This window comes from Serinus canaria, chromosome 2 (assembly GCF_022539315.1).
Source record: "Serinus canaria isolate serCan28SL12 chromosome 2, serCan2020, whole genome shotgun sequence".
NCBI classification, from domain to species: Eukaryota; Metazoa; Chordata; class Aves; order Passeriformes; family Fringillidae; genus Serinus; species Serinus canaria.
In genome coordinates this window covers 150,013,584-150,074,531 of record NC_066315.1, presented here as the reverse complement: position 1 = coordinate 150,074,531, position 60,948 = coordinate 150,013,584, and the positions used below count along the sequence as shown (strand labels likewise).

Genomic DNA, 60,948 nt, shown 5'->3' with positions numbered 1-60,948 from the left:
ACAGAAAATGATGCCTGGCCCCCATGAAAAGCAGTGGAAGGATTCTGCTCTTCTGATCTCACTGTCTTGACAATCCTGGGAGACATTTGGAAGAAGTTTCCATCCCAAATTCAATTTTAAATTTAAATTCCCTCCATTTCCATATGTGCAAGGACACGATCTTGGAGGATGCAGCCTGCTCCGAGACCTGGAAAAGAAAACCTTATTCTTTAGCAGGGAAAATTGCTTTGTTTTCATGTTTTGCTTTTCCCCCACTTTTCCAAAATTAGAAACAGTTGCAGAGTTCACGTCAGCTGGAGCAGCTGCGTTGTGAAACAACCAGGAAAAGGAGAAGTTGTGGCAAAAAACACACCCCCTCCTGATTTCCAAAAAAACGCCCTTCTCCATACAAGCCCGGACACGCTGCTCCCAATTATCCATCATCTGACACAGCAGCCTCTGGTTATTATCTCTGGATCAAAGCAAGCACTGCAGAGGTATAAAACCTGCCCTGCCCGAGTCCTGCTTATTTTGGAGGCTCCCAGACCTCTAAAGGATGAAGCTTTTCCTCCTGGTCGTGCTCGGCGTCGCCCTGTGCACGGAAAGCGGTGAGTCCCGAAAGGATTGAGGAGCCATCCCAAAACTGGGGCATGGATTTGGTATTCCAGGATTTTGCAGTGTGGATGGTGAAGCTGGAGGGTCAGGAAGGAGTTATTCCAGGAGAAGGGGACAGGGGGTTTAACCCCAGCCGAAGCTGGAGGGGTGATGAGAAGTGGGGGGTGAGATTCCCAACTCAGATGATTCCTGCATTCCCCTGGGATGGCTCAGTGGTGGCTGAGAGCTCCATGGGAATAGGGATATCCATGAGGGATATCCAGGGAAATAGATGCAGTAAATCTCTGGATTTGACACTAAAGCCTGGGTTTTTTGGGTTTTTTTTGTGGGTTTTTTTGTTTGTTTGTTTTTTGTTTTTTAATAATTGGTTGCACCTCAAACCAACATTTCCTAAATTGACAGAGGTGATTGAGCCACAGGAAGGTGCAATTCTGGCTCCCAGCCCTTCCTTGTTGCTTCCAGGTCCAACTTTGCTGATCACAGAATCCTGAAGGTTGGAAAAGACCTCTAAGATCATGGAGTCTGATCTATTAGGGAAAAAATTCCATCATGGAAAGGGTGATCGAGCATCCAGGCTGCCCAGGGAAGCATTGGGGTCACATCCATGGGAGTGTTCAGAAAATCTGTGGATGTGGTGCTCAGAGCCAGGGTTTAGTGCTGAACCTGGACTCGATGATCTTGGAGGACTTTCCCAGCCCTAATGATTCCATGATTCCCAGCTGATGCCAGGGTTGGGATGGAGACACAGAGTCCCATTCTCATTCTGATAATTGTCTGGGGAATTTTTTGGGAGAGCACTGGGAAGCTGCACCTCAATTTTCCTGGCTGGACTCTGCCAAGGACCACGCCCTGTGCTCTGGGACAGGCAGGGAACAGGAGGTGCAGCCTGGAATATCCCTCTGTTTTCAGGGAATTGTTGATTTCCTCAGCTAGGGGGGCTTTTGCCTCTTTGCAAAATCAATTTTTCCCTGTAGGATTTGACCTGCAAATTCCTGGCCATTCTGGTCCTGGACTAGCTGATCTTTTTGGCTCCCACTTAATTTGAGGAGGGAAATGTTCCTATGGATGGATTTCACAGGCTTGAAACTTGGAATTGTGCTCAAGCTCAGGATGTTAAGGCAAATAAAAGGATCTTTTCCTGTAGCTTTTCTCCCATTTTTTTTAAAGATCAAGGAATGAGACAGCAAATTCCTTGAGGAATATTTCTCCTCAGTTAGAGCAGAGGTCTTGGTGAGTGTGGGGACATCCAAAGGCAGCCTGGATTAACTCAAGGTTTGCATCTGGAAGAAATAAAATTCCCATCCCCTCTCAGCCCTTTTGCAACAGATACCTCAAGAAATAAAATTACAGTGTTTTTCTGTAGCTTGACCAAAATTGTCCTCCCTGACTTCAGGGTGTGCCAGTTTAGGAGCCAGTCCCAGAGTTCTGGATTAAGTGGTGAGTCAGAAATCTCTGGAGCACAGAGGGAAGTGGAAAAATTCATCCTTGAGTGGTTCTTCCCCCTTCTCCTGCCAAGGAGGCTCCCAGGGCAACTGAAATTACTGCCAGGGAGTCTGAAATTAGGAGCTTTGGGAGGTTGGGATGAAACAGGATTTGGGCATGTAACCAGCTCCACCGTTTCCTGCACTGATTCAGGAAGTTTTCCTGGGAATAGGCTTGGATTAAAGATGCTGCATTTATTAAAGATTAAAGTGAGCTCTGTGTCTGGAAAATCCAGTTTGGGAACTGAGTGTTTCTGTGAGGAAAGGGTGGTTCCCTGTAGAGCGGAGGTGAAATATCCCATATTAAATTCCATACAACAGAATTTTGCATGAGAAAAGAGAATCAAACCAAAACACTTTGAACGGGAATCATCTAAAGGAGGGTCCCAGACTTGAAAAAATTAATTTGTGCCTGAAAGGTCGGGACAAGGCAAGAGCCAGGCAGGACAAATGGAGCTTCTGGAGATGGGAATGACCATGATAGGAATCAAATTGAAAAAGTCTGGATATGAAGTCAAAGAGAGCCGGGTGCAAAGTCTGAGGCTTTTGGAATGACCATGGGAATGGCGGGAAGTGGGATCTGAGTTGTCTGGTGGCCTCTGCCCAGTGCCAGTCGTGAGGGACAACAGAGGAAGAGTAGGGAATGTGAGGGCTGTGGACCACAAGAGGAAAGGCCATGGGAAAGAAGGGGATGTTGGCTGGAGTGGGAGAAGAAGGCAGAGCTTCCACACAGGCAGAGGAAGAATAGGGAGCTAAAAGCAAAACAGTGATCCTGCGGTCATGGGCTGAGCTGGAGCCAGATCTGGGCTTGCAGGACACTCAAGGAGCCAGATCTGGGCTTGCAGGACACTCAAGGAGCCAGATTTGGGCTTGCAGGACACTCAAGAAGCCAGATCTGGGCTTGCAGGATACTCAACAAGCCAGATCTGGGCTTGCAGGACACTCAAGGAGCCAGATCTGGGCTTGCAGGACACTCACAAGGAGCCAGATTTGGGCTAGCAGGACACTCAAGGAGCCAGATCTGGGCTTGCAGGACACTCAAGGAGCCTGTTTGGGCCAGAAGGACTTGCCCAAGGTCAAATGAGGGCAGTGGTGAGGTTGGGACATTGCTGACAAAGGCACAAAGAAACCCGGGCAAGGGCAAGGAGTGAGGAAGATGAAGAGCAAGGAAGGCAAAGCTAAAGGACAAAGCTGCCGCAGGCATTAGCTGGGCATTAACTGCCAGTAGCCAGGGATATTCCTGAAATGAGGATGAGTTTAATCCCTGGAGGGTGACATTGCAGCCAGATAAAGAGATGAGGAGGAAATTCCCCTTATCATGCAAAGAATCCTTCCCCAAGGACCTCTTAGCTCTCAATGATGCTTCAGTCGAGTGCCAGCTGTTCTCATTCACTGATTTCAGCAAAGCACTTTGCAGATGCTGAGTGTTCCAGATGTGCACGTTTTGTGGAGCAAGGAAGTTATTCCCCATGGATGGCTGGGAAAAGGAATGTGCTGCAGCCAAGGCAGGGGTTTGCTGAGCCTGGACTTCTACAGATCCAAGATTTTTCCTCCTGGCACAGGAGAGCTCTGAAAATCAACCCAAATCATAGAAAGGCTTGGGTTGGAGGGGATCTTAAAAACCATCTCATTTTAGTGTTTGGTATTCAGAGCAAGTCCTGGACAGTGGCTGTCTTTGAATATTTGTGGGTGGTTTTTTTTTTTTTTTTTTTTTTTTTTTTTTTTTTTTTTTTTTTTTTTTTTTTTTTTTTTTTTTTTTTGGGGGGGGTTTTTTGGGGTTTTTTTTTTTTTTTGGTTTTTTTTTTTTTTTTTTTTTTTTTTTTTTTTTTTGTTTTTGTTTTTGTTTTAGTTTTCCATGGCACATGTCCACACCCCATTTAAAACACAGTTTAGACAGTGACAGTAAACCTAACTCAAATTTTTCTGGGGTTTTGTTGGATGACCTGAGTGAAAGAACCATTCTGAGGCCCACATAGAATAAATCAGAGAATCCTGGAATGGTTTGGGTTGGAAGGAACCTCAAAGATCATCCAGGTCTGCCTCCCTGCCATGGGCAGGGACACCTTCCACTATCCCAGGTTGCTCCAAGCCTCATCCAGCCTGATCTTGGACACTTCCAGGGATGAGCCAGCCACAAATTTCCTGGTCCAGTGTCTCCATACAAGAGACACTGGACCAGGGACAGTAGCCAGAACCTGAGGCTTGGAGGGGCCAGGTTGGAAAGAAAACCCAAGAGCTTCACAGTACAAGTGGTGGGAGACTGGGCTGCTCTTCCCAAAAACACAGTGGAGATGCCAGATGTTTTAATGGATTCAAGGCAGAGTCAACCAAACATCCAGAGGGAAGATCCCTGAAGGTTCCTAAATGAGCAAACCACAGCTGTGGCAGCAATTTGAGATTAATCTGGCTCCTGGAGAGTCACTGGGGCCAAGTTTAACCCATGCAGGAATTTTTTGCCTGTGGCCACTGGGCTTGACAGATCCTCCATCCATCCACCCCCAGTTTTGTGCTCCTGAAGATATTCCCAGAGGTTCCTGATGGACATTTTTGTTCTTCTTTTGCAGCTTTCTCCCTGACCTGCTTCTCGTGCAAAGATGCAACTTCCAACATCCATTGTCTCGGCACCACCAAATGCTCGGACAACGAGAAGTATTGTCTGACAACCTATTCCACCTCAGGAACTGGTGAGTGTGGAGCTTTCCCAAGGCCCTGAGGACAAGGTGGGGCTCAGGTGGGGCTGACAGCTCATCCTCCTCCCACCAGGCAGTACAACAGAAGAATTAATGAGGATTTTAGGATGCAGAGAACAAATCTTGGGAAGGTGGGAACTTGGCCTGGGTCAGTTGCAACATAATACTCCTGATTAAATTCAAAAATTAAATACTGCTGATTAAACACTCTCAGGACAGGGAGATGCTGGAACAAAAATAATTATTTTTTATTATCCCTGCACAAATTCCATGTCTCAACTCCAAGCTCAAGTTTATGCCCGTGAGGTGGTAGAAATGGAAAGTGCAGGGTGCTGTGGAAGGAGCAATCCCAAGGCACGGTGCCAAAGCCTTGCAATCTCACATTGTACAAATAAGTCCCGAATTCTTGCCCTCAGCTGGCCCTGAAACCAGCAAAGGATTTGTAAGGCCTGGAGAGGGTGTCCATAGGTCACACATACACAAATAAAGACGGAATGTGATGAAACCCAAGGGAAAACCCAGCGGCATGGAGGGCAGAATAACAAATTCCTCGTGGGATTGCACGGCCAGGCTACGACTGAAACTTAAAAAAAAGAAAAAAAAAAAAAAAAAACCAGAGATGAAAAACTGAACTTTTCCTGCTGTTTTCTCTCCCTCCCACTCCAGGCAGTGACCGGAGCCAGCGAATCACCAAGAAATGTTCTGCATTTTGCCCAACCATTGACCTGAACATCGGCATAGCTGGAGTCGCCACCAGCTGCTGCGAGTCCTCCCTGTGCAACATCAGTGGGGCCAGCAGTGTGAAAACCAGTTCCACCATCCTCACCCTGGGGGTCCTGGCCAGTCTCGCCTGCATCCTCAGGATGGGCTTTTGAGGGGTCTGTGGGGGGAAATGCGCTGCTTGGCTTTGCATGGCATGGCTCAAGCTGCGGTCCGTCAGGTGGGAATGCTGCCCTGTGCCTCCTACCTGGAAGGTCGCCTCCCATCAGGAGGTATTTTTTTGCTCTTTCCACGCTCTGATGACAACACAAAATTATGTTTGGGAGAGAAAGGGGTAAAATGGAGCCCTGCACGTGCAGAATGACCCCATGTGGCCACCGTCTCTCCTACTCCTGGCATTTATAACTCCGTGCGTTTTTTGCCTTTCATTTTATCCCCGCCATTCTCTTGTGCCAATTTTTTTTCCCATTTTCCACCCTGTATCATTTTGCTCTGAGAAAGCCTTTAATATTCCAGTTGTTAAACAGAAACTGGGCACAATAAAGTGTTATTTTATTCTATTGTGTGGCTGCGTGGTGTGGCACACTGGGCGTAGCTGCGGGATGTATCCATGTTTTGGGATAAAAGCGGAGGCGTTCGCCTGCATGTTGAATGGGAATAATGCTGAAATATATTAAAATTACTCTGCATTCACTTCAGGAAGCCTCTTCCCAGATTTTATTTTTTCTGCTCGGGCAGAAATGGCATTTTTGTGACTCCATTTCGGAATAAACTGAATTCTATTTAACTTCCTTTCAATTCCTCTTCTGGGTCAGCTGCCTGGAAAGAAATGGCTCTTGAGCTCTCCAGGAAACAGAGGGGACAAGGCAGGGACTGGATCTGGAGCATTTCCTTTAAACTGGCTTAAGATCTCCCAGTGGAAGCTCCTTTAGAAGCATTAGGACTATTTAGAGAAGGGAGAAAAGTATCTTGCACCATGCTTAAAGAAAAATCGTAGGAAAAGACAGATGGTTTCTGGAAAGAAACTTGGAATTTTTCAGACTCATCTGTGAAAAAATATTCACACATTGCAAATAAACCTTTTATGTTTGCTCGTCAAGTTAAAATTGAAGGGACTCATTACCCTGCTCTGACCTTCCTTGTGGACAATCTTAGGAATGAGAGGTTTGCTCCCTCCGACCCTTCCAGGGAGGCTGAACTGCTTTCTCCTGGGAGGAAGGAGCTCTCCACAAGGATCATCCCGAGGAAGATCTCCCAGGGAAACCAGTTGGGTGCAGCTCACCCAGCTGGTTTTCTCTCCCTAGGCTCCTTGCACAGCTCCAGGCACTGCTCATTCTGACAGGCATTTTCTGGGATTAGAGGAACAACAACACTTGGGAACAGCCACATCTTTGTTCTTTACAGCAGCTTTGCAGAGGAAACCTGGGCTCGTAGCTCCAGCTCATTCCAATCTGCTCTGACCCCTTCCTGCTCACCTTCCTCCCATCCACGTCCAACCCCAGCTCTGTATTCCCTCTTTGTTTTCTCTCCCAGATTTCCTCATTGGCTTCTTCCTCCAGTCTTACTCTGGCTTTTTCCATCAAAACTCTGTCACCGACATGTTTTATGAAAAATCCTTTCCTTAGGATTTTTCCCCTCCTGAGAAGCTGAGAGGCCTCAGGAACAAACTGTAAACAATTCTTATCTGCTGCTGTGGAATGCAACAGGGGGAATCTGTGATTGGCCTCGTCAGGCTGTTTCCAATTAAGAGCCAATCACAGATCACCTGTCTGGCCGGTCTTGGTCTGAGAGAAGTCTTTGTTATTGATTCCTTTTCTATTCTTAGCTTAGCCTTCTAGTGAAATCCTTCTCTCTATTCTTTTAGTATAGTTTTTATATATTATCTATCATATAATAATAAATCAAGCCTTCTGAAACATGGAGTCAACTTTCTCATCTCTTCCCTCATCCTGTGGCCCTTGTGGACAATACCACAAAACTCTATTTCCTTGCCTCAACACGTTGTTTCCTCCTCAGCGTAAATGCAAGATTGGCCAAGGACACTTTGATTTTGGCCACGAGTCTCCTCATTCTCCCCACTGATTTTATTGTCTTTCCCAGCTGAGCTGGCTCCATCCATCTGCCTGATTTATTCTCCTCACCCTGCGTCCCTTCCTGACAAATTTAGGGATACTCAAGTGACACAGATCCAAAAACCCCAAACAAGCCAATTCTGTGACCTTGGCTGGCCATATTCTGCCCCACACCCCGCTCCTAACATGGTGACAACTGAACTATTTGGAATAATCTTCATCCCGTGACATCCACAAGTTTAGGATTCCTTGGGGACAATGGCTGGCACAGGGAAAGGCCAAGATGGGGCTGGTACAGCCTCAGGTCTTGTTCTGCTAAGCTTGGGAGTCCAGACCTGCCCTTGGCAGCCAAGTTTGAAATTAAGGTCATGTCTTGAGCTGCCTGAACTTGGCGGGTGCCTCTGTTTTGGGATAGGAAGGATCCTGGCATGGCAAAGGGGATGGAAGCACGTGGGACACCCCTGGAGAGTTCTATGGCTGTAGCACGGAGAAGTTATAAACAGCCCTGGGAATCCAGAAGTGCCATCCCTAAGGGAGCGGCTCCATCCTGGCTGGCTCCTTCTTGCCTAATTTCCCCCTGACCCCACAGGTTCTTCCCTAGTGCCCAACAAAACGCATCCATGTGCTCCAAAGCTGACCCATGTCCCAAAGCCCTTATCTGGAGGCGGGAGCAGCAACTTCCCTGAGGCACAGGAGGTCCGAAAAACATGAGAGCTCCTGTGGTGAACCCTCCCCTTGGATTGTTGTGTAAGAGGAGACTCTGCCAGCCTTCCCGAGAAATCCTGTTTGGCACCTCCCACGCGGGTGCTGCTCCCTAATTCCAAATCTTCCCATCACCCCGGGTTTCTGGTGCCTCCCATGGCTGCACACTCCTCACATGGGAGCGCTGAGCTGCCCCATGAGCAGAGACATCTGTGATGCCTGCAGGGCTTTTGGGAAGGAGATGGGAGGCTCATTCCAGTAGTTGGGATTGATCCTGGGAGGAAACTGCCTCTCTCTCCCTGTGGATTATATAAAAGTCATTTTTCAGAGCTCTGAGTCACTGCACCGGGACCTGGATCGGCCAAGGAGGCCTTTCCTTGCCTAAATGAGGCATCTGCAGAAGGTTTTTGACCCTTCTTTTCCCTCTCTTGGGGCTTTCCCACCATTGGTTCTGAAGGATCTGTGCTGCCTGCTGCTCTCCTTGAATATTTTCCCTGCCTTTTCCCCCACAACATGAAATTTCTCCTCCTTTTCCCTGTTTATCTGCCCAGATCTAACACAGTGCCTCAATGCCAAAGCAAGGGACAGGATGGATGCGAGAGGTCAAAGCAACACCCTCAGAGGGTCTAAAAATCTTCTGGAAGCCATGGAAAGGGACAGAACCAACCCTTTTCCCAAAGCTGACTGCTGCTTTCTTGTCATGGAGCCAACCCGTGGCTCCAATTTGAGTCCATTGCCAACTCATGCCTCCAATTTGATCCGCTTTAATTTTCCTGCATGGATAATAAGATTAGTCCAGAGAGGTGACTCAGCTTCCTTGGGGATTTTTTTTCCCCAGTCTTCCTGAGTCTTACTCCTCACTTGGTGTCCCTGCTCCAGGCTGTGATCCCAGGCTGCGGGAGACACCCTGTCCATGCTGGATCCTTGGGTGATGCCTCTGAGTGCTTTTGAGTTTTGTAATCTGTCCTGTTGGGAAATAAATCTCTTCTCCATGCTCTCCCTGCACCGGGAAGAGGGAATGCTCCAGCATTCCAGGGTACCTCCAAACAACACCACTAAGGAAGACATTCATGTCCTGGAGACAGCTCCCAGAAAACTTAGAAAATTTCCCATTTCCCACCCAAATTTCTCTCCTTGGTACATATTCATTGGATGTGCTGGGATTGTTTCAGCCTCACTGCCCCTTCAAAGTCAAAGTCAAAATCAAAGTCCAAGTCCAAGTCCAAATCCAAGTCCAGGTCGACTTGTGCTGATCCTATTCCCAGAAAATTCATGTGGGAATAAAATGGATGCTGGAAAAGTCAACAAAAGCAGGTGGGATGGGGCTTGGAGCAGCCTAGGATGGTGGAAGGTGTCCCTGCCCGTGGCATGAGGTGGTTTTTAAGGTCCAAGGTGGTTTTTAAGGTCCTTTCCTACCAACCCAGTCTAGGATTCTACGGAAATCAACAGAAGCTGGGATATGGAAGGGGAAAGGAACAAACACAACAAGTTTACGGGATAAATAAAACCAAAAATAAGGGGGGGAAAAATGGTTCTTTCAGCCTCACTGCAAAATGCCAGCAAGGAACCACACCCACTAATGAGGGAGAAAAACCTGTTTATAAAACACTGGGGCAAAGGACCAAGGTGTCCTGGGTGAAGCACAAGGCTCAATTTGATCATCACCACTGACCTCACCAACCTCCAAAACCCAGGGAATGTCTGTTTGGACACAGGGCTTGAACAACTCTGGAATCCACCACCTGATGACATCATTCCAGGAGCAGATCGGGAGGGCCTGAAAAAAGGGTCAGAAAATCACATGGATCAGGAAGTCATCCAAGGTTGGAATGATTCATGCTAGAAACAGACAAAAATACCCCGCTGATGGCTACATGCAGGGAATTGCCAGTTAAGTTATTCCATAATTGCCAGAAAAAGCGGGGTTTGACAACATTTTCTTTCTGCTGTCCAGGACTAATCTTGTTTTAGAAGAAGCTCTGCGGACTTGGCAGGTCGAGCTCTTACAAGATGCATCTTGAATGAGGGTCTCTATCCCAGACTGTCAGGAGCAGATTTTAGGGTGCTCAGAGGAGAGAAACAACACAGAGGAATAAAAGCAAAAGGGTTGATTTAAGAGGAGAGATTGAAAAAATGACACTTTGAGGGATGGCTCTTTCCAGAGCAGAGCTGCAATTCCAGGGTGCCAATTTGTAGGCTTGGAAATAGAGGCCTGATTTTGAGAAACTGTTGGGCGTGGAGAAAAGCAGCTCCTCTAAAGAATCCCTGGATAGCAGTGAAACTTCATTAAATCAAAATTGTACAAGGGACTCGAGGATTACAAGCAGGAAAAAGAGCGAGCAGGGGGATTAACCAGAGGAAAATTGATAAAGAAATGAAGACTGACGTGAAAATTTGAGGAAAATCTTCTGTTTAACCAACCATAAGCTAATTTAATTTAGTGTAAAACACACTGATTTTGAGGTAAACCAGCTTAGGCCAGCTCAGAGGCTGAGCCTGGTGCTGCTGAATAACTAAAGCCAATGAATGCTACAAACCCTGGAACATCACGTGCTGCCTATGCAAAGGGACCAGAAAAAATCATTCCTAGGACAATCTCCCCGTGCCTCCAGGCTCTGCTTTCATCAGAGCAGCAGCTCTGGAAGGAAGGAAAGGAAGAAATTCAGAGGAGGAGAGAGCAGATCCCGACTTCCTATCACTTACGGGACCGGAACAGCAAGAAATGTGTGGCTGAAAGGGCTTTTCCCCAAGGTGCCAGCCCTTTCCAAGGGCTCTGGTGTGGAAAACTCCCACATGAACCTTCCACACCCTCGGGTTGGTTTCATGTCCACCTGGAACCTGTAAAACTGCTGCTGCTGTTGGGCTGGGGTATAAAACCTGCCCTCCAAACAGCTTCCCAGTGCTGCCGGGAGGATCTGCTGGAGATGAGGACTCCTCTTGTCACCTTGCTGGCTGCTGTGCTCTGTGTGCAACAAGGTGAGCCTCTCCTGCTGCTCCTACTTAAGACAAGGATGTGGGGGAAGATGGTGACAGTTTTCCACGTGGCAGAGCTCTGGAGGGCTGTCACCATCCTTGCAGTGTTGTGATGGTGTCACCAATGTCCTTTTGCACCTCAATCAATAATTTGATGCAAAAACGAGAATCTGATGAGTTGATTCTCCTTTCCAGTGCTGCAGCTCTGGTGGTGCTGGATGCCAGGTTAAATCCACACTCTGGTCCTTGGGATCTTCCAAAAGGAGGCAAGCTGGAAGGGATAGAGAGCATAACAAAATGTGGTTTTTTTCCCTTAATAATTTCAGGTTTTGAGTATTTTAGGGACTTTTCTGTCCTGCTTCTTCCTCCCTTGTAGTGGTTTGCCACGTGTCTTCCTAGAAAATGCAACACAGGGAATTTTTGCAGATTAAATCAGCGGCAGAGGTGAAAGAACTTTTCATGTTAAAGGCATCCTGCTCCCCAGTGTTGTCCTCCTTCTGGAAGTGAGACACACGTGTTGCTCCATCGCTCCTGGCACACGGGAATGATGACCAGAGTGCCAAAATTTCCCCCACACATGATGGTTTCCCAGAAACCATGATACGAATCTGGTTGAGAAAGAGGCATCTAATTAATCAATTATCACTGAGGTATCAACCCCCTACTCCTACATCCTCTGGAATGGTTCTCCAGCGTGCCTGGAAGAGCAGGACCTTCGGCCAGGTTTGGGTGGGGGAAAATGACTATTCAATTATTTAAAAAAAATTGATTTAGTGCCCACAATTCCTGATTGAAGCAAAGTAACGTGGACAGAAGAGGAGAATTTTCATCCTGGTTCTCAGTGTGACCCAGGATAAATTGTAAAGCTCACAGAGATCCAGGATCACAGGTTCACGGTGGGATTCCTCACCGGTGACATTTGATATTGGCAGCAGATTCCCAACAGATTTAAGGACAGGCTTTTACACAGCACCTTTCTGTGGCCCAGCCCAGATCCAGAATTAGAGATTTCAGCTCTCTGGCCTAAAACTGGGACAAAGGAAAATGTGGAAACTGGCATTTGGTCCTTCTCAGGTACCCTGGGTCTCATCCAAGACCCTAATGACCAAATTTTGGTCAAAACTCTTGATCTCTCCAACCAAAGAGGGTCTTTCGCCTTTTCAACCCCTAAACTCACTGTTTTGTGAGTTTTGTGTCCAGCAAAAATGATAAAAGGTCTTGATCCTTTTCACAGAATCACATAAGGGTGGAAAAGACCTCTAAGACTGTCAAGTCCTTGCTGCAGTGTTGGACAAGGCCAGGCAGATATTGGCTTAAGGTGTCCCTGAGAGTTTCCAGCAAGGAAGATTCCACAGCCTGGAATTGCTCAGAGACTCTCATCCCTTTGGGAATTTGATTTTAATATCTTTTAGCATCTGTTTCTGTTCTGTTCTCCCACATTTCCACCACGGGACACATAAAATATTTTATTACTTTCCTCTTTGCTGCTGCTTTTTTCTCCCATCGTGAAGAAGATCCCTGTGACTTTCCTCAGCATATTCTCCTGTTCAACCAACAAACTCAACCCTTCCAACCTTTTTGACAAGGTCACATTTCCAAGATCTCTGACCTTCTCTCCTCCCTCTCCTCTGGTCCCTCTCCAAGTGCTCAGCATTTTTGGAAGTGCTGCGGAGAGATTTGGGCACCAGGGCCTCAGCTGAGGCTTTGCCAGGGTGGAAAGGCCACTTTGTGTATCTTGCACATGACATTTCTGCCTGTGTCCCCTTGGGTGATTCCGTGGCTGGAATATGGCACTGTTGGCTCCTGCTGTTGTCACTGTGGTTCTGAATTGTAACTGAACTATTTATTTGTCACCCTACATTTAAGTGTCTAAGTTTTATCTGTTGTAATTTATTTATCTTGATTTAATTGCATCCAATCTTTTTCACTCTTTTATTGCGTCCATCTGTCAAAATCACTTAAAATCACGGGATGGTTTGGGTTGAAAGGGAGCTTTAAGATCATCTCATCCCAACCCCTCCATGGGCAGGGACACCTTCCACTATCCCAGGTTGCTCCAAGCTCTGTCCAACCTGGCCTTGGACACTTCCAGGGATGGGGCAGCCACAGCTTCTCTGGACAACCTGTGCCAGGGCCTCACCACCCTCACAGGGAAGAATTCCTTCCATTGCTCCAGTTGGTTTGACCAATAATCCTTGGGAATTACCCTCTGAGGGTGTTTTCATGCCTGGCTTTGCACCCATTCCCTGGAATTTTCAGCAGCTTGTGTTTCCTGGGTTTGCTTAAGAACAACATCATTCAAAGTTGTGCCAAAAACTCCACAAAACCTCCTTGAATCTCCTCTACTCTGCACATGAAAATTCAACTTCTTGTAGGGGTGAAAAAAGCAAAAAAAAGCTGCACAGGATCAACAGCTGGGGACTTTTTCCTTCCTTTCTATCAGAAACTTCTCCTTTCGTGGTGTGACCTCTGCTGTCCTTCCACTCTCTCACTGCCAACTTCTTATCGGGCAAAACTGCGCTCACAGGGACGTGTCCTTGAGTTGCTTTTGCCCTTTCCAAAGTGACAGACTGGTCCCAGACTCAGCAGGAACACAGTCAGCATTTGGCTTTGTCTCCCTCCAAAAATTAGCTCTGTTTTTAAAGGAACTCAGTCACAAGACCCCACGCTTCGCTCTGGGTGATTCACAAGCTCTGAACTCAACCACCGCTATTAAACCTTTCCACCTGCCCGGATGGGGAGTGCTCTGCACATATTTTGGGGTGGTTTTGTTCTTCTTATGATGCCTCAGGTTTTAGTTTTTATATTTTTCAGATTCTTGCTGAATTCTTGCTTTAGTGTGTGCTTCTAAGCTTCATATTGGGGGTAGCAGGCTCTCTTCATAGAGCAGGGAGACAAAACAATTCCTTCTCTAGCTGGGGACCAAGGACAAATGATCCAAATCTCAGGCCCAAGAGCACAAACAACAGCAGAATGAAGAGAGAAAAACAAGAAAGATGGGACTGCATGGGCTAAAGCTGTAATTGGACAATTAACTCCAATATTCAAATGGACCAAAACTTATAAAAGTGAGAGACCCTGTGACTGATTGTGCATTTTGTGGCCATTTTGGTTCATCTTGGGTGCAGCCCTGGCTGGGCTCTTGTGCTGCCCAAGGTGCATCCATTGAGGCTTTCTAATAAATCCCTCCTTTATTCTTTATCTCTGTCCAGTCTCTGTTCTAGGTCAGCTTTCACAAGGCATCACTTCCTTTTTTTTTATTACTTTCCAGAGGTCTGGCCCACCACATTCTGGTTTTGAGGGCAGACATAGAGATTTGAGGGCAGGAAATGTTGCGTGACCTTCCTGCCAATCATCTGCCACTGCTGCCGACGTAGGAATCATCTCACCAAATCTGCCTTTAGCACTTTAACCAAGCTTTTGGTTGAGATTTTCCATTCCTTCCCGATACTATGCTAGAAACAGGAGTTTGACAGAGCATCTGAGAGCTCTCACCAGACCTCCTAGAACTGAGGTTAGGCCAGTTCAGTGATGTTCAAGCACAAAAAAGGAGAGGTGACAGCAGTCTCTGAGCCAGGTGAAAGAGAAGTAGGACACTGGGCATTGTCCACCTCCTCAAAACACTTCGGGCATCTTTAAATTCTCCCTGCCAAGCCCTGCCCAGGAGAAACCCTGAGCAATAATTGGCAATTCCCGTGGCTGAGCCCTCAGCTATGGCTCAGCAATAATCTCCTTCATAAAAGCCCCCAAATCCTTGAATTCTGCTCACATCTCCTGCTCCCAGGGATTGCAAACAGATCGATAACACTTCGCAGCCTGAGCCAGAGGAGACAGAGAGGGATTTAGCGCGGCTGCCACGGGTCAGGAGATAAAGAAAGTCACTGGTCATTCCCACAGAAACATTCCTCAGGCTGTAAGGAGGGAAATGGAGATCTCTGCAGTGGGGTTTTTGTAGCTTTTAAACCTTGTAATGTGCTTTTTCTCGTTTGTTTTTTTTTTGTTTTGTTTTTTGCCCCAGTTTATCCATTCATGTGCTACACCTGCCAAGAACAGGAGTCCAACAAGGACTGTTTGACCATTTCCATGTGTGCCAAGGAGGACAAACACTGCGTGACCGTCCGGAAGGACGTCGGGACAAGTAGGTTTGGGAACAACACCTTGTTTGTTTCACAGGAGAGCAGTCCCAGGAATGGGATTCCATCCGGTTTGGGAACAGCAGGCCTTGGTGACCAACTTTTAGGAGACACTGACCTTGTGGCTGCTGCAGTGTCCAGACACACTTGATATTCCTGCTGGAAATTGGGGAAAGGATGAGGACACAGGGAGCAGCACCAGGGAGTGGATTCACACCTGGAGCTGTGCGTGTTTCACTCCCAGAACTGTTTTGAGAAGTGTTTTGGCCAAACCTCACCTGACTCCAGGTCTGTCCTGGGGGCTCTGTGCCCTCAAAGATCTCCATGTGCTCTTGTCCCAAATCTCAGGTCATGCAGAATGTTCCCATTCTGTTTATGCTGCAGGAAAAACCATCCTGGTGGGAATGACCCAGCCAGAGCATCACATCAGGCAGCTGGGGCTGAGAGCCACAGGTGCTAATTCCACGTTAGGATTGACAAAACCTAAAAACATGGAGCCCAGAGAAGTCCTGCTTGGACTTGATGATCTTAAAGGCCTTTTCCAACCTTAACAGTCCTGGGATTCTATGGCTCTGTGGCTGCCCCATCCCTGGAAGTGTCCAAGGCCAGGCTGGATGGGCCTCTGAGCAACCTGGTCTGGTGGGAGGCATCCCTGCCTGTTGGATTATCCTGAATTTTATAGAAACAGAGCAACTGAGAGGCATTTTAAAGGATTTTATTCCATTATCAGTCTCGTAGAAGGGCGAGACATAAGAGATGTAAAACTCAACTCCATTCTGTCAGAAGCCAACCCATTTCCTGGTTACAATACTTTATAAATGTTTTTCACACATTTTGCCACACAGTGCTGCTAATACTTCTAACACCAATCACTCCTATTTTTACCCCACAAGGTCCTGCTACAATGCATCTTTCACTGTTATAATTCTCTAAAACACCTGTTGTTTTTTTTTTGTTTGTTTTTTTTTTTTGCAAGGCCATAGTTTGAAACTTTTTGAAACTTGTTTCTAGTTCAGTCTCTCTCTCAACAGTGCCATCTCTGTCCCACGGCCTTCCTAAGTCAGCACACTTTATCTCAGTGTTTGCATACGGACGTACAGGACCGTGTGAGCTTTCAGTCAGCTTTTGAGAATTCGTTACAAATCCATTTCTCACATCTCCCCCTCTTTTTCTGGATTGTAAAAACTTTTTTGATGGCCTTATTTATCATTTGTTGCACGCAGTGAAGTATACAAGTATACAATTCATTACAAATCCACTTCTCATGTCAGCCCATGGATGATTTTTAAGTTGCCTTCCCAAGCCATTCCATGATTTTATGATTAATTCCATGAAATCTGCCTTGAGGATTAGTGCCTGGCCTTCCTTTACTCACCAAAACAGATTTAGCCACAAAAATATTTAAACAATTATTTTTCATCCTCCCTTTTCTCCTTTCTCCCCCACTTTTTTTTTCCTGCACTAGAGCCCAACAAGCCTAAATACGTCATCTCCAAGATGTGTTCTCCAACATGTCCAGAAACAGGTCAGCAACAACCCCAGAGCTCCCAGAATGTTTCCTGCTGTGAGAAACCCCTGTGCAACGTGAATGGAGTCAGCAGCAGGCAGAGCAGCCACGGAATGATGTCCCTGGGTGTCCTGGCCAGCATCACTTACATCTTTACATACGGATTGTGATGGGTTTGGAAGAGCTCCCCGCGATGGCTGAAATAAAAGTGTTGTTCTGGGATAATTTTCCTCTCTCAAAGATTCGTGTTTTGTGGTTGAGCTTCCCCCTGGGATTTTTGAGAGAGCCTGGATAAGTCAGGTGCTGAACTCCCATTGATTTCCTGAGCCTGCCTGAATCTGAGGTGTCCCCAGACACAAAACTCACCTAAGAAAACATATAGAAAATGGCCTTTTTGACATGTTCAAGCCTCAAATCAGTATTGCTCTGAGGAGATACTTTAAGGCATAGTTTTGTCTCTCACTTTCAAAGCTCTGTCAGGAATAACATCCCACCCTGCCTGAAACACAGGGAATGGCTCCGCAGTTGTGTCAGCACAGGGGGTGATCAGTGAATTTGTTCACAGTGAGTTTGGGTGATCAAACATCTGTTTGTAAACAAGCAGGTGGAAGTAAAGGTGATTTGTGGCAGTGTTGTGGACTTTTCTCCAGCCTCAGTGGGGAGAAATTTCTGGCTCCTCAGGGTCTTCCCTCCCATTCCCATTTTGAAATGAGCTCTCATCAGAGATAAGGGGGAAAGGCAGAGAGGGAATTATGTGTCTGAGAGAGGAGAGGCAGTGGGAGGGTGGGAGGGAGAAGGGAAGGAATGGGGGCAGCCCGCTGAGCTGGGAGTTGCTCTCACACTGCCTCCTCATGGACCCCATCCAGCTGGAAAAGACACCCCCATATCTATTCCCCTCTTTTTTCCTAGGGCCAAAACAACCTCGCACAGCTGTCACCAATCCCTGCCATTCAGAGGTTGTGAGAGGCTTTCCACAGAGCCACATTCCTGGCAGAGAAACCATCGATTGTGTGGAGCTTTGTTTGGTTCTGCCCTCCACGCTCTCGGCTCCCTCCTCTCCCCGCAGGAGCTGCAGCTGAGGGGACACAGAAAAGCTCTGTAGGAGGCCTGGGGGTGTCACAGAGAAGAAGAAGGGCAGCCAGCCAGGGACTCACACAAACAGCACAGAGCTCCTCGGGTCACAGCCCCAGCTGCGAGCTCCCATTCCTGGAAAACACACAGGAAAAAAAAAAAAAAAAAAAAAAGAGAGAGAAAAGGAAAAGCTGGCAGCATCCCGAGCTCAGCTGTGTCCTGGGAGAAACCAGAGCTGGTCCAAACAACTGAAGGGTGTCGGGGCTTTTTTGTTGTGTTTGATGGTTAAATGAGATCTTTGCTTTCTCTGAAGCATTGCCCTGGAACTCTGCTGGGTTTTGGTTGCACATGTGGAAGGATGTGGATTTTTCGAGGCATTCCACAGCGCTTGGATTTCAGTTTTCCAGGAGGATGAAAGATTCCACATCAACTTTATGTTTTGTGCTGTGAGCTCTGGATCTGCTGAGCTCTGGATACTGGTTTTAAATATTTTGTTCAATGGATGGAGGGGAAATGGAGGAAATTAAGGAGGTGACACCACAGTGGTGAGCAGGGACAAGAGGACACTGACACCCCACTGAGCTGTGCCTGGAGATGACAGCTGTCAAAAGACCAAATCAACAGCACAACCTGCTGTTAATTTTCTCTCACCAAACACAACCTCAAAAGGGAAGGAAAATGAGGATGGAGAAGGGGAAGAGCAAGTTTTTAAACCAAAAAGAAGGAAGAGATGTCCAGCTGCTCAGGGCAGGCACTGGTAGGGCTGTGGTGGCTGTGCTGCATCCCAATCCCAGGAGCCATTCCACCAGGAGCAAGTCCTCCACACCCTGCACAGTTTTTCCCTGCAGGACCTCAGGTGCTTTTAAAAAAACTCCAGGAAAGTTGGGATCCAGGCCAAAGCTGTTATTGTTTTACCACCTGTCCTATTGGCAGGAGAATGAGGAAGTAGAAGCAGCAATCTGTATCTCAACCAGTTTTGCTGGACATGAGAAAGCAAAATCTTGGTGGAGAGACCATCTGGAGGGGAAGGAACAAGTGGAGGGTTGAGATAAGTCCAGTGAGGGTGTGGGGAACCAGGATGGACACGGTTCAGGAGGGAGAACAAACTTTATCCTGATCTTTTGCAGACCCTGACTCCCAGCTTTTTCCCCGGTTTTCACCACGGCAGTTCAAGTGTTGCCAGAAGGTCAAATGAGAGTGGTTTCCTAGAATTGTCTACAAATTTAGAGGAACCCTGCCTTTTCCTGAAATTTCTGGATGCCAAAGTAGCCGAAGTAGCCGGGATTATCCCGACTGGTTCTCTGGAGGTGAAGGGATTGTGTTTAACAGGATTTACTCCTCGTCTTGCCCACCCACCCAGCTCCTGGACTGAAAGCTCCCAGCTGTGGGAGCTGAAGGTCACAGAAAAGTAAATTTGGAGGTGGGAATTCTGGATGGACTTTGTCACCACTGATCCTCTGAGTGGAAAACTGCTGGAACTCTTTTAAATAAAGAAGGAAGAGGGACAATTTAAAAACTCTCCTTCTTGATTGGAGGTGAGGAATGGGCTGATTATGAGGTCACAGCTCCTTTTCCACACTGGTTCCTCCCTTCCCTGGGCTGGAGGAAGGTGCAGGTAGAAGATCAAGGAGTCTCAGCTTTAGGCAAAGCCTAAATCTCCTTTTTTTCCCCACGGACTGAATCAGTCCCATTTCCCTTTTCCAGTGGGAGGTTTGTATGCTGGTGCTCTCCAGGCTGAGCTGTCTGGGAGAAGAATTCCAGGTGATTCTTGGAGCCTCAGTGTAGGATTTATTTTTCCAATGCCACATCTTTGAGCTGCACTTGCAGAGTCAGGAATTGTGTTTGTGCTTCCACGTGTGGAGTAAGAGGGAAAACAGGTGTGGAGACACAACCACATCAAACACAACAGCAGGAGCCACTTTGCTGCCACAGATATTAATGAGATGAACTAATTAACACATCAAAAGTGAATAAAATTAGTGTTTTCTATATAAATATGCAAATCAGCGCGGGTTGTCAGCCAAAGTGGTGTCCAGGAAAAACGGGAAAAGAAATCCAGCACAGCTACCAAACCCAGCCTGTTTCTCCCGCTCCTGTTTCTTTGCAACAGGGAAATTTGGGTGTTTTGGGAGACTGGGTAACAACAAATCACAGACTCATTTAGGTCTGAAAAAACCTCCAAGATCATTGAGTCCAACCTCAATTGTGACCAATCCTCACCTTCTCAACCAGACCAGAGCACTGAGCGCCACCTCCAAAGCCTCTCCATGAAGGAATGTGGAAACAATCCATTATTAAAAAGGGCATAGGGACACACAGAGCAGCCAACCCAGAGTGGGGAAAAAGCTCTGAAATAAATCATCAATCAACTTTGTAGGGGCTATCAAGGAGGCAGGGATGATCAGCAGGGATTTTGTGACAGGTGGGTGATATCCCTCCCTGTGAGAAGATAACAAAATCCGTGAGGGTAAAAGTGGTACCTGTCACACAGCTCAGCCTCCATAAAGCTTTTGGCACAGCGTCACGTGATGGGCTCAGAAGCAAAACCAAGGAAACCCAGTCGGGCTGAAATCACGAGCAAACCACAGCCAACAATTTGCTGTCAGGCTGGAAGGATCCATTAAAAGGCTCCTCTTGGCTCTGGGATGATGCAGAGTTTTAATTGCTGGTTTGGATGATGCATTAGACAATAAATTCACTGAGCTCGCGGGTGACGAGCTGGGAGAATCTGCACACGGGAGAATTCTGGGCTATTCCAGTAAATGCAAGTGGTAGGTTGAGAAAAGAGGGTGCAGTTTAGGAAGAACAAGCACAAAAGCTCTCCAGTTAACGTGGCACAAGTATGGGATGAGGGAATCTCCCTCGCAGCAATCTGGCAGGAGAAGAAGATGTGCTGGATCACAAGTTTACCACGTGTCAAACTTTGGGAAAAAAATGTGAAACAAAGCCCTGCTGGAATTCTGCACTCCATGGAAAAATCTGACACATTGCACTGGGAAGTGTGAAGTGGTGTGTGATGGGATGAGAACCTTCCAGATCCTCCAAATGGAAGGCTTTGTTCTTCCCACTTTTTGTGTTGGGGTTGACGCAGCAGCAAAGAGGATTTTAGAGATAGGCTCAGAAGGAATTCCTGGCATCCAAAGCAGGGTGAAGAGCTGGAAAACTTCCTCCAGAAGCTTTAGTACCATAATTAGGATCCATCAAAGCATGGAAAAACTCTGGTCTCAGCATCTCCTCCATGTCTCCACGCGGCTGAATGAACTCATTCCTGGTCATCCCCATTCCTGCCTCTCTCTGTCACCTTTCTGTCATTCCCATGTGGAGCTGGTTCCCTCCACCAGAGCAGAACTGGGGTGCTCAGGGCTGGGCTTTGCTTTCTCACAGAATCATGGAATGTTTTGGGTGGGAAGGGACCTAAAAGATCTCGTTCCAACCGCTCTGGCCATGAGCAGGGACACCTTCCACGAGGTCAGGTTGCTCCAAGACAAAGGCTGAACAGCAAAAGTGACCCAAAGCTCTTCCAGTGATGTGGAAAGAACTTCCATGTAGGAATTTTCACTCCAAAGGATGTCCAGCTCCATGGGTCCCAGGATTTCAGTCAACACTAAAGCAGTGCTGAGGCAGAGGGTGGAGAGAGCTCTGCACAGGAATGATGCTTTCCCCATTTCCCAGCTGATTCCTTACTCAGGCAAGTCCTTAAATTCCACACAAAGAATTGGGGGGTGCCAGGGGTACAATTTTCCTTGGTCCAGGAGAGGCAGGAACGGGCCCTGGCTCTGTGCCCAGTGCTCACAACAGCTCACCTGGGACCCGCCTGCAGCTCCAGGATGCAGAATTAGATGTTAATCAGCAATTAGATAACGAGCAGACACCGCTCCTGGGAATGAGAAACTCCCTTCTGCAGTCACAGGAAACTGGAGGAATAAAACTCCCGGTGAGATCTTCGGGGGGAAGAGAGAAGAGATTTTATATCTGATAACATAAAAAATCTTGGAGGAAGTGGATTTTGCCTCTCACACTCTTCCTTGTGGATTCCATCGGATCACAAGCACCAGTGTGGGTGTGCCCAGATCATCTGGCCCGTGTCCCTTCTGTGCCACCAGCAGCCAGAAAAGATGAAAGCCCTGCAACTCTCCTCGTGCCTTTAAGGTTGAGCACAAGGTGAAGGTAAAAGGTGAAAAGGCAGAGCAAAAAAAACCCCAATTTTGGTTTCTTACAGCTTTTGGGGAGACAGTGCTGTCTTTGCTCACTTTCTGTTTCGTTTCTCCCCTTTTATGTGAAATTCCTGAATATTCCAGCCCTTTTGTTTACTTTACGTGGCGTTTTATGGCTCCCACCCTGCTCTTAGTCCTCTGGAGTTTCCTATCCAAGGTCAGCCTGTTCTTTCTCTACTTTTGAATGAACACAGGCACTCAGCAAATGCCTTTCCTTTTACCTTTTGCTCTGCTGGTTCTTCTGGCTCTTCCACACCCAGGAACATTCCCATTCCTATTTTTTACACCAAGTTTAACATTCCCACTACAAGCCTCTGTAAGTCTATCACCTTGCCTACAGCTTCAGCACATTTTTGTGCTGCCTCCCTGGAGCCTGGTGAATTCCTTGCCCACAGGAAAAGTGTATTTTTTTTTTTTTTGGTGTAAGGAGTAAGGGAAAGGACTGAAAAGCCTCTTCCCACCCCAAAAAACCTGGAGATGAGGCCCCTGTTGTGGGAGAGGAGGTGCCCAGACAATTTTGTGGGTGGCCCAGAACCTCTGATGGCACAAAAAAAGGCCAGGATTGGGGGGGAAAAAAGCTGTAAAACGAGTCCAGAGTTCACCCAGGAGATGGAATTAGGCCTGGAGACAGGGATAGACATGATATAATTAAGGATTAGTGCTGGAGAAGAGAATCATGAAATACCCTGGGTTGGAAGAGCAAAAGGATCAGCAATTCCAACCCCAAAAGTCACAACCTGAGGCCAGGAACAGATGGAGACCAACCCAGCACATGGCCAAGGTCATCCAGGACGTGGCTGGAGACAGGGACACTTAGAGGGCCTAAAGGGTTAGGCTTGAGCTTAAAGGGGGTTCCTGAGCCATGGGCACAGTCTGAGGAGGGCCCTGCTGAGATTGCTCAGGGAAATTAAAGTTTTTTTGCCTGAGGAACAAGCTCTTCTTAAAGAGTCCCAGTTGTTTTCCTGTCAAAAGCCTAAAACAAGCACGGCTGAGGGTGAGTCACACAGACTTAGGAAGGAGGAAGGGTGAGAATTCCAGCACCAGCTGACAGCAATCCACTTTCACCTCAGCTCGGGGAGGGAAGGGAAAAGGAAATGTGGATGTCAGCCAGAAGTGAGAGTTCATCCACCTGACAGCCAGATTCTGACTGCAGGCTGTGGCTGGAGGGGGCAGATGAAGGTTTCATTCCTTTATCTATAAAAAATATAATAAAGGGTGTGGCCCAAAGACCTGGTTGGGCACCTTTATTTCAGGAATTTGCAGGAATCTCAGTAGCTACCTGAGAGAAATCCCAGGTTTTTCCCCACAGGATGCAGCAGAGGTGGTAGAGGACAGGGACCACAGACAGCAAAGAATAACCTGCAGCTTTGTTTGCCCATGGAAAAATCTATGTCTGGAGCATCCTTGGTTGCTCCAAATATGATCCTGAGGGTCTCCTGGATAATTTTGATCCAGAGAGATCAGGAGGGACTTCAGGAGGGGAAACATCCAGGGTGGGATGAGGAGGAAGGGCTGGGATATGGAGTCAGGCCTCTCATTCAGCCAGGTGCAGCAGGATGGTGGGAGCAGGAATTCCAGGGGTTCCAGAGATCCCAGCTCCTGCATTCCATGGATTTTTGGGGGCTGTGCCAGCACCTGGAAAAGAAGGACCTTCATGCCCACAGGATGTTGCAGCCAAGTGCTCCGGACAAGGAGAATTCTGGGGATGAGAGGAAGCAGCAAGGATGGAGGCGCTGGGTTCCTGCTCTCTCGTGTCTCCCAGTCCTCTGCCAAACTGATTCCCCACGTTTTGGCAGGTGAGGCAGGACTCTGCCACAGAGCAGCTCCAACCCGCTCCGGAAGAAATCTGAACAATTCCCAACTCCTGAGCATGATGCAATTACTGGAAAAAAAAAAAAATAAAGGGCTCTGTCCCCTTCCTGTGTCATTGGAGGAAAGCTGTTTGAGCAGTTCTGCTCCACTGACAGGGGAAACTTCTCATTTGCAAATTCCTCTGGGGTTTTGGTGCCTCACGTGCACAGCCAGGCCCAGGAAGTCTCACACAAACCCCGAAACAGAAGCGTGCTGGGGAAAGAACCTCTCTGTGTCCCACCTGGCTCCACAGAAGCTGAGAAAGCTTTTACTGACCCTGTCTAGTGCCTGTTCAACATCACACCCTTGCAGGCCTAGTTAATCCAGGTTTAATTTCTGCACCATCTCTGCTGCCCTGACCCACCAAGGGTTCTGTCCCACTCATAATTTCCTGATTTTAAATGTTCCCATTCCTCCCCAGCGTGCCACAACCATGAAGTATTTACACCAGCACCAGTTTGCCCTCTCATCCAGCCACTTCCTTATCTATCTCCTTCTCCCTCAAGTGTGTTTTTATAGCTGTCTCCACCTTTTCCCAGCACGTTCCTGGTGCTGGACTCTACCCCTGCTGCCTCTCTTGCTTCACCCTTCTTTGTGTGAAGAAATATTTTTTGGCCTTGCCCTCACAGTATTAAGCCAATGGTTCAATAAAGTCCTCCAGTGACCTCCAAACTTGCAAAATGAGGCTGGGCAAGTGTTTTGTGGGCTGGACTAGAACAGAAATCTCTGCCAGCAGAGTTGCTGTGCTGAGTCTGTCCCACACAACAGCCTTGGCGGGGGGGGGGGAGGTGGGAGATGATTTTAGGCCACAGAATATAAAATATCCTCAGCTGGGAGGGACCCAAAAGGATCATCAGGTTCTCAGAAGGGCTTCCTTCCTTACCTGGTGTAATTCCCACCACAGAAAACTGGTCCTTGGTGGCTCTGGTCACCTCTTCCTTTTACAGCATCCTGTCATTAGTGCTGTCCCCGCCCAGCCATTCCAGCAGTATCCGGATGACTCCAGATCCCGTGCTGGGTTGTGACCTCTGTGACTCTTAGGTACTCCCTGTTCCTTCTTATCAGCAGACAGACCCTCTCCAGGAAAAAAAAAAAAAATGGGGCTGATAATCTTAAATTTAAGTGCTGAAATACTGGAAGAGAAATACTGGAAGCTGTAGATCCTGGGGATGAGGAGAGTGTAACATAAAAATCCTAAATCTGGGTTGGAAAAGATCTTAAAGATCACCCAGTTCCAGCCTCCTGCCATGGGCAGGGACACCTTCCACTATCCCACATTGCTCCAAGCCCCATCCAACCTGCCTGGAACACTTCCAGGGATGGAGCAGCCACAGCTTCTCTGGGCAGCCTCTGCCAGGGCCTCACCACCCTCCCAGGGAAGAATTCCTTCCCAATATCCGACCAAAATCTACTTCCTCATTTTGTTAATGTGTCTGAATTACATTTTTCAAGTTACCACAAAGCTGAAACTTCCCATGTTTTTAGTATTTGGTTTGTCCCATCAGGCTGTTCCAGTGGAAGATAAGAGACCACAGAAACTGCTCGGAATACCGGGTTCCTGCTAGAATACCGGGCAGTGACAAACAAAACTGAGCCACGGGAAAGAAAAGGGAAGCAGGGGTTTGCAGGCATGGGTTTGCTTCCCAAGCAGAGTGCTCTGAATGCCTCCGACAAGACAGGAGCCGGAATTTCTCCTGACAGATGCATTCGCCAAGAAATGCTGACTCTGCAGAATTAAACCCATCTGTGGCACAGAGTTTGTCAAGCCTGCTTGTTTCCTGCTGGCTCACCAGCCTTATCCTCCATTCCCAGGCTTTCCTTACAGCCAGTTTCACAGGGGCCCTCCCCCACTGCCCCTCCTGCAGCTCATTTCCTAGAGGATTTAGTTATTTCCATGGGACCTACTGAATTTGGGACACTCCAACATCAGGGGACTTATTTACAGTCTGAAGACTCATCCTGCCGAGCAGCCCAGGCTGTCCCATGCCACCCCAGCTGCTGGGCTCTTCAAGCTTCCCAATCCTGTATGTCTAATCCAATTTAGGCTCTGGTCAACAGATGGGGGAGTTGGTTCTTTCTGTGCTTGGATCGTGAGTGGGGGCTGTGCGTGCGGAGGGGTCAGACCTGCAGAGGGGGTGTTGAATGCAGGGACAGGTTCTGTATCCGGGGGAGTCTCGCCTGCAGGAGATCCATGCAGAGAGCCCTGGATACAGCCAACGTGTGAGGACGGGGTGGTTTGGAAAGTGAGGAGGGCGATGTGTGTGTGCTCAGGGGATCTGTGAGAGGAGATGCACGGAGGAGCGAAGGGAGGCAGGAAATCAGCAGGTCCTGTGGCTAGAGGGAGTCAGAGAATCACGGAATCCCAGAATAAGCTGAGTTAGAAGGATTGGACTTGGATGAGCGGGGTCCAGCACAGACGCAGCCCCCTACTCCCGTCTCCTCCTTCAGGGAAACAGAGGGGACCCGAAAAGGGGCTGGAAAAACCCTATTGGGGCACAGCTAGGGGAAAGCTGACTCTGTTCCCCCTTCGGCCAGCCGCTGCCATGCCAACACGCCTCTCCCAGCGCCCCTTTCCCGACCCCGGTTCTCCCCAGCGGGGAAACGAAACCAGGCGTGGCCGGGGAGGCGGAGGAGGGAGGCGGCGTGGGGGCCGGGCCCGGACCGCGGGGCGGAGCCGCCGCCCTTTCCCCACCCCCGGCGCCCGGCCCTGCCACCAGCCCTGCGCTCCTCCAGCCGCCCTGCGCATCTCTCCGGCCACATCGTCCGCACCATGAAGGCGCTCCTGCTCGCCGTGCTGGCCGCGGTGCTGTGCGTGGAGAGAGGTAAGGGAAGGGGATGCTCCCGCCACCGTCGCCTCTCCCTCAGGTCCCCCGGTTCCTCGCCAGCCCTGCGTTAGAGAGCAAATTGGGGGTTGGGGGAGCCATGCGTGTGGCAGGGTAGGCTGTGGAAGTTGGAGGTTTTTGGGGGATATAAGGGTTGAAAAGGTCGGGAGCACAGCGCTGAGCCGCGTTATGGTTCGGAGCGGGATGCGGGGGTGGCTTCCCAAGACGTGCCTCGCAGCAATGTCCCTCCTGAAGCAGGAACTTCAGGGCTGCCCCGCCTGTATGAATAGGTGAGCATCTCCAGCTGTGCGGGTGGATATCCTGGAGCTTTTCCCAGTTGCAGCTCGAACAAAGAGCAGGGCCGGCTCCGCTCCCCCTTTTCGGCGCAGCCAGCCGGGATAACGGCGCTGGGATGGGCTGAGATGCAGCCGAGAGGACGGGGGGTGGAGGGGAGAGGCAGCCCAGCCCCGGCAATGGCTGGTGGAGCAAAGTCGGGGCAGAGCCACTCGTGATTCTGGCCCCTGCTGCCCACTCTGAGCATCCTTCGGGGCCGCCTGCGAAACGCGGTGACCCCTAAGGGACGATGCCCTGTGGGGCGCATCCTGGGGCTGCCGCCGAGCCTGGAGAGAACGCAGTTCCTGTTGCTGTGTTTTAAGCTGCCAAGTTGCCCAAGTCGCAGGGCCTGCCATGCCCTCCTTCCCCACGGACTCCATTCCTCTCTGCCCGAACTCCTTGGGGCCGTGCGAAACCACGTATTGTTCCCGCATATGTCGCTGCTTGGAGAAACCAAACAAAGAGCCAAACGGGAGAGTTCTGAGCTCTCCCAGCCCCTGCTCAGCAAACAGGGTCCCCTCTTGTTTTCTGAGGGCACCGCTGATATGAAACTGAGGTTGGCTGCCCTTTCCAATTCCTCCCTCCCTCCCCGTGGGATCCGGGAAGCAAGTGGCGACTAAAGCGCTGGGTCTCCGGCAGAGCCAGCTGGCTTGTGTTCAGTTCCAGCGGGTAAGGCCAAGGCAATGAAGGGTTTCATCCCCCCCCAGAAAAAAAAAAACCACGACACCTTCAGCTTTAAAAGTAAGTTTTATCCAGGCAAAAAGGTTTGCTGCAGGTGGTTTTATCCCCAAACACTTCCAGCATGTCCTGGGGGGATTTCACAGAAAAGCTTTACCTCCTGCTCAAAGATCTTGCCTGTGGATCTTGATAAGGATTTTCGACATCGGGGCTGAATGGAAAAGCTGCCGATGCAACAGCATTTTCCTGGTGCTAACGAGCTCCAAAATGGGCTTTTAAATGCCTTTTTTCCCCCTGTCTTAGCAAGAATGATTCAACCTCGTATCTCGAGGAATTCCCCCAAATGCCCTGCTCTGTTTTGGGAGCTCTTTGTTCCTCCCAGAAGCTAAGCAGCAAACAAATAAACATATGAATTCTTCCCCTGGTGAAAACAAGGCTTCTCTTTTGCATTGTTCAGTCTTGTGATTTTTTTTTTCATCCCTGTTTTTCTTTTCTTGTAACCTTGAGCTCCAACTCTTTGCTCCGTCTACAGCTGCGCGAAATTAATTCTGCCACCCCTCTTGTGCCTTTTGTCTAAACCACTCAGCCTATTTGTGGTCTCATAACTCTGCAGTGGGTGTTTTTTTGGGGGGGGCAGAAAGTGCCCTGTCTTAAACTCTGCCTCTCCTGGAAGGAATTTTTTTTTCTCTTAAGACAAGGGGTAATGGGTGGGTGTGACAATGAAAAACATGGGGACAGGTAGGACATGCAGTGGCAGGAGCAGGGATTGAATCACGTGGCAGAGAATTTCATACCCAACAGCACTTTTATGTCATGTCCAAAGATTTCTGGTGTGTTTGTTTCTGGAACCTTAAATGAACAGCATTGCACCACCCAGTGCCTTGAGTGCAGTGAGCAAATCCATATGGGGACATCTGTCCTGCCAGAATACCCACGAGAAGCCTGTAATCCACTTCATTCCTGATTGCTGAAGATTCCTGGGATGAGTCAATTCACCTCCTCGGGGTGGTTGTGAGGTAAAGAGTTTGGGACAGGTCACTTGAGACTTGGGAGCAGAACTGGGCTTCGCTCCGAGGTCCCACCTGGAGTTGTGGCCAGCCCAGCGAGGGGCAGTGACTCAGTGGCTGGTCCCATCCTCCTCCTCCCAGTCTCCCAAACGCAGAGATCCACTGAGGAATCTCTCCTGGAGGTTTTGACTCAGCTGGTGGCCCTGTAATCCCGGTGCTGTGGCTGCCTTGGTGTCTCAGGTAACCCCAGTTTGTTGTGGGGATTGTTTCCAGAGTGAGGATGCTTGAGCCAGTCCAGGAAATTCCTGCTTGGGGGGGAGTTTGTGGTCTTGGCTTCCATTCCAAAGCAGAGATTTGGCTGCTCTGCTGTGACATTCAGGATCTCCCACTAACCCACTTTAATCTGTTTCTCCAAGATTATATTTTGTTTTCTTTCCCCTCCTCGGCTGTGGCTGCTCAAAAGTCATTCCTCTGAGAGCAATTGTTATTTTTTCCTCATTTTTTCTTGTAGAAGCCTTTTATTTTCCTGAGAGAAACAGGAATGAGAAGAACATTCCTGTGGCAGAGTGGGGCAGATGCTGAGCAATATTTGTCCAAACAATAATTCTTCAAAATATCCATGTCAGTAACTGCTGTACCTCAGAGAGCTCTCCCAGGGCTTTCCCTGCTTCACTTCCCTAGGAAAATATTCCAAGGGGGTCGATAAGAAAGTTGGAGTGGGATAGGACAAGCAGGAATGGGTTCAAACTGAAAGAGAGTAGTTTAGGTTGGATATTGGCAAGAAATTCTTCCCTGTGAGGGTGGTGAGGCCCTGGCACAGGTTTCCCAGAGAAGCTGTGGCTGCCCCATCCCTGGAAGTGTTCCAGGTCAGGTTGGACAGGGCTTGGAGCAATGTGGAATAGTGGAAGATGTCCCTGCCCATGGTGGGGGGTTGGAACTGGGTGATCCTGAAGCTGCCTTCCAACCCAAACCATTCTGTGATTTTTATAATCCATTTGTGGTGGGGCTGAAGGAGCAGGGACGGGGCTGCCTCACACTTCCCACCCTCAATCAGCCCCTGCTCTGATTTGCATCCCGTAAATACAGAAAGGGAAAGGCACTGCCTCCTGGAAGGGCTGCCTGGGAGCTCCAAAATCCCGAGTCCATGGAAGATTGGGAACAGACCTGATCTGTCTGCATATGTAGGTCAACAACTGCAGCGTGGATGTGATGCTCTTGTATGTAAAATAGAGAGATCAAAGTGCCCGTGGTCCTGCTGAGTCTGGCCCAGGCTGTCTCCACAACCATTTCCCACCCCAAATGCTCTTTTCCAATCATTCTTCTTTGTGAGGGATGAAGGATGGGAGCCAGCTATTCCATCCTGCTGCTGTAGGATAAGCCTCAAATGGCCTCAAGTTGCTTCGGGGGAGGTTTAGTTTGGAAACGAAAAATTTCTTCACTGGTCAAATTTTGAAACGGTGGTGGAATCACCATCTCTGGAAGTGTTGAAAAAATTGTGCAGCTGTGTTGCCTAAAGACTTGGTTTAGTGCTGGAATTTGGCAGTGCTGAGTTAATGGTTGGATTCAAAGATCTTGGAGGTCTTTTCCTGAAATGATTCCACGATTCTATAATTTTAGGGGACCTGTTGGTCTTGCAGGTCTTGAACTTTCTGCAGCTGAAAAATCATTTCTACCTCATGCTGCAGCTCAAGCATGGCCTGATCTTGGTGCCCAAAGCTGGGTCATGGAAAGTTTGAACCTATGGTCACACCTGGAGCATTTCCCATCAGTGTCACAGAATCATGAAACCAGAATGGTTTCGCTTGGAAGGGACTTGAGATTATTTAGTTCCACCCACCCCTGCACCCATGTCCCTGGTGGCTGAGCTGAAAGAGCCCAAACCTCAAAAATTTCTCCTCTGGTGTTTGGTTTAAAGTTGGCAGCTGTAGCTCAGGCACATTCTTGGTGCAAACAGGGCAGTGACAGAAAGTACCAGGCTCTGGTAGTATCAGCTTTAGCTGATAAGAGCTTGAAATGCCTCCCTGAGGCTTGAACCCTTCGCTTGGCCAATTTTTTTTGGGAGATAAAAAAAATCCCCTGTTGCAGGTTGATAAAACTGAAACAAAAAATGTGGCTGTGGGCAGATGCGAGACATCCCGTGGGACAGAGGTGGGGACCTCCAAGTGAGGACATCTTCCCACCAGCCCCTAAATGAGGTTTGCCTTTCCCTTGCAGCCCACACGCTCATCTGCTTTTCCTGCTCGGATGCCTCCTCCAACTGGGCCTGCCTGACACCTGTCAAGTGTGGAGAGAATGAAAACCACTGCGTGACGACGTACGTCGGAGTGGGACTCGGTGAGTGGTGACAGCACCTCCTCCTGCCCCTCCTGGCTTCCCTCCTGGGTCACCTGCTGAGCTGCAGCCAGGCTTTGCCTTCTTCTGGCTGGGGTGGGAGGGGTGTGGAAGAAAAAAATAAAAGGGAAAGTTCTGCTTAGCAACTGAGTGTCGGACCATCCCACGGGGATTCTGAGGAGGGACGCGCTGCCAGGAGGAGTCACGTTAAAGCCCACGTGCCTGCACCGATGCCCGCCAGTCCGGGGGGAATTTCAGGCTGGGGGCGGGGAGTTTGCTGATGAATAAGTGAAAGCGTGGAGGATGCTGCAGGCTCCCCGTGTGGGAAGCTCCAGGGTTGCTATTCCTGCTGATTTTTTTGCCTCCTGTTTGGGTTCTTGGTCCCCGAGTCCCACCTTTGCTTCGCTTTCCATGGACGAGGCGGGAAGGGAGGGTTGCGGGTTTCCTTCCTGAGTGCCTGGAGAGATTTGGTGGGGGGGGTTCTGTCCTTCCCAGCTGCTGCTCCGAGGGAGGCAGGATGCTCTGGCAGATCTCCTGGAACCTTTGCAGGAACCAGAGCCCATCCTGGCTCTCCCTGGCAGGAGTGGGGGAATTTCATGCCCGAGTCTGCAATGTGGGTGGGTCAGATGTGCACAAACAGAGACTGGGAGCTTTTATAAACTTCCCTTCGTAGCCCGGTGCTAATGGCTTCCTCTTTCCTGCCTCTTGACATGGGCTGTGCCTCTCTGGAAATGCAGCCTTGGCTCCCAAGTGTCTCCCCAGTGCTCCCTGTCTCCCTTGAGGAGCCCCAGAGTGCAGCTCAAGAGGGATTTTTAGGATTCCTCACGGGAGCCGTTGCGGCTGAACGTTGACCAATCCAAAGGGGTGTCCCTGGGGTGTTGTGTGGTCTCTGGGGTGTTTGTGTGAGCTTATCACGGGTGATCCTTGTTAAGGTGGGCTGGCTGGGATTCCTGTCTCCGAGAACCACTTCATCCTCTCCGGAGCACTTCATCCTCCCTGTGCCACCAGCACTGCCCCGGCTCTCCCAGGGCTGAAATTCCTTGGCAGAGCAGGTGATCAGAAACCCAAAAAAAAACCCATTCTAAACCTGTTTTCTTTTCCTTCCTCTCCACCCCACCCTAAATCCAGGCGGCAAATCTGGCCAGTCCATCTCGAAGGGATGCTCTCCCATCTGCCCCAGCGCTGGGATCAACCTGGGAATTGCGGCCGCCTCCGTTTACTGCTGTGACTCCTTCCTCTGCAACATCAGCGGTTCCAGCAGCGTCCGAGCCAGCTACACCATCCTGGCCTTGGGAATTCTCATCAGCTTCATCTACGTCCTCCAGGCTCGCCAGTGATGGGGCTGCCTGAGGAAGAGCCGCCTCCCACGGGTCTCGTTAGCCAATATCTTCTCTGTTGCTGTCTGCAAGGAGATCCTCTACTTCTCAGCAGGCTTCCAAGGTGATTGTTTCCCAGACTTTTTTTGCTCTTCCAAGCGAGTTGGAGACCTGGGTGGTTTGGCTGAGCTGTTCTCCTCCTCCTGTGGACGTCTCCCGCTGCACTCTCGCTCCTCCTTCGCCAAGGTGGATGATTTTGGAAAGGTTTCTGCTTTTTCTACCTATTAATAATCCCCCCTCCCCACCACCCCCTAATTTCTAAAGTTGATTAAACCAGGCTGGGACTCACTGAGAACAGATTCACCCCAAGCACCACCAGGTCTGCTCCAGCACATGGGTGGCACAGGCAGAGGGAATGCAGGATCTAAAGGGAGACACATTCCTGGCCCCTCACAGCTGCAGTCTCTTTTTATAAAATAGTCTCGTTTCTTCTGATCCTGGGCTGACTTTTCTGGAAAACCAATGCCGTGTACCTTGTCCTTCCAAGTTCTGTAAGTGCCAGACCTGAATAAACTTGCTCCTGTTGTTACCTGAGATGGGACGTGTGTGTGTTTCCTTGCTCCAGGGATTAGGAACTCTTTCATGGAAAATCCCAATCTTGTACCCAGCACGAGGGTCCCTCACCCTCTCCAGCGGCTTTTGGGTGCTTCATCTCCACATCCTTTCCAGTTGTGAGCAGCAAATCCATCTCCTCCCTGTTGCTGTCCTTCCTGATAAAAACCTCTGGGCTGGCTTGTTCCACCTCCCTTGGAAATGACTTTTTCCAGGTGCATTTTACTGACAAATGCCAGGTTTTGGGGTCTGAGTCCACTCTAATGGGGCAGTTACCCTGGCAGGAGGACTCTGAAGTGAATCTGCATTTTACAAAGACTTGGTGCCTCAGTTTCCCCACTTTGGACTTGTCATGGTGACCACCACAATGGCGACACCTGAGTGACCATGGGCAACAGGTCTGAAAAATGTGGTGGAGTCGGAGGAGAAGATGTCAACAGCCAGATCTTTAGGCCCAACCTTCAATGCCTGATGGACTGCTGGGGGTGACTTCACCACCCAACCTTCCACATCTGCTGTCCCTCAGCTCCCAGGATCTTCCCAAGTGTTTTTGGCAAGGTTTTTCCTAGAAGTTCTCAGCTGTCCCATGGGAGATGTGCCCTCCTGCCCTCTCTGTGTCTTCTGTCCTGCCTACTCTGCTTGCCTGTGGACCTGCTCGCCACAAACCAAGCCAAAATTCAGCCTTAAACTGTCAAGGTCAAGCTCTTTGTCACTTCCACGGATTGATCAGAGGTGCACTGGGCCTTTTTTTTAGCAGCAAAACCCAGGTGTTGGCACATTCCAGCCATGCCTTGTACCTGCTTCTCCTCTTCTGTGTCAAAACCCAAACAAAAGCTCCACAAACTTTCAGTCCCTCCTCTGTCCCCTCTTCAGGTAGTGATAAATGAAAGGTGGTTGCAGTTGTGTTGGGAACAAAAGTGGTTCTGTGTTTTTTCCCTCCCCTCCCTTCTCCCCCTCTTTTAATTAAAGAGACAGAGATGTTAATGACAGGTTTTCCAACAGGATGGGATGGGTCAGTGGGATGTGATCTGCAATTTAGGGGTTAATTTGGGAAGAATGCATCACTTGTGCTGGTCCTTGGATGTGCCTTCCTTTGGATAACGCATCCTCCTGGGACCTTGGGGCCCGAGGTGCCCCACAAAACTCTGCTATGCACCTGGGGCACAGGGAAAATTGGGGAAGAACTTCCCAAACTGAGATGAATATTCCCCAGCTTCCCTGTGCCTCATCCTTCCTCCCAAAAGGGTTCAAAACCTCATTTTTTGGGTTCATTTGTCCCTCTGCACTCGCTGTGACACCGAGGTGGCACCCAGAGCACTGTACATTGAATTTAGGGAGGCTCTTGTCTTTTCTGGCCAGCTGGAAAAAGGTTTTGGGGTTGGTTTGGGACTCGATTACCTTTAGCAAAGAGCTGAACTTCAAAGCCATCAGCTGTGTCCTGGTGTCCATCCATGCTTCCATGAGGATCCCGATGAGGCCACACTGGACAACCCCATGGGCTGAGGACCTGGTTGTCTCCTCCAAGGGCCCTGGTTGTCTCCTCCAAGGGCCATCTCCTTCCTTTCTTGGTGTTCCTTGGCCAGTGCCAAGGATTTGGTTGTGCCAGGGAGCAAAGGCTCACGGGAGGAGCATCCAGAGGCTGCTCATCCCAATAAATAGCAAATTACATTCATGGAATTGCCAGGGGAGGGAGCTGAGGGTGGGTTGGATAAATTTCACAAGGAGATTTATTTTTCTTCCTCGCTCTCTTTTTGTCTCTTCCTTCCCATGTACTCTAACCTAGAATGTGGAAAAAAGGGATATTTTCAGTATTTCCTTTCCTGGCAAAAAGACATTTGGATGGATCCATGTGTGTTTGAGAGAGGGAGAGGGCTGACAGCTTGTCACAGTTGAATCCCAAGCACTTTCTCATCAGTCATGCCAACTCTCACTATTCCTGGTCCTACTCTAGGTTCATTTTTTTTGTCTCCAAATCCCCAGAATGACAAATCTGGTGAGAACCTCATCTGTTGTAAAACCCAGGCCGAAAAATGGTCAGGTGAAGTAATTAAAATCATTAATCATAAGGCAATAAGCAGGAAAAACAATGGGATTAATGAAGTGTTCAGACTGGTGGGTGGGTTGTTGATCCAGATGCTGGATTTGGAATTTGAGGGCTGTGGTGGGACAGCCCTGAAGTGCTTTGGATGTGTTTCTGTGGACTGGAATGAAGAAATCAAAATCTGAGCAGAAAACTCAGATATTCACCTGTTGTGACAAGACAAGAGGTTATGAGGGGAGGAGGTTTGACTTCTTAGGTACATAAAATATCCTGGGAGAGTTTTTACTGGAATTTAAGAGCTAAAGTGAAATACCTGCCCACTTTGGAGAGTGTTCCTGAGGAAATGGTTTCAGTGCTTCCATCCTGGAAATGGCTGTAATTCACCAGCAGCTGCTGCCATCTCCCACCACCCCACCAAGGGCTCGAATTTTTGTGGATTGTCTAAAAAATCCTCAAAATCCATTGTGGCATCAGCACTTCCCACACGGGATCTGGGGGTTTGCTGTTTGCCCAAGAAAAGGACTTCAAAACGAGCACAGTTCTTCCAGCTGGTTTTGAGAATTGGTTTTTTTTTTCTTTAAGGGCAAAATTTCTTTTGGAAATCACAAACCTGACGTGACTTCCTTGCTGCAAGAGAACAAATGATCAGTTGGTTGGTTATTACTGCAAGGATCCGCTTTGCTGCTCCAAGGATGTCCTGGATTGGTGTTGGTCTGCTCAAGTTGGGATTATTTGATGGGATTTGTCTCCCAGGGACTTCATTTGCCATGAAAAAAGGAAGCTCTGGTCCCACCACCCCTGTGGGAAGCTCTGGTGGGGGTGTCTGTGTGTCCATGGGATGAGTTATAGGATCCGTGCCCTCTGCAGAAAGCAGATGTGGTGCACATCTGGATGCCTGGAGGTTTAGGGCTCTTTCCCTTGCTCTCAGCTGTTTGGGAGGAAGGTGGCTGTGGATCCTTGATCCTGCAGGAGTTATTTCAGCCCTCTCTGAGGTTGTTGAACGGGAATGGGAACAGAAACGCCCGGTTTTGTATTTTGGGAGTGCCCATGGTGCCCAGGGAAGCGAAGCCCTGGGTTGGTCCTGCCACCTACTGGCTTTTGCCAGACTTGGTGGAGGAGCTTTGAAGTCCAAATCTCTGAAATCACGGCAGATGAGCTGCCTCAAACCAGATAATTGCACCCAAAGCAGAGAATCATCAGCAGCAGAGACAGATTGAAGGGTTTGATTTCTTCAGCTTTGCTCTGATTGTGGAAATGGAGAAATAAAAAGCTTAAGAGGCTTCCCAAGTCCAACATTTTTCATGGGAGCACTTTTTCCCAGCTCTAATCCTCCAGTTCCATCAAATGAAAATACGTGAAGCCAATAAAACGCTGCAGGAAAAAAAAAAAAAGTTGGCACGATTTATTTCAGCTTTGTTGGATGATCCGAGGTGGTTTCCCTGAAATGCTGATTTTACTAATTCCTATCTGTGAGATTTGTAACTGTGTATTATCTTTATTGTAACAGGATAAGCGGGATAAAGAAGCATCCATCCCTTTAAATATATTAACCTAAGTATAAGTGAAGTGTATGTTCCATCTTGTTTCTTATACTCTAATAAAAAATATATGGAATTAATAAAAAAAAAATACACTTGGAAGGAGATTTTTGGGTGGTTCTGCAGATTTTCCAGATATTAAATCTTGTTTTGGGTGGAAGGAAATTGCCTGGATTGTATTCCAAGCTCAGGGCTGCAGGTGGTGGGCTGGAAAAAAAAGGACAGACCAAACTGAGGGAGTAAAGGAGGGTTAAATTCCTGCATTTCATCCCAGGGCCATTGGAATCTCTTCCTGGGCATGGATAAAGAACAGGGATTGTCTTTGCCTTCAATAGCTCATAAATATCCTTGACTTGCCCGTGACCCTGCTGGGAATGGAGATGGGATTTGGCCTTGGAGCCTGCGCTCTTCCTTGTGGGAGAGGGCTGCTATTTTGGGCACACAAAGGGCCCTGTGTGGGTGACCGTGGGCAGCTGCTCCTCTTCCTGCACTCCCGGGGATCCAGCCCTGCTCCCGCCTCCGGACACACGGATGGACACACGGACACAGAGCTGGGTGCTCTGGAGATTCCCCTCCCGTCTCCCAACATTCAGCTCTGCAAAGTTACGTCACTCTAATTTTTGTTCCAAGGTTTTATGGGATCCCGTGGGAGAAGGGGATTGTATTCCCTGGGGAATGTAAGACACATGTGGAATAACAGCGATGGGCTCGGGAGTTTCATTGCTTTCCTCGGGATAATTCCAGGCTGGACTTCCATTTCCACTGCAATCTGTATTTTGCAGCCTGATTTGCAAGTGGTTTTTGGGATGGGAGGGCTCCAGTGGTGACAGGGAATATTCTGGGGACTGGGGGGACATTGCACAGAAGGAACCTGCGTGTCCCTCCTGCCTGGTGTTCCCACTTCTCCTCACATTGTCACTGCATCCCAGCTCCTGCTGTTCCCTAAGGATCTGCCTGTCTCTGCACAGGCCCAGGATGGGCTTTTCCACATTTCAGCTGTTTGGCAGGTGGAGGGAAATGGTGCCACATCTCCTGTTTGCTCTTCAGATGTTCCTCAGTGGCAAACCCAAAGTTGTCCTGATCATCCCGGGATGGGAGACCCAAACGGGGCTGAGGTGGGAGAATTCCAGCCTTCCCATCACAGGAGGCTGGAATGGTTTCTGTTGGGAGGGACCTTCAAGATCATCCCATTCCAACCTCCTGCCATGGGCAGGGACACCTTCCACTCTCCCAGGCTGATCCAAGCCTCATCCAGCCTTGGACCCTGCCAGGGATCCAGGGGCAGCCACAGCTTCTCTGGGAAGCTTGTGCTTCACCACCCTCAAAGGGAAGAATTCCTTCCCAGTATCCCATCTATCCCTGCTCTCTAGCAGTGGGAAGCCATTCCCTGTGTCCTGTCATTCCATCCCTTGCCCCCAGTCCCTCTCCAGCTCTCCTGGAGCCCCTTCAGGCACTGGAAGAGGCTCTAAGTTCTCCAAGGAACCCTTCCTTCTCCAGGCTGGACATTCCCAGCTTTCCCAGCCTGGCTCCAGAGCAGAGGGGCTCCATCCCTTGGAGCATCTCTGTGGCCTCCTCTGGATTTGCTCCAGCAGATTCCTGCCATCCTTGTGCTTATGACTCCAGACCTGGATGCAGTATTCCTGATGGGATCTCATGAGGGCAGAGCAGAGGGGTTATATCCTACCCTTTGCCTTCTCTCTGGACAGAGCTCCTCTCTATCCGTGGCAAATATTGGTTTTGGAGGAGGAAAAAGCTCTTTAACTGAAGAGGAGTCTCTAAAAAGCTGATTTATTTGGGAGTTTTGATGTTTTGGAGGAGCCAAGAAAGGCGTGTAGGAAGGGAGTTTGGAATTTAAAATTGGAGTGCTGCTAAAGGAAGACAAAAAAAAAAAAGACTGAATCAAGAGCTCCTCCTTCCTGCCAGTGCTGACCCTCTTCACCTCCTTTCCTCCTGCTTCCTTTTCTTCCCATTCCATGGATTTTGAGAGACTATGGGGGCCTCGAGGCTGCAGGAGGCTGGAAAGGTGGGAAGGGCTTTATGTGGGAGCGTGTCCCAACCTTCCTGCTTATCATCCCCCAAGAAAATGAGATTTCAGGAGTTGCACGTCGTTCCTGGCTCTGTGTGATGTCACCTTTCCTGGGATACAGGGAACTCTCAGCCACCAGGGCTGGCATTCATAACTTGTTATAAAGCTGCAGGGAAATGTGACACCAACAGCACCAAACTCGAGGGGGCAGAGGTGTGAGCAGCTCCGTGCTCTCTGCTCCGCTCCAATTAACACCAGCAACGGGGTGGGTTGAATTTCACACGGATTCTTGTCACACTTTGTCACCCAGGTGCTTTCCACAGGTGGCAAAAGCGCTCCTGGCTCAGATTCCGCCTCTCATTGCTCAGATTGTGGGGATTCACTCACCCATTGCCGCTCCAGAAGCTGAGATTTGCACCTGAGCTCGGACCAGTAAAACCTGCTGAGTTCCAGGAGCAGCAGCACCCATTTAGTGCCAAACTATGAAAGGAAAGATGCCAAAAACCAAAAAAATTCAAGTTCAATTGGCTCAGTAGATAAAGGATGGTGGCACCTTGTGTGTGACCACTCAGGTTCTTTATAAGGACAAGGTGGAGCTACTCCTGCTGGAATTCAGCTCCTGGGTTGTTCAAGGCAATTCAGATAAACTGAATTTTTCTCCTTGTTTTATTTTCGCCTGGAGGTTTCTTGTCCTCAAGCTGGTTGGAGCCAAGTGACTTCAACCTCTGAATTTTGGGAACAGTGAAACTTTAAAAATACCAAAATTATCCTGGAAAGTCCTTCCTTCCTTGGGAGATGGGATGGGAGGAGGGATTTGCATTTTCTTCTCTTGTCAGGAGGTGGCAGCGGCAGGTCCCAGTTCTGCCAGTGCGTTCCCTTGGGATGGACTGCGATGGTAGTGCTGCCATTCCAGAACCACAAGCTCCTTCTCCTAAGGGACATGATGGAGAAAGGACTACATTTGGAACCTGTGGGTGAGGAATAAATCCATCCCAGACCTCTCTTTGACCCTTTTCCATGCCAGATGCTATGGGGGCCCCCTGAGCCCTCCCTTCCCAGCCTGTTTTCCAGGCTGAAAAAATCCATCTGTCTCATAACTCCTCGTGTTGCCTGGGGTTAAATCCATGTTCCAAGCCACGGGAAATGTTGGGATCACATGCCACGGGACATGGTGGGATAGCTCAGAGAATTGAGTTCTGCCGTGGCTGAGCTCTGGTTGGGCAGGGAGAGGGGGTAGATCAGGACAGGTGGTGATGTTGTAGGTGTCTGATAACAGCCTGATCAGGTGGGAGGAGATAAGGCCTTTTCCAGACAACTGGAACAAGCCACACATTCCCAACTGCCTTCTTTTATTATGAAGCCATTCCTTCTTGTCCTGCCACTCCATGCCCTTGTCCAAAGTACCTTTCCAGCTCTTCTGGAGTCCCTTTAGACACTGGAAGGGGTTCTAAGATCTCCTCAGAGCCTTCTCTTCTCCAGGCAGAAAAATCCCAATTCAGCCTTTCCTCGTAGGAGAGGTGTTGGTTTCCTCACCTTTCCCAGGGATAAATGCTCTGGGAGCCACACAAATTTGGGGATCAGAAACATCTTCCTGAAATCTTCAACCATCTGGAGGCCATACCTGAGCTGTTTTCTGGTACAGGACACATTGAGCCTTTCACCTGGGCAGGGGAATCTTCATTTAAGTTTTCTACTGGTTTGGGCAGCTCCCAGCAGCCAAAAACATGGATATTTCCAGCTCCAGTGCTAAGCTTTGCGGGATTAGAGGGAGATGAAAAGGGCCTGGAGGCAAAGCTGGTACTTTTCAGTCGGTTTATTTAGTGTTTTACACGTGTTGTCCTTGTTCTTCCCTTCTGGGTCAGCGAGAAGTGACTCAGGTAGGAAAGTATCTCCTGTTCCTTGGATTAAGCCTGGAACAAAGGCAAGGGATAATTAAGGCAGGTAACAGCTACACTGAAGGAGTGATTTACATTCCTGCATCATTAACAATGCCTTGGAAAGGCTGGATGGAGCAAATAACCTCCAAATAAGTGAGTGCTGCCTCAGTCAGAGTTGACGGGGAGCGAGAAAAGAATTGAGGGGGAAGGAATTAAAATTCCCACTAGGTATAAATATATGATCAATCCTTTCTATGCACAACACAAACGCACTTAAGGAATTATGAATCCTCTGAGATTTTAGGAATTGTGAATCTCCTAAGATTCCCCCATGGGATTGCTGTATCCATGTGCTGGCCACTGGCCAGGGAAGAGATGGACGTGAAGGTGTCACCCTGAAAGAGTTAAGAGCTACACAGAGGTTAATCTAAATAATAACCTGGAGATAAGAGGTACCTGCGTGGAATTCAGAGAGGGAGAAAAACAGGTTGGGGAAAAAAAAAATTAAAAAGGCAGGTGAATGATTACCTGGAAGGAACAAGACTCCTTATAAAAATAAATCTTCTTGTTCCTGCCTTCTTCTCCTGGGGAACATCCAAAGTTTCTCCGAGCCCCAGGTGCAGCTCACAGCACGTGGCTGGGGCAGAGAGGGGGACACGGCGAGGTGTGGTGGGAATCTGGGATGAGCAGCAGGATCAAGGAACTCTTTGTGGGGTGGTCTGACCTGTCTGCCCTGGGTCTGGCTTTATTCACATTCTCTCAGGTCTCTGTTGGAGCCAGGAGACAGCAGAACCCTGGGATGCATCAAAAGGAATGTGACCAGCAGGTCCAGGGATGGGATTCCCTCCCTCTGCTCCACTCCCTCTTGGAGTTCTGTCTCCAGCTCTGAGGGCCTCAGCACAAGGACCTGGAGATGCTGGAGAAGATCCAGAAGAGACAAAGACAATGCTCCAAGGACTGGAGCCCCTCTGCTCTGGAGCCAGGTGGGAAGAGCTGGGAATGTCCAGCCTGGAGAAATGAAGGCTCCAGGGAGAGCTCAGAGCCCCTTCCAGTGCCCAAAGGGGCTCCAAAAGAGCTGGAGAGGGACTTGGAAAAAGGGATGGAATGACAGGACACCGGGAATGGCTTCCCACTGCCAGAGGGCAGGGATAGATGGGATACTGGGAAAGAATTCTTCCCTTTGAGGGTGGTGAAGCACAAGCTTCCCAGAGAAGTTGTGGTTGCCCCTGGATCCCTGGAAGTGTCCAAGGCCAGGTTGGACAGGGCTTGGATCAGCCTGGGAGAGTGGGAGGTGTCCCTGCCCATGGCAGGAGGTTTGGAATTCCATGATCTTGAAGGTCCCTTCCAACCCAAACCATTCCACGATTCTTTGTCCCAGTTCAGTGCCGAGGTGAAAACCAAAGTGGAGAGAGCTGCCAACCTTCCTGCAGCTCCAATCCGTGCCAAACCCACCTGCTCCCAGGTGTGAAAGCCACAGCTCTCTGCTCAGCTGGGTCCCTGGAGCCTCGTCCCACCGAGGGAACACATGTCCTTTCCCCGAGGGCACCTTCCAGAAGCTCAGTTATGGGAATCACCTGACCTTTACACATTCCAGAGGCTTGGAAGAGGGATGGAGTGTCTCCAAAGCTGTGCCAATGTAATGTGTTTTAAGCCAGGCAGAGACAGGTTGGATCCTGGCCATGCATTGTAGGGGATTGTAGTAAAATCAATTAGGAGGAATAAGGCTGCTGTGATTAATGAGCTAATGAGTGGTGCCTTAGTGAAAATGGCTCCAAGAGAGCTGCAGGGTTGGATTCCTGACTCATCATTCATGGGGATAGGCCAGAGTCAGCCTTGGCATTCTCTGTTTTTCACTTTGTTTTTCCAGCATTCTCTTTAACTTTTAGAGACATTCCTCATCAATGGAGGAGGTGGAGAAGGGCAAGGATACCTGTTTAATTCCTCTCTCTCTCTGGTGCAAGAACGCCAGCTCCGGAGAATTTTGGTTTCTGTGAGGGACAGGTGGGGACTGTGGTGTCCCAGAGGTGAAATTCATGGTGATTTAATCCCTGGCATCTTCCCAGCAGCAGTTCAGTGTCAGAGTAACCCATCCTTGGTGCTTCCATGAGTGCCTTTCACCCCTGATCCATGGAGATGCTGGAGTGAGTCCAGAGGAGGCCACGGAGATGCTCCAAGGGATGGAGCCCCTCTGCTCTGGAGCCAGGCTGGGAGAGCTGGGAATGTCCATCCTGGAGAAATGAAGGCTCCTGGGAGACCTCAGAGCCCCTTCCAGTGCCTGAAGGGGCTCCAGGAGAGCTGGAGAGGGTCTTTGGAAAAGAGGTGGAGGGAAAGAATACAGGGAATGGCTTTAAACAGGAATTGGATACAGTTAAATGGGATATTGGGAAGAAATCCTTCCTTGTGAGAGTGGGGATATCCCGGAATGGAATTCCCAGAGAAGCTGTGGCTGCCCAATCCCTGAAAGTATCCAAGGCCAGGTTGGAGCAACCTGGGATAGTGGAAGGTGTCCCTGCTCATGGCAAGGGTTGGGATGGGATAAACTTTAAATCCTCTTCCAACAAAAGCTTAGCCCTAGCACATGACAGGGTCATGTCAGCACCCATCCATCCTTAAATCCAATCCCATCTTTCACTCCTGCATCTGCCTGCTCGGGAAATTTGGGATTCACAGGAGATACATCAAGAGCTCATTAGAGTAATGAATATGGAGAGTTCAAAATAATTAAGTCAAGCAGGCTCTCAGTGCCTGCAGCCTTTGCTCCCTGAAACTCTGCCCTGGAGGTGGATGGGGAATTTTAGGATTTGCAATGGAATTGGGCAGGCTGGGAGGTTGTGGGATTTGGAGATTTCCAGGCTTGGATGCAAGCGAGGCAGGTCTGGTGAAGATGCCTCCACCCTGAGACTGCCTCAGCTGGCGAGGTAGGACAGGAGAAGAGTTTGGCATGGGATTCCCAGGCTGGAAGCAAACATTTGGCTGAACTTTTCCTTTTGTTTATGACAACAAACTCATCTGAAGTGCTAGAGGAGTGGTATTAATTTCCCTTTGAACACATACACTAAAAAATGCAGATTTTTTTAAAAATCCATCTTGTGACGAGGCAGATTTATGCAGATTGTGTGTTTTTTTAATTATTTTTGTTTTCTTTAATTAGTGGGAACCTCCCCCAGTTGGATGGGTTGTGGTTTCCTACAAAATAATAAAAGGAATTCAACAAAACAATGTTGGAATATTCTCATTAGTTCTTGTTAATTTTTTTTTTTTTGGTGAGTTGCCAGCCCTGCAAAGCAGCAGCACAGGGTGTGCATAAAACAGGAGACATTTCAGGACTCAGATAAGATCAACTGAAACCATAAACAAGGCGTGTTGACACCCCCCCAAAACCACCCTCCGGAGCAAAGGAGGGAAGAGGATTTAGAGCAGGGTGGTGGCAGAGATTCTTCCATCCAAGATTTTCTAAGGCAAGGGAGATCACATTTCAGCTGTGCAGGTGGAACCAGTCATTTAACATATTGTTTGAGGCCACTTAATACCAGAAACCAGAAGCCACACCCCATCCATGTTTTTTCTTTTCTTTTCTTTTTTTCTTTTTTTGTTCCTTATGAGCAAGGCAAACACCATCAGAGGATTTTGCCTTTTTAATAGGATTATATTTGCTGCTGAACACGAGGAATGCCAGACGTGGAATATACCTAAATGTCTTTCCCTAGGTAATTTTTGGGGCTGGAAATAACTGCTTAGCTCCCATAATCCACATAATTACTGTATTAGAGAGGCAACTGTGAAAACAACCTGTCGCAATTCCCGAGGATGGAAGTCTCCCAGAAATGGTGCTTGGAAAAGCTGCAGGGATTGCCGAAATGCTGAGACCACCTTTAGACTGGATATTAGGGAAAAATTCTTCCCTGGGAGGGCGGGCAGGCCCTGGAATGGAATTTGAGAGAAGCTGAGGCTGCCCCATCACTGGAAATGTCCAAGGCCAGGTTGGATGGGGTTTGGAGCAGCCTGGAATAGCGGAAGTTGTCCCTGCCCATGGCAGGAGGTTGAGATTAGATGGTCTTTAAATTCCCTTCCAACCCAAGCAATTCCATGATTCTGGAGCTTTAGATCTGGAGAGATGATGATTGGATTTTTTATCCAGCATTCCTAGAAAAACTTTAAACATTCCAAGGCAGGAAAAGACAAATTGGCTTCAAGTCGCACCAGGGAAAGTTTGGATTGGATATTAGGGAAAATTTCTTTGCAGAAAGGGTTGCCAGGCATTGGAGCAGGCTCCAGGGTAGTGATGGAGTCACAAACCTGGAAGTGCTCAAAAATGGCACTTGAGGAGAGGAGAAAATGGTGGTGGTGCTGGTTTGACTCTGGATGTGATGATCCTGGCATTGATGTGATGATCCTGACATATTTCCCAACCTTAATGATTCTTTGATTCCAAGAGTTCAAGTCAATAACCGTGAATAAAGTTCCTTCAATGGTGGAATAACGGAGGTGGTGGGAATAGCTCCAACACCATCTTGGATTCAGCTTTTCCCCATTCCTCAGTAAACGTCTGTGTTGGGAGGGTGCCTGGCATAGCCACCAAAAGACTCTTCCCAGTTTTTGCAATTCCACACTTTGCTCGTCCCATGTTGGGGGAGGATTTCCTAGCATGGAGCTGGCCTGACATGCAGGAAAATCCAGCAGGTGCCTGGAATGCAGCAGGGTTGGGAATGGGAAAGGTGTTTGGGAAGCAAAAATGTCATGAGCTTGCAACCACGTTTGGAGAAGCCTGGCTCAGAGAAAGGGGCTTCTCCATTCCATCCTTCCTTGGGATAGAGAGCCTGAAGAGATTCCTTTGGCCCAAATTTCAGGTCCTAATCCTGTTTTTTTTCCCAGTGCTCCATACTTTTTCCAGTGAGTGAGTGATTGAAAGTCAGATTTCCACTTCTAGAGCAGGCTGGACAAAGCCTGGAGCAACCCGGTCTAGTGGAAGATGTCCCTGCCCATGGAGAGGGTTTGGAATGAGATGATCCCTTCCAATCCAAACCATTCCATGATTCTCCTCCTCCTGATAAACTCTGGACCCTACTGAAGGTGGAAATGCAGAGGAGAAATATCCATGAGGGTTGTTTCCTTGACGTTCACACCCACTTGAGGCGTTTTTACCCAGGATTTCTTGAAACCACTCCAAAAAAAGGAGAGGAAGTATCCCAAAGCTGCAAGACAAGACCTGGACACCAAGATTACTTAACACCCCGGGCCTTCCACATCCTGCTTGGGCACAAAACACCAGGCTTAACCAATCCCAGCCATTGTCCACCCCGCAAAACTGAATTTTCTTCTCCAAGGAACATGAAAAGACATGACGGAGTAGCAAGAGGTGGGGCCTGCTTTGGAGCTCCTTCTATTCATTTATAGCTCAATGAGAGTCGTTCTTCCAGTAGATTTGGATCCGGGGACGGAATCGGTGCATGGCAAATCACGGGGACCTGTGACATCGGTGAAGAGTGGTGACAACCCAGTGACCAGACAGCAAGGGCTGTGCAAGATGAAGGTGTTTCTGTCACTTCTGTTGGCTGCTGTCACTTGCATGGATTTGGGTGAGTTCCTGCTCGGGTTTATCCAGACTCCTTCAGGAGATGCAGCGTGGTGGGATAGGATGCGCCCTGTTCCCTCTGAAAGCCACGTCTCTGACTTCAGGCAGTTACCAGGAAAAAAAAAAAAATCTGTCTTTGGAATTTTCCATTTGTTCAGGATGGTGCTGGTGTCATTGGTATTGTCAGGTCAGGCTCTTCAGGAAGTTTCTAGAGGCAGAGTGTGATTAAACCCTGTCATTCCTTTAATGCAAATTCCCACTCTCACTTTTTCCATGTTGGTGCTCTAACTCACTCTCTCTGTTTTTGTTTTTAAACATTATTTTTAACTTTCTGCACCTTTTTTAATACTTAGCCCTGGATGTCAGTTCCATGCAGCGTGTGTGGGAGCTCTCCAAAAATGTTATATGTGGGATTTTCCCAATTTTAGCTGTTAGGAATGGAAAAGATGGGCTGGGACACTGCTGGAGGCCCAGGTACTCCAGGGCTGATGTTTATCATAGAACCATGGAATGATTTGGGTTGGGAGGGACCTTAAAGATCAAAGTGAGGCACTGGAACAGATTACCCCAAAAAGTTGTGGGTGCTCATTCCTGGAAGTGTCCAAGGCCAGGTTGGGCTGGAGCTGGAGCAGCCTGGTCCAGTGGAAGCTGTTGCTGCCCGTGGCAGGGGGTGGAATTCCATGATCATAAAAGCCCCTTCCCACCCAAACCATTCTGTGATTCCATTCCATGGTTCCATGATCCTCCCTCCGTCCTTTATGTCCCTTGTTTCTACCACCACACCAACCTCTTGGACAAAAATTGATGATCCCAAGCTTTGTTGGTGTTCTCCTGTATGTCCAAGGTAATTCATGAGCAGGATCAGTCCAGGATCTGTGACTGTTCCTTGGGATATTCTCAGATCCAGACAGTGCCAGCTCTGATTTCATCTGTGCCTGTCGATGGTGCTCTGTCAGGATTTTCTAACTCCTATTTATTTCCTTCTTTTGCAAGGACATTTTCAGTTCTTCCCTTCTTGCTGAGCAGACTCTGAAGGGGAGAAACAGGTGGTGGCTTGTTTGGTTTTCTTTTCAGAGAAGAACACAAATCCTGTGGGTTGGATTTGTCCAGCATCCTGAAATATGAGACTAAAAGCGATGCTTCCTCCTAAGGATGAATTTCACAACTTTCAGACGTGAATTAGTGCAAACAAAGCATCAGGCCATGATGGGCAAAGCAAGAGAATAAAGTTTGCTTTAGCAGGAAAATTGCTGTGTTTGTTTAAAAAGGGCTTTTTCTGGCTCATTAATGAGGATGGTGTCTGTTTTCACAGGGTGACTTTGTTTGCCTGAGCCTGCTGACATCCCATTGGAGCTGTGCTGGGAGAAGCTGAATAATTTCTCCTTTTTAGTGAGGTTTTAAGGAATTTCAGCAGGAATGTCACACAGACAGGGTGACGAGGGCTTCCCAGACCGAAGAGGGGCTGTAAGGGTGTGATGGCACTAAAATACACCAGTGTGGCTGTAACACACACTTTGAGGTGTCTGCTGAGGGGGTGGAAGAGAGCACCTAGAAGAGAAGACCCAGATCAAATGTTGGGTTCCACAGAAAATCTCACAGAGAGCAAAATGCCCTGAAAAACTTGTTGAAAAATAGCTTTTTTGGTGATAGGAAGCACCAGACACTGTTTTGATTTGATATCTTTAGCTTCAAGTGCTCTGTGTCACAAAAATCTGGGTTCTTCAGTGGTTTCCTCCAAAGTTTCTCCATCTCAGAAGACTTTAGACACTGAAAGATTTGGGCTGTGGTTATTCTGTGGTTGTAGGAGCTGAGCAGCACCTGCAGCTCTCAGGGGCTTTAAGCCTAACAGGGATGAGGAACATCTCTGAAGTAGTGAGGGACAAGGCAAGAGGAGCTGGCTCAGGATGGATTTGGAGTCTTCAGTAACAAATTTTGTGTCTGTGGTCCCTGCCTAGAGCAGAACTTGTCACATCCAATCCATTCATGGTGCTGCTGTCTGGTTTAATTCTTTGTGAGGGCGGTCAGGTCCTGGCACAGGTTTTCCCTGAGAATCTGTGGCTGTTCCATCCCTGGAAGTGTCCAAGGCCAGGCTGGACAGGGTTTGGAGCAACCTGGGAGAGTGGAAGGTGTCCCTGCTCATGGCAGGGGGTTGGAATTGGAAGAGTTTAAGGTCCCTTCCAACCCAAACTGTTCCAAAATTTAAAATAACCCCTCACACATTCTTCTCACAAACCCAGAATCTCAGCACGAGGGCAAGGAAGGGTTGTGCTCAGTTTTTTCTCAGTTTGATGGGATCAATTTCCTTCTGTCTGGGACACCCTCGCAGCCTCTGGGAAGAGCTGGCAGAGTGGATGGCACCAGAGGAAATTCTCACTGCTGCAACTCACACCCAAGCCTGACCTTTTTGTGTGTGCATCCAGATCCTTCACCAAGGGGACAAACCTGACCAAGCTGACAAATTCCTGACCTGGTAGACAAGGGATGAGCGGTGGATATTTTCTACCTGGACTTCAGGAAGGACTTTGATGCTTTCTCCTATAAGATCATGGAATCAGGAAATGGTTTGGGTTGCAAGGGACCTACAGATCATCCAGTTTCACCCCCTGCCATGGGCAGGGACATCTTCCTCTATCCCAGGTTGCTCCAAGCCCCATCCAACCTGGCCTTGGACACTTCCAGGGATGGGGTAGCCACAATCTCTTTAGGAAACCTGTTCCAAAATCCTTATGGACAAGGCATGGGCTGGGTGGACATGTCTGAGGAAAAGCTGGGACTTCTCAGGCTGGAGAAGTGAAGGTTCAAATTGGGAATCTCATAAATGTCTGTAAATTCCTGAAGGGAGAGAGCAAAGAGGACAGAGCCAGGCTCCTTTCAGTGATTCCCAGTTCCAGGACCAGGCAAAGGACACAAACTGAAACACAGGAAACATCAGGAAACACTTTAGGACAGCGAGGTTGACTGAGCACTGGCAGAGGTTTCACAGGGAAGTTGTGGGATCTCCATCCTTGGGGATATTAAAACCCCATGTGGAGATTGTCCTGAATTAGAGGCTTTAGGTGGTCCTGCTTGAGGGCAGGGATTGGGTTGGTGGAGCTCCAGAGGCCCCTTCCAACCTCCCCCATTCTGTGATTTTGGGAGCTTGGGAGTTTGGGATCTCTTTCTGATGCTCTACCAAAGCCAAGGAGAGATGCAGATCCAGAAAACAAAGAAATAAATCAGCCCAAGCTCTTTCCTGTGTCGCAGGGTCTCCTGTGTGTGTGGCTCTGTCTTGCTTGACTCATCACAAGGGGTCTGAACCCGACCTGAGGCTGTGCTTTGACCACCAGACCTTTGTGTTTCTCATTCCCATCAGTCCAAACACCTCCTACTGTTCCATTCCCATTCTCAGCATGATTATTTTGGAAAATCCCTCCCGAGAGATGCCTGGAGGGGCACGGACAGGATCCACACTGAGGCCATCCTCGTGTTTTCCATCCTCCTGTTTTCCCTCCTCACAGGACACTCCTTGCAGTGTTACACGTGCAAGGATTTGACCCCAGTTGAGGAGTGCATGAAAATTGAGAACTGCACAGAGGCTGAGAACATATGCAAGACTACAATCTATTCCCTGGAGGATGGTAAGGACAATTCCTTCTTTATCCACACTTTTAACAGGAATCAGTGCTTTGACAGTGCTGGTCTGGAGACCAGTTCCTCTTTCCACTTAAAAAGTGGAGAAGAATTCCTGTGGGAGCCCCAGCTCTCAGGCTGCTGTGGGAAGCAGTGTTTGTGTGAGGGAATATTTGGTGGATGCAAGCTCCTGGTAAATGCTCAGAAATGAATTTTAACTTTTTTCAGGGTCATGTGGTGATAGGAAAACAGGGAATGGCTTTAAACCTAAAGAGGGTGAGTTTAGATTGGGATTGGAGTGAGTTTGAATTTAGGATATTGGGAAGAAATGGCTCCCTGTGAGGTTGGGGAGGCCCTGGCAGAGGTTTCCTGGACAAGCTGTGGCTGTGTCATCCTGGAAGTTTCCAAGGCCAGGTTGGACATGGCTTGGAGCAACCTGGGATGTCCCATGGCAGAGAGGTTGGAATTTGACAATCTTTAAGTTTCTTTCCAATCCAACCCATTCTATAATTCCATGACACCAATTCCTGGTCAATCAGAAGACAAAAGACAATGGTGATGCTCTCCCTTGTTTTTCCCATTCCTACCTGTTCCTGCTTTTTTTCTTTGCCGTAGTTTATCCCCACACGGGAGTCTCGACTGTCACCAAGATGTGCTCCTCTGTCTGTGAACCCTCTGACGTGGATGGCATCGGGATGACACGTCCTGTCACCTGCTGTTACTCTGACCTGTGCAACATTGATGGTGCAGCAAGTTTGGGGATCAGCGTTGTGCCAGTTGGGATCCTGGCGAGTTCCCTCTGTGCCTTTTTCTGGACTAGACTGTAAGGGGGTGATGGGAGTCGATTATTCCGAAAATTCCGTGAAGAAAATGACCCCCCACCAGCCCAGCTTTCCATGTGGATGCCTCATGAACAACACTCAACAGCTCCCATAATTATTGTTTTTTTAATTTTTAATTTTTAATATCCGCACTTTTCCCACAACTAAGAGAGAAGCAGGACACAGGAAGGCCCAACTCAATTTTTTAAAATTGATTTTCCAATAACTCCCACAAAATTAACTATGGAGTTTCTTTGCTGTGCTGGTGTGGTTGAGTTTGAAGTAAAAAATTAAAATGTGTGAAGTATATTTAAGGCAAAAAACCTTGAGAAGAGCCTTCCCTATCTCCTTAGAGCAGGTCCTCTCTTCCCCATCATTTTCTGCTCTCCTTCCTTCTTTGTACCCAAAAAATTAGGGAGACATTTCTGTGTCCAAAATCTGAGACAGGAGACTGAATTTCCCTTGCCAATGATCTGTTCCAGGGAGGTTAAAATCTGATGTTCTCCGTACCCTTTTAAGCAGAATAAAAAGAATCTTGTGTTAAAATGGTTGTAATCACATTTAATTTTCCTTTTTTTATTTCCAAGCTCCATCTTTCAGGGAGTTCACACGGTTGGGTTTTGGGGTCAGTCACACAGCAGATGGATGAGACATTTCCCATTATCCCTCACTGGAAGTGACTTTCCATCAACATTTCTTCCATCAGCTCTCCTTGGACAAATCAGTCTTTACTGGGAATAAAAATCCATCTTTACTGTACCAATCTGTCTTTATTGAATTTTCCCTGAATTCCCTGAATTCCTTGTGTGTTGCTCCAGGCTCCTACATTTTGATCTCTCCTGCTCTGGTTCTGCATTTTCCTCTAATCCCCTTTCCAAGGTCCGGCAAAAATATCCTTCTCCAGTTATCACCCTGCTCCTGACATTTGGGAAAATCAATCTAAATGGGATGTTAACTCTTCCATGTGGTAGATGTGGTTTTCAAGAGAGATGGCAAAATTCCCATCCTTGGGAAGATTTCATGGCCTAGATGGATGAAGTCCTGAGAATCCTGGGTTGAGCTCAGAACTGGGTGCTTGGGTTAGGAACTTGGGTTGGGAACATTCTGAGGCTGCCTTTCCAACCTGAGCTCCCTGTAAATCATGATCCCACTGGGATGACTGGAACACAAACCCCATCACCTCCAGGAATTCTACAAGGAGCACGCACTGGGAAGAAATTCTTCCCCTGATAAAGCCTTGGCACAGATTGCTCAGAGAAGCTGTGGCTGCCCCATTCCTGGAAGTGTCCAAGGCCAGGTTGGATGGGGCTTGGATCAACCTGGGATAGTGGAAGGTGTCCCTGCCCATGGCTGGGGTTGGAACGAGATGATCTTTTGGGCCCCTTTCAACCCAAACCATTCCATGATTCCATGAAACTCTGAGAGCTCCTTGGTGGGTATATCTCCAGCTGTGCCAAAGTCACAGATCCGGGAGCCAAGTGGGTTGACCCCAGAGGTGGCACCTGGGATAAAACTGGGAAGTCCCAACACTCGGCCCACGATTTCATTTGGGGTAAGCAGCGAAACGGTTTTCAATCTCCTTCCTTGTTTCAATTTCCTCCGCCCTTCAGCCCTCCCAGTCATGACTCCCTTGAACCACTGAGATTTTTTTTTGAGGTCCACACCCTCCGAAAATCATCAGGCACGGCTGATTGCAGGCACCTCTCAGGTGGCTGAACGGGAGCGGCTCCGTACCGTCATCGCTTTGAGGAGCCGCGCGCGGAGGAGCTGATCCTCCCCTCCCTTCATTGGCCACGAATGCTTCACCCCGTTGATCTCCAGCCAGTTTGGCAGCGTGTTTCCCACATTCCAGCTGTTGCCTGCAGAGATCACGGCTGTGGGGGAAGATCTGGTCTGAAAGGCAGAAAATCTGTGTGGGTGAGGCTTTGGAGTCGCTCCCCCTGGAGTGAAGTGGAGCTCTCCAAGCACTGGGGGATGCTTTGTGGTTAGACATCAACCTGAACCTCTCTGTGGTTAGTACCTTTTCTGATATAAAAATTAATAAATTAATTAATGCTTTAGCTCTCTTCCACCTGGTGTGAAGCTGTCCTCAACTTCCTGCTTCTGGAAATGTCTCTGATTATTTTTTCCCCCCAAGAAGGGTTTTCCCCCCTCCACAGAAGGATTTTTTTTTGCTCATTTTTGCCAAAATTTAATTCCCTCCTCATCCAGTTGACCTCCAGGGCCATCTGGTTTTTCTGATCCTCCTCATTCCTGGGGGCGGCCCGAAGCTGTCCCTGAAGGTTTCCCTGGATTTGTTTGAGTCTTTTGCTCCTTTTTTTTTCCTCCCAAGCTCTCCCAACCTTTTGGGTTTGCCTCTTGTCCTGTCCCAGTGAGTCTTTGGAAGAGTTGGGCTCAGTCTTTTCTAGACCTTTTTTTAAAATACTCGGAGAGGATAAGGGTTCATGCTTCAGACAAAAGGCAAGGAGAACTTCAGGGAGAGATGCATCACTTGTCCAAAAGCTGTCTGAGGAAATCAGACAGGGCTTTGCTTGGTCAGTGGAGATTGGCTGTGCAGCAGACCTCCACCCCACACCTTCCTGACTTTCGCATGGAGCTGGGATGTGTTCCCACCTTTTTTTTTTTTTTTTTTTTTTTTTTTTGTTACTGGGAATTAATAAAGTGATCTGTGTTTTCCTTCTAGCTCAGCTCAGGCATGAATTTTTGTAGAACAACCTGGCTCTGGTTTGTTGCTTCAGCTCCCAGCCTGAGAGACCTTCCCAAGGGCCCGGATCTGTCTAAACAGATTCCTTGGGAGCAGTAGGATTCAGGCAGCACTCTGGATAAACACAACCTCGCTGTACACAGAGCTAAGCTCCCTACAATATTTCTCTGAATACATTTTGTTTTTTCTCTGTCCCCAGAGGCACAAGCAGGTGAATTCTCTCTTGGAAGCCCTCCTGGTAAAATCCAGCTTGGTGACTGCAGGATATAGCTCAGAAATCTGGGAATCAGCAAACAGCCATGCCAGAACGTTTCACACAGGGATCTGTGTCGTGCTTCCAATCCTCCAGTGTGTTTGCTAATTCTTCCTTGGAGGAAGTGTTCCAAGAGGCCAAGGCAGTTGTGATTTCCTGCTGGGGATTGCAGAACCCTTCAGTGACATCCTGAGGAGGAGGCACCGAGGTTTTCTTTTATGTCCTCCCTGCATACAAAAGCCCTTTGCTGCTGCTCCTGAAATGTGAAGTCTGAATTTCAGCAGTGCTTGAGTTGTTCCATCTGGAAGTCAATCCCTCTAATTCCCTGGTACAGGGACACATTCCACTATCCCAGGTTTCTCCAAGCCCTGTCCAGCCTGGCCTTGGACACTTCCAGGGATCCAGGGACAGCCACAGCTTCTCTGGGCAACCTGTGCCACCTTCACAGGGAAGAATTCCATCCCTGCCCTCTGGCAGTGGGAAGCCATTCCCTGAGTCCTGTCCCTCCATCCTTTATCCAAAGTCCCCGTCCAGCTCTCTTGAAGCCACTTTAGGCAGGAGCTCTCTTCCCTGGAATCTTCTCTTGTCGAGGTGAACACACTCAGCTCTCCCAACCTGTCCATGCAGTGTCTCCTCACTTTCCTGGAAAATAAACAAAAAACTGGATAGTTGTACCCAGAGTGAGCATCCCAGTTTGCAGGCAGAGCTGTGCGGGTGCCTGGACCAGGAAGCAGAAACGTGCACTCGTAAAATCCAGGAAGTTCTTTTCAAAACTGATTTTAAAAACAAATCTGGATGGCGTCCTTCGCTCCTGAGGAGGGTTCCCGTGGTTATATAAGAAGATTATCTTTGACTTCAAGGCTGTGTCAACGTGACTCAGGCCCTCAAGGGCAGGGCTGTGTCACCAGGCCGTGGTTATGGATTTGCAATTCCCTGCTCCCTATGGCAACCCCACCATCCCCTTTGCAAACAAACTGGGAAGGACTTGGAGCCAGCTCAGGTATCCAAGGGAGAATGGAAACTCTTGCTGGTGTTTAGAAAGATATCCAGCTGGATGTGACAGCAGCTGAGGTGTAGTGAAAGGTGTTTTGGGGTAGAGCAGAAATAAAAGGAGTTGCCTCCCAGTATGGATCCAGATCTGGAATTATACATGGGGCTGGAAGGCAGCTCTGGAGTCTGTGGTCCAACCCCCTGGGCTGGTCGGGGGGACAATTCGGCTGCTTTTCCCAAAATGTGGATGGAAGTTTTGTTCCAAAGCCCATTTTTGGTGAATTTTTAAGTTTTATGGACTTTTCTTAGGCTACGGTAAGATGAATGTGGGGTGGGAACTGAGCCATCCTTCACAGTTCTCCCTTATTCATGGAGGAACAATATTTCATGGGATAATGGGATGGTTTGAGTTGGAAAGGACTTCAAGATCACTTAGTTCCAACCCTCTGCCATGGGCAGGGACACCTTCCTCTATCCCAGGTTGCTCCAAGCCCTGTCCAACCTGGCCTTGGACACTTCCAGGGATGGGGCAGCCACAGCTTCTCTGGGCAACCTGTGCCAGGGCCTCCCCACCCTCACAAGGAAGAATTCCTCCCTAAATTCCAATTTAAAACTACTCTTTCTTTCAAACAAAATTGTTTCTGTTTGCTGGGACATGTTTGCAACTTGATTTTTTTTGAGTAAATAATCATTTAAATCTCTTCACAAACCACACAGAGTTTATTATTTTATGAACTTTTGAAAAAGGGTTTTAGTTTAGTGTCACACAGGACAGGTTTATGACACGGCTTCCTTGTCTCAAAAATGAGAGGAATATTTATCTGCCAGCTTTGATGCTGAAGTTTTTTCTGTCTAAATTCAGGCTCCTAGCTCCTCAGAGGAAAAGTTGTTGTAGAGCTTCAAAGCCTCATTCCAATAATTTGTTATCTTGGCAATGAACCCTTCCTGGTGCTCCCATTTGATTGTATCCGAGGAATTCAGGACACTTTCCAGGTGCAAAGATTTCCTGAGAGAAGGATCTCGCAGAAAGCTTGGCTGGAAATGTTGCTTTCTCCACCCCCCAAAACAAAGGTCTGGATGCCCAGTGCACCCTTGCCCCAGTTATCAGGCAGAATTAGAATATGCAGCTATTTATAAGGAAAACCTACATCTGGATCCCAAAAATAGAGCAGGATAAAGCTTTGTGAGGAATTAAAAAAAAACATTGGAAATAACAGTGCTGCATTTCAACAGCTCAGGTTTGTCATGGGCCTGCTTTCCTTAAAGAGCTGTTTACTCCAGAGGGGACTAATTCCATGCATCTTTCCAGACCCACAGGATGGGAGAATACAGCCCAGGGACAGTAATCTGAGTTCCCAGGAGAGAAGCAATGCTATAAATGAGGAATAGGAATGGTTCAGCCTCATTTCTCCTCCTGTGATTGGGAATAAAATTATCCCAACCTGGACTGGACCTGCCTGGGCTGCAGAGAGGAACCTGCTGCCGCCCATCCCCATGGGATAATCATTCCCTTGGGATTGGGTGAACCCAGGACATGGCAGGGACATTTCCTGGGGTTATTCCTACCTGAGTGCCGGGAGGAGGTGACTTTGTCACTCCTTATCCCCAAAAACAAAGCGTGAGGATCTTGGAGCCAATCCAGCTGCAAATATCTGGGGGCTTGCAGTCATCTCCTACAAGCTCCTAACAGCCTCATTAAGCTCAGGTGCACCTAATCCTTAATGAACCAATAATGTTGTCACATGTTGTTCTGGAGTTTGGATGATTACAGGATTCCACAGAACCCCTTCTTTGGCCTCCGGGGCTGGCAAGAAGCTGCCAAAATAAACGAGGTTATTGGGCAACAAGGGAGAAACAAGAACACAGCTCCATCCATCCATCCATGCTCCTGCTGTCCTGGATTTCCCAAAAAAAATAACACCCAGCCACTCCCCAGGGCTTCTAATCCAAACACTGCTGGAAACAAAGTTCAGAGGTTGGGACATGGATCGGGATGGATTCCATCACTCTGGCTCAGGTTCCTGGGAATTCTCAGCTTGAACAGAGCTTCCCTGAGCAGTTCAGGGTGGGGGACCCAGCTGTCTGCTTGTGGGGTGGAGGGTGGTTGAGGTCTAAAGCTTGGAAAAATCCATGGAATCACAGCAAGTGGAGAAATGACACTGAATAAAAGAGATGGATGGAAGAAAAAAAGAGGTGCTGAACGCCTCAGATTAGACTAGAAATTAGGAGGGATTTCTTCACAGAGAGGGGGGCCAAACATTGGGACAGGCTTCCCAGAGAGGTGTTGGTGTTCCCAACCTGTCAGTTCTTAAGAAATATTTGGATAATGCCATTTATAACAGGATTTAACTTTTGATCAGTCCATAGGTGGTTGGACAGTTGGATTATATGGTCATTGTAGGTCACTTGCAACTGAAATCCCTTCCCTTCCCTTCCCTTCCCTTCCCTTCCCTTCCCTTCCCTTCCCTTCCCTTCCCTTCCCTTCCTTCCTTCCCTTCCCTTCCCTTCCCTTCCCTTCCCTTCCCTTCCCTTCCCTTCCCTTCCCTTCCCTTCCCTTCCCTTCCCTTCCCTTCCCTTCCCTTCCCTTCCCTTCCCTTCCCTTCCCTTCCCTTCCCTTCCCTTCCCTTCCCTTCTCTCTTCCCCTCCCAGTGACCTCATGGCTTTTCCAAGCAGCCTTCTGCCAGGAATTGCATTTCATTCCAAAAAGAAAAGGGGAACACCAGTGGGACTCTCAGCTGTGTTTTTCTATGGAGTAAGGATTCATGAATTACCTTTATAAAGGGGTAATAGTGTAGCTTAGATATTATCTGAATAAAACACCTCAGCTTCTTTATGCAGCCCAGGAGAAAGAAAACAACAGATCCTCCAAGGAGCCTTTTTGTGATTTGCTCCTAACTGGTGACACCTTGCACAGAGCTTGGATTTCTCAAGGTGACAGTCACAAATAATGATAATTGTTGTACTGATCTCCCAAGAGCGGATCAGAACAGGCAATACCACCCAAAAGCAGGGGGAAGAAGAGCACTAATTTATTCTCCATGTGCTGTTTGACCATCAGAGCTGTGAAAGTCTGGAATATGAGCCACAAAGATGCACAGATTTTAGATGAGATTTTTCCTTCAAAGAAGAAATAAGAAATAGGATAGAAATAAGGGTGGGATCTGACTTCTAAAAGCAGAGGAGACCCTAGGCATGAGCTCCTTGAGTGGTAAAAGCCCCTTGAGATACCAAGACTGGCTCTCTGTGCTTGAAGAACCCCACCAGGCTGTGACATCTTTGCACAGAGCTGCAAAAGCAAAAATAAGATTTCAGAAACCCCTTTTGTGATCCAAAGGCACCAGCAAGCATGAAACCCTTCCTAGCTGCATTCCCAAAGTTCTTAAGCTGCCCATGGACGGTGGATGATGGCATTTTGTTTAAAACCCCTCATTTTGTGGGCAAAAATCAGATATTTTGCTATTCCCTCTCCCCTCCTTTCCAGGCTGACTTTCCTGCTCTGCTGTGAGTGCGTCAAAGTCTGTCACCATCTCCCGGGTGTTTGTTTCTCTTTCAGACTTGGGTGGCATCTCCCAACACAGTGACAGCTGTCTTGATGCTAAAAACACCTCTTCCCCCGTGGCTTCTCTCCCTGGAGGTTGGCAGCAGCCAGGGAAGATTAGGAACAACGTCTGGCTTGTTTTCAGCCTGGCTTTGTAAGGACACGGCTCATCTGATCCTGGTTTTGTGCATGAGCAGGTAACGACACAGAGCTGCTGCTTTGGATTCGCTGCACAGAAGGAGCTTCTGGAGGCCCTGTGGATTTCAGGAAACAGATTTTTGGGTGGAAAAGGTTCTGTTGAAGCTTCCACTGGACCTGAAGACACCTTTTTAAAGATTCAGTAGGTCCGTGAGGAAGAACGACACCAAAGCACGTTGGTAATCAGCTCGTGGTGAGCCTCTTCCCAGGAATCCCACTTTGGATCAATGTTCCTCACTGGGAGCAGTGGCACATCCCTCTGCAAGCATCTCCCATCCCTGCTGGCTCCCAGCCACCCTCTGGAATCCTGCCACTGCCCAGGGCACAGTTTCGACTGGCAGATTTCCACCCGCCCCCGGGATTTCACGGAGGCAAAGCCTTCAGCCTCAGCCCGTGTTTGTGCCTGGTCCAGGGAACTCAGGGAGCAGCCAAGGAATGTGTGGAGCTGCAGGCCTCAAAGAAGGAGCAGAACTTCTCCCAGTCATCCCAAGCTCCTCACTCTGTTCCTCTGGTGAGGTTTTTGGAAGTGTTCTGTGCAAGCCAGGAGCTGGACTCAATGATCGTTGTGGGTCCCTTCCAACTCTGGATATTCTGTGATTCCATGATTATAAATCCAGTGGTACTGCAGGAGCAAATGCACCGACACTGGAGCACCTTTGTCTCGGGGCCTCTCACTGGTCAGAGTCACCCCGAGAAATGTTAGAAAGTCTCTTTTCCCAGCCCAGTGCTCAAAGAAGGAGTCAGAGCTCTTCAGTTCTCGGTCTCAAGGTTGTTTATTGCTCCTTATCTATATTTTTTTTCCCCTGTCCAGCTGAGGTCTGCTTGGCAAGACAGTCCAGGGCACTCTGCCTGCCCCCAGTGTTATTTCTTTATACTAAAAACTACGTGTACAATGTTTACAATTACTTTCCAATACCTGCCACCTATGTTAGACAGTGAGCTGCTACTCTAAACCAACCCAAAAGTGCCACCATCACAGCAGAAGATGGAGGCCAAGAAGAAGAAGGAGAAAGGCTGGACACGCCCAAATCCCTCCATCTTGCCCCCTGAACCCCCATTCTAGAAACCCTAAAATTGACTTTTTCACCTCATGATAAATTCATTATCATTCTACTTAATTTGTCGTGGCGTGCAGATGTTCATCTGCAAGGTTGAAAAAGGTTGGTAACTTGCTCCACGGGTCATAATCAGAACCAAAGGCATCTTGGGCTGTGTGCCAGGGTCTCTGAGACACCTGGCAGGGGTCTTGGCTGCTCAGCACAGCCAGAGGGATGTCCTTGGTTCCGACACGCCTTGACTTCACTCAGCCTGCTTTTCCAGGAAATCTTTTACATGTCCTTCCCTGATAATTGAGTCAAAGCCATTTCTTTTGCAAGGATGTGAAGGGACGGATGTCCAAGTCCCAGGAAGACAGGAATAACTCAACTGCTCCTGGATGATGAGTCCAGGGCAGGGCTGGGCATTAAAACAAGGTTTGAACAGTGCCTTGTACAGGGGTGTCACTGCTGGTGTGACTGGGGACACATCAAATGGTCCTTGGAGTGGGCAGGAAAGACGTGAAGACATGGAAAATGTATTCACCCCTTATATTACACAGGTCTGGAGTGCCAGGACAGCTTCCCACTGACAGAGGGCAGGGATAAATGGGATACTGGGGAGAAATTCTTGGCTGTGAAGTTGGGGAGGCCCTGGCACAGGTTTCCCAGAGAAGCTGTAGCTGCCTCATTCCTGGAAGTGTTCCAGGTAATGTTGGACAGGGCTTGGAGCAACCTGGGATAGTGGAAGGTGTCCCATGGCAGGGGGTTGGAATTTGATGGTTTTTACAGACACACCCAACCCAAACCATTCCATGATTCCATTAAGAGACCTGCTGTCCAAAGGCAGCCTGTAGGATTTTTGTTCAGGTTCTGGAGCAGGTTTTTGAGACTCTGATCCATGGACTTCATATATTTGGCTTCCAGTTCCCTGTAAAATGTTAGATCTCATGGATTTCAGCAATTTGCCCAACCACGAACTGGTGTGAAATCGTTTCCCCGCAAGGCACAACAACCCCACCCACATTTACTGAGGATATTCAGAAACTTAAAGCTCAATCCTAAAAAAAATGTGTGGCTGGACCAAGCCTGGAGCCACCAACGTGTGACAATTCCCATCTGTCCAGTGGGGACTGAGGGATAAAAGGGATCACGAGCCAGAACAGGGCACAGAAGGATTAAAGCATGTTTTAATTCTTGTGTTTTCCAACCGGATGGGAATGTGCAGAGTGCAGCCCCAGGTCTGTGCTGGAGGTGGAGCCCACCCAGACCATCTGCCCCAGCCTTTTACAACACTCTGAGAGTCTCCCTCGTATCCAAGTGACCCAAAATGACTTTTCTAAATTAAGATCCCAACCACGATGCCGTGCTCGACTTCCTTCCCCCTCAGCACATCTGCTGCTGACACTGAAAGGTTCTTTTCACCTCATTTTTAGGCTTTGTTTGCATGCCTGGGGCTGTACAGAAAAAAAGAGGGAAAGAGGCTTCTGTGCTCCTCTGGAATTAGGGATGTGAGAGTCAAGCAGGAGAAAAATGAAGATATCCAAGAGAGGATGTGTTGCCGTGTCAGAGGCAGATGCTCCAAGCCCTCCAAACCCTAATATGGAAAAATAGCTCTATTTTAAGGCCGGAAAAAAGAG

At 48.5% G+C, this 60,948-nt stretch overlaps 4 protein-coding genes across 4 annotated transcripts; all 4 read left to right on the top strand.

The window, feature by feature from the left end:
* The first annotated feature begins 348 nt into the window (after positions 1-348).
* On the top strand, positions 349-6,045 carry LOC103826742 (lymphocyte antigen 6E-like). The gene is made up of 3 exons (XM_009102220.3): positions 349-587; positions 4,640-4,759; positions 5,432-6,045. Exons 1-3 carry the CDS (start codon positions 536-538, stop codon positions 5,638-5,640), a joined length of 381 nt encoding a protein of 126 aa, XP_009100468.1. The 5' UTR covers positions 349-535; the 3' UTR covers positions 5,641-6,045.
* A 5,024-nt stretch (positions 6,046-11,069) lies between these two features.
* LOC103826838 (lymphocyte antigen 6E-like) lies at positions 11,070-17,097 on the top strand. The gene is made up of 3 exons (XM_009102333.4): positions 11,070-11,235; positions 15,251-15,370; positions 16,831-17,097. The coding sequence occupies exons 1-3, from the start codon at positions 11,184-11,186 to the stop codon at positions 17,040-17,042; spliced, it is 384 nt and encodes a 127-aa protein (XP_009100581.1). The 5' UTR covers positions 11,070-11,183; the 3' UTR covers positions 17,043-17,097.
* Positions 17,098-26,686: 9,589 nt separating this feature from the next.
* LOC103826946 (lymphocyte antigen 6E) lies at positions 26,687-33,089 on the top strand. The gene is made up of 3 exons (XM_009102443.4): positions 26,687-26,830; positions 31,063-31,182; positions 32,308-33,089. Exons 1-3 carry the CDS (start codon positions 26,779-26,781, stop codon positions 32,514-32,516), a joined length of 381 nt encoding a protein of 126 aa, XP_009100691.1. The 5' UTR covers positions 26,687-26,778; the 3' UTR covers positions 32,517-33,089.
* Positions 33,090-39,591: 6,502 nt separating this feature from the next.
* LOC103827057 (ly6/PLAUR domain-containing protein 2) lies at positions 39,592-51,653 on the top strand. Its single transcript, XM_009102553.4, has 4 exons — positions 39,592-39,686; positions 46,010-46,165; positions 49,659-49,778; positions 50,386-51,653. Exons 1-4 carry the CDS (start codon positions 39,605-39,607, stop codon positions 50,595-50,597), a joined length of 570 nt encoding a protein of 189 aa, XP_009100801.4. The 5' UTR covers positions 39,592-39,604; the 3' UTR covers positions 50,598-51,653.
* The last annotated feature ends 9,295 nt before the right edge of the window (positions 51,654-60,948 follow it).

Coding starts and splice junctions, on each gene's coding strand:
- LOC103826742 (XM_009102220.3), top strand. CDS start 536: ATGAAGCTTTTCCTCCTGGTCGTGCTCGGCGTCGCCCTGTGCACGGAA. Junction 588..4,639: donor CGCCCTGTGCACGGAAAGCG/GTGAGTCCCGAA, acceptor CTTCTTTTGCAG/CTTTCTCCCTGACCTGCTTC. Junction 4,760..5,431: donor CTATTCCACCTCAGGAACTG/GTGAGTGTGGAG, acceptor CTCCCACTCCAG/GCAGTGACCGGAGCCAGCGA.
- LOC103827057 (XM_009102553.4), top strand. CDS start 39,605: ATGGTAGTGCTGCCATTCCAGAACCACAAGCTCCTTCTCCTAAGGGAC. Junction 46,166..49,658: donor TGTCACTTGCATGGATTTGG/GTGAGTTCCTGC, acceptor CCCTCCTCACAG/GACACTCCTTGCAGTGTTAC. Junction 49,779..50,385: donor AATCTATTCCCTGGAGGATG/GTAAGGACAATT, acceptor TCTTTGCCGTAG/TTTATCCCCACACGGGAGTC.
- LOC103826838 (XM_009102333.4), top strand. CDS start 11,184: ATGAGGACTCCTCTTGTCACCTTGCTGGCTGCTGTGCTCTGTGTGCAA. Junction 11,236..15,250: donor TGTGCTCTGTGTGCAACAAG/GTGAGCCTCTCC, acceptor TTTTTGCCCCAG/TTTATCCATTCATGTGCTAC. Junction 15,371..16,830: donor CCGGAAGGACGTCGGGACAA/GTAGGTTTGGGA, acceptor TTCCTGCACTAG/AGCCCAACAAGCCTAAATAC.
- LOC103826946 (XM_009102443.4), top strand. CDS start 26,779: ATGAAGGCGCTCCTGCTCGCCGTGCTGGCCGCGGTGCTGTGCGTGGAG. Junction 26,831..31,062: donor GGTGCTGTGCGTGGAGAGAG/GTAAGGGAAGGG, acceptor TTTCCCTTGCAG/CCCACACGCTCATCTGCTTT. Junction 31,183..32,307: donor GTACGTCGGAGTGGGACTCG/GTGAGTGGTGAC, acceptor CCCTAAATCCAG/GCGGCAAATCTGGCCAGTCC.